The 69,750-nt window shown below is 46.5% G+C and overlaps 2 protein-coding genes across 2 annotated transcripts in view; both read left to right on the forward strand.

The window, feature by feature from the left end:
• The first annotated feature begins 36,446 nt into the window (after nucleotides 1–36,446).
• Nucleotides 36,447–54,142, forward strand: LOC103105711 (shootin-1-like). Its single transcript, XM_056813886.1, has 16 exons — nucleotides 36,447–36,550; nucleotides 36,723–36,790; nucleotides 40,543–40,649; nucleotides 41,175–41,223; nucleotides 41,545–41,639; nucleotides 43,826–43,946; nucleotides 45,021–45,118; nucleotides 46,977–47,058; nucleotides 47,254–47,348; nucleotides 47,816–47,962; nucleotides 48,164–48,257; nucleotides 49,734–49,854; nucleotides 49,998–50,044; nucleotides 50,203–50,318; nucleotides 51,347–51,397; nucleotides 52,451–54,142. The coding sequence occupies exons 2-16, from the start codon at nucleotides 36,742–36,744 to the stop codon at nucleotides 52,907–52,909; spliced, it is 1,731 nt and encodes a 576-aa protein (XP_056669864.1). The 5' UTR covers nucleotides 36,447–36,550; nucleotides 36,723–36,741; the 3' UTR covers nucleotides 52,910–54,142.
• Nucleotides 54,143–64,245: 10,103 nt separating this feature from the next.
• The window catches only part of ANKRD53 (ankyrin repeat domain 53), an 11,621-nt gene continuing 6,116 nt past the window's right edge, over nucleotides 64,246–69,750 (forward strand). The window contains exons 1-5 of the mRNA XM_056813889.1: nucleotides 64,246–64,793; nucleotides 66,024–66,159; nucleotides 66,517–66,716; nucleotides 67,521–67,685; nucleotides 69,429–69,549. Of these exons, the coding sequence (XP_056669867.1) occupies nucleotides 64,384–64,793; nucleotides 66,024–66,159; nucleotides 66,517–66,716; nucleotides 67,521–67,685; nucleotides 69,429–69,549 (1,032 nt within the window). The 5' untranslated portion in view covers nucleotides 64,246–64,383. The remainder of the gene's footprint in view (nucleotides 64,794–66,023; nucleotides 66,160–66,516; nucleotides 66,717–67,520; nucleotides 67,686–69,428; nucleotides 69,550–69,750) is intronic.

The following is a 69,750-nucleotide window of genomic DNA, read 5'->3' on the forward strand; positions in this document are numbered from 1 at the left end:
GCTCTCTAAGGGGGGAGGGGTCGTGGCTTGCCTGGGCTCTGAGGGTTCCTGATGGGATTAGGTTCAGGTGGTGTGGGCCGAATGATCCCCGAGCCAAAAAAAGGAAGAAAAAAAAAAGCAGCAACCTCCTCTTCCACAGTCTGTGTTGAATGCCCGGAAACTGGCCCGGGTTACTTTCAAGGTAAGCTCTTTGGAGCAACCCCTTTGCCAGCCCTGAGTTTTCTGTCCTTTCAGTAGCTCTGAGGGCTCCTGATGGGATTGGGTTCAGCTGGTGCCCTAAAGCTGGGACCTCCCTTGAGACTCAGATGGAAGGACCCAGCCAGGGGGCTACAGGCTTCCCCCTTCTCTCTATGTTTCCCTGCCATCTGTGTTGGGCGCCCCGGAGACTGGCTCAGGTTGCTTTCAAGGTGAGTCCTCAGAGCCCTGAGGTTCCCGCTGCTGCCGTGGGCTCAGCACTCTGGGTTGGGGGGGGATGAGTCCTGGGACCTTCTTTCTGTCTACCCCTTAGACCCGAGTGATCTAGGGTTCTGGCTTTTGGGGTGTGGTACCTTTTGATCCAGGTCCAGGAGGAGGTTTCCCCAGGTCTATCCTGTTGTTCAGCTTGAATTTCGGTGGCCTAGGAGCACTCTGTTTGCAATCGGTAAGGAAGGGTTTCCGAGGTCTGAACTTTCGCTGCTTCTACCGGCCATCTTGACCGGAAGTCTTGTTTCAAGCCACTTTCTTTTTCTAATCTCTAATTTCCCCAGCAGTATGAAGTGGAGGCCCCACCAGAATCCTGAACCTGATAAGTTATATGATCTCATCTCTATGGGTCTATCTCCAAGGTCTGTCTGAGGTCCTCTTGTTTTCTCCATCTTCTCTCATTAACATAAGGTCATGAACTTGTTTTTAAAATATTTTGGTGACTATAATTCAGCATAATTAGTTTCCTTTGAAACTATCTTAATCTATATATTAAAAACATTGTTCTGTGGAGTCCGTAGGCTTCACCAAACTGCTGCCAAAGGGTCTATGACACAAAGTTAAGCAGCTCTGTAGCACTAGAAGATCTTATCAGATCCCATGAAATAAATTATCATTTCTACACAAGCAATTCTCAAATCCACATATCCATCCCCAAACTACAGAACTTCATATATTCCCATCTTGCCAGCGTCTTCCTGGACAGGTCCAAGTGGATGTCCCATCAGTCTCTCAAATGCAAAATATCCAAAATTTAACTTTTTGCCCCAAATTTCCCTTTCTCCAATAAGGCTACTATCATCTGTCCAGTCACTCAGGCACACACCTTCACAGTTATTCCTGATTCCTCTTTCTCCTTAACTGCCCAAGGTCAAGTTCTCAATTCATTTTTCATAACATCTCTCAGAGCAGTCCATTCACACAGCTTCTCTTCCCTCTCTAGGATTATCGCAAGAGTCTGCAAATTCTGAAAGATCTTCATTGGCAAGGCTGACACAGAGCTGGCATCGTAAGGATCAGAGTTTGGAACAGAAACAATGGAATTCAGTGGAACATGTGGGGAAAAGAGAGGCAGAAGGCTGGGAAATCTTTCTGTCCTTGGTTGGAAAGTTACTGAGCCATGATTACTCCATGGACTCTCAGAAAGCAACAAGCTGGGGAGAATTGTGACAGCTGCATTAGACAAGCTGGCAAACATAAAGAAAGTCCAGGACTATAGAGTAGGGTGGATTATTGCTGAAAGTACTGGAAAAAATTAGGAAGGAACTTAGGGGGGAGAAAGAGAATACTCAACTAGACCTGCCATGCTTTTGCAGAAATTATTCACTTTTTCACCACCAACTTGAAGATGGTCCTATCTAGAGATCAGTCATGAAAGTGGCAGAGTTGAGTTACGAAGTAAATGTGATACCTCACCAGATCTCCATTGATGGGAAGGAAATAGGACTCTGATTTTAGAGATGGAGACTATTGTGAAGAAAGGGAAGTTGGATCTTGCTCCTGCTCATCCTTTGCCATGGAAATGTTATGACCTGCCAGGTGACTGGAGTAAAGACCCAAAAGGATCCCTATCATCAGCACCAAGAAAAGCAAGGTTAAACATGGACAGAATTGTGGGTATTAGCCCAGGAGTACTAGCAGAAGCTAACAGAACCATCTTAGACTTGGACTTTTCTGTTTGTGAACCAGAATTAATGGTTTTGATAACACTCATAAAAGATAGAACATTTAGACAGGCACAGGAAGTACCTTCAAGCTTACTTTCTTGGTTGACCCAATTATGGACAAAAATCATTGGCTTGCTGCTACAGTGAGGAGTCAAACAAACCATGGGATATAATGGAGAAAAGGATACAGAATATGAGGTTTCTTGGATCTGCCTCTCTTCTCCAAACTCCCCACCCTCTAATCAAAAGTTAAGCAGGGAGGGGCACAGAGTGAGACAGTTAGCTGGTTTGGTGAAGGAATGAAAGCCAGGCCTAGAGACACAAGGTCCTGGGTTCCCATCTGGCCTTAGATACTTCTTAGCTGTGTGACCTTGGGCAAGTCACTTAACCCCCATTGCCTAACCCTTACTGCTCATCTATCTTAGAATTAAAACACAGTATTGAATGTGAGATGGAAGGCGAGGGAATTTTAAAAAAATAATTCTCCTGACTTCCAAACCACTTTCAAAAATAACCACCCCCTGCCCAGGAAGAGAGGAAAGGAGGTGACATTGAAGACCATGGAAAGTTCTGGATTTTTTTTTTAAAGCTAAGGCAGGGACCTGAGGATACCGTAGTTAGTTCTATCAAATCAGGTGGATCCAAGGAAGCCTTTCTCAACTAAAATACAGCCTTGGGCCATCCAGACATCATCATGGAGGTAGCCTCTATTCAGATGGAAGTACTTGATTCCATTGGAAAGGGCACGTATGCAAGGATTGTGTACCTTATTGCTGCCAGATGCCAAGGAGGGCAGGGTAAATGGAGGAGAGAACCCTTTCCCCTTTGGGATGATTCTCACATGCCTCAGAAAAACCTGTTCCTGTGGTCAATTAATGATGGAATTACTAAGGATGGGCAGCCATCTTGGATTTGGAGTTTCAGAAGATTAAAAGGAGTGCTGAGACTCATGCTGAAGTCCTTGGACAAAAGGAAATACCTAAGGTATGAGAAAAGGTATAATTCATTATCGAATTCCGATTGGAACCAGTATAAGAGCCCCCAATCTTCAGGCTGACAGGATAACCATTAATCCCCTAGGGTGACAGAAGCCTACATATATGTGTGTGTGTGTGTGCATGCACATGTGTGTGTGTATGTGTGTGTGTGTATGGTCAGTACTTTATCTCCCCTTCTTCCCCACTTATTCTAAGAACTATATTCTAGGCAAGACATGATCAGACTTTTCATGACCTGTTAGATATGAAACTCAGCCTCACTTTAATTTCTAGTAAGCCAGAGCTATTTAAGGCACCTACAGTGCAAGTTGGATGTACTGTTGTGGAGGAAGGCGAGGAGTCATTAATGCCATTAATGGCAGATGTCTTTGTTTATATAAAACTTCCTGTTGGTCCCAAACTCACCCAGTGGTTATTTGCCCATTCTTAACTGGATAATTGGCATTGGTGTATAAGGAAACCAGCAGAATCCGCATATTGGCTCCCCTGCCTTAGGAGATCACTAACCAGATATAGGAGGCAAGTGGGCAATTATAGGCATCATCCAGGACTTCACAAGGCTGAGGTGTAGTCGGGTATCACCTCATCACCTATTTCCTCTCTATGGCTGGCAAAGAACACCCAGCCTAGAGCGCTGGCATCCCTGTACTCACCTAGACAGGGAGCCCCACTTCAACTGTGGCTCTCAAGTCATCAGTGGTAGGTAGTTTTTCCTTTGGCTGATGCTTTCTTTTCCATACTCAGGACAGTAGAAATAACAAGCCTTCCTCAGCCCCGGGGGTTAACATATCACCCCTTCCCCACCTCTCCAGTCTTGCCACAGAGGTCTGTCTATTCATTTTCTCGAATTCTCTCATCTTTCCCTTTGTCAGGGTCTGCCCACTCCCCACAGCCTAGGCTTAGGGCAGGATGCTGAGGCCTGAGCAATAGCTCCTTCTTCAGCTCGCCCACAGGCCAGTGGGAGGGAAGTCAGTCTTGAGAAGATGGACATCCTGTCTGGGTCTCCAAGGTGCCTAGGGGTGCAGGGGTCTGTGGGGAAGGCTTCATAGAGCAGGGGGGCTTGTGACGCCCCACTCCTCCAGTCCTACCTCCATCTCTAGGCTGAAGGCTCAATGGCTGCTTGGGCTGCCTGGATTTCAGAGAACCACACTGTCCTCATTTCAACATCTTATTAAGGCCAAGTTACCAGTTTCCTTGGAGATCTGTCCAATTCAACAAGGGGCTAACCAGAAAAGCCCCGGTAAGAACTCTGGGCAGCCATGCAAGCGATGGAGATGGGCAGTGGGAGGTGAAGGCAACGAGAGGACCAGGACCCTAGTGTTCTAGCATCTTGGATTTCTCACCAGTAGGCACTAGTTAAGCATAAATGGCAGCACCTATGTTGCTCAGTTAACCATTCTGTACTGTTAATCACCTGTCCTGGTTCTGTTCTGCTCTGGACAGCAGCTTTGTGCTGTTCTGACTTATTCATTGATCATTGTTGGGTCTTTACCTTAGTTCTGAACTGTTAGGCATTAGGAATTAGTAACTAGAGTGGTTGTCTCCTGCACTATATCCACTCTATGTGCTCATCTTTGATGAAAGCATTCCAGAAGTGGAGCAAGGCATCTCCCCCTGACCAATGATGGCAGGTGAGACAATGGGGGGACTTGGGACCTGGGCACTCAGGGCTCTGGTAGTCCAGGGAAATCCCCCAAACATGCGCCTGCTCCTTATTCCCTTTTTGGTGTTTGGACCCTCCTCCCCATGCTCATTTTCCAGGGTCCTCAGCCTGGAATGCCCGGTAACACCCAAGGGTGGCCTCTTCTGGGAAATGATGGAGATTTTCCTGGAATGGGAGAGGACAAGCCCTCAGACCCTCAATAAATACACAAACCTTGGGCTACCCAGTAAACTAATTCATCAGCCCCAGGACTAATCCACAATCTGGCTAGCCCCCAGGCTATTCCATCAGCTATTGGGCTGGTACAGTACCTTAAGAACCTCTTCTTAAAACCAAATTCTTTCTTACTTCTGGATTTGAGCCTCCTGTCATTGGGGCGAGTCCCTGCTACAAACTTGGGTGTTTCCCCATGACACAAGGAGCCTGTTCTCTGGACTCTTGGGGCCCAGTGGATCAAGTAGGGGGAAAGGCTTGCCTTGGAGGAAGAGGCCTCCCAAGGGCGTTTATGGCAGGTTCCCTTGTGTGTCTCCCAGGACTTGGGAGCAATGAGGTTAAGGTTAGGGACTCACCTTGGGCTTTAATTGGCAGAGGGAGCTCTCTGTGCCAAAGTAGGCTAACTTCTAGCCTTAGAACTCTACGAGATTTACCCGGAGTCTTGAGGTCCACATGGATTAGATATGGAACTTGGCCCCCAGTCTTTCTGGCTGTCTCTACCTGCCCCGCCACACTGCCTCTCCTGGGAGTGATAATAATAATAACTAACACTGATCCAGCTACTGAGGTTTGCGAAGGACTTTAAATATACTCTCTCATTTGGGCAAGACGCCACCCCTAGGTGCAAAGACTTCAATGCCCTTTGAAGGAATGATTCGTGCACTTTGGGGGAGACAGAATATCAGATTGTGATTCATCGAATGGCTCCATGAGATCCTGGTGACTCTTCTAGTCGTACAATTGGATACATGTAATAGCAATGGAATTGGTTACAGTGGAATTATTAAATAGCATTGCTGTATTCAAGATAGAGCCCAGGGATGGATATAATAAGGCGCCATTATCATTTCAAATACACCTGGGTACTCTGGCCTCCCAAGCAGCCTCCCTTATTACGGGCACAGAATTATTAGCAAAGGAGCATGACTTTTTTTTTAAACACTTTGTTCCGATTCCCATCTCTTAGTGCTCTGCTCTTCCCTTTTGAGAAACTTTGTCTTGAGGATGTCTGCTTAGCAGGGAAGGAAAAAGGACAATAACCACCCTAGCTTCAAGAAAGGAATAGATTTGAATAAGAATGTCTTAACTTGCTCTTCAAAATTAAAAAAATGATCTGGCTTCAGATACTGCCTAGCTGAGTGACCCTAGGTAAGTCACTTGACCCCAGTTGCCTAGCCCTTACCATTCTTTAGAGCTTAAGGTCTGAATAAAGAGGAAGGATGTATCTCTTAACACATATATTTTTTATATGTGTTATAGGAACTCAATGGGTTATTTCTTTCGAATGAGGAACTCCCAGATGAGGAAATTCCCTCTATCAATGAAGGTCAGCCCCCTTCTTTTTTACTTAAATCTTAGAGGGTGGTCTAGCATTCTAAGAAATGTTCTTGTCCAGGGTCACCTAGATAGTATATGAAGCCCAAAGCTCCCACCCTCCAATGCAGGGTTCTCTCTTCACAATGCCAAACTGCCTCTCTCTCCATATATACACATATTTATAGTGTAACAACTTTCCATAGAAGTTCCTTGGTTCATTTTTCTTTAAACTTACTTTCTATCCTCATAACAACTCTAAGACAGAAGGTCAAGGGCCAAACAAACAAGGTTAAGTGACTTGCCCAGAGGCACACAGCTAGGAAGTTTCTGAAGTCAAATTTGAACCCAGGTCCTCCAGACTCCAGGCCTGACACACTGTCCACCAAGCCACCTTGCCAGCCTGAAAATAGCCATTGTTGCTGTTGTCCTTACTTGTGCTTCACGTGGGTTGGGTCACCAATGGATAGAAAACTTAAGAACCCCACAGAAAATATAAGGGCACCTTTTACACAGGGCAATACTGGGAGAATAAGTAGCCATATTCTTAGCCCCATTTGTCTATGGTCCTGTCATTTGTGACTCTAAATAACCTTCAACAAATGTGGCTCAGACTGGGTAAGTTTTGAGTGTGCTTTATCTTTGTTCCTCCTGTAAGGCCACTGATTGCTGATTCACACATTTTGGTTCCCTTAATATTCTTGATCTTTCATTCTTCCAGATGGATTTTATTATATTTTTTTCTAATTCTATAAAAAAGTTTTTTGTTAGTTTGATAGGTATGACACTGAATAAGTAAATTAGTTTAGGTAGGATTGTCATTTTTATTATATTAGCTCGTCCTACCCATGAACAATTAATGCTTTCCCAATTGTTTAGATCTAGCTTTTGAAAAGTGTTTTGTAATTGTGTTCATATAATTCCTGGATTCACACATTTTGGAAGTGCTTGCTAATCAGTAGTGAGGAATACATACAGGCAGGAGATTAAGGTTAGCTCTTCTACTTCCAAGTCCATGTGAACCCTCAAATTCAGTATATTGGACATACTTACCCCCATCTAAAATGGCAGTTGATGACATCATCAGGCTATTTTGGAATCTTGACCTTAACATCTTGATTAACATCTAAAGCTATTATGTCAAAGAAAGGGGTATTAGACCCTCACAATTGGGGGAAAGTGACCAGAGAGATTTTTTTTCAGCTAAAAGGGACTCCTTGGAACAATTAGGATTTAGTAGAAAACTCCCTCAACACTGCCCAAGTAAGGATTCTGAGTAGTCTTGATCTCCTCAAGTGAAGGTGTGAATTACTCCTCCAGAGGAAAAGGCTTTCCCTGCAGATATTCACCTTCAGAGAGAGGATAATGTAGAGCTAATGGTTCGCTCTGGGGAGTTCTCAGTGCTCTCTTCATCATTATAATGAATTCTAGAAACTGTGATCTTTACCCTCTCGATGCTCATTTAACTCTCTTCCAATCCACTGGAGAAAAGAAATCATTCTCTTGGATTTGATGCTGTGTAATCATGTACTTTCCAATAAGTGATGACCTGGGCTGGAACCATCTTGTTCTTCAGTGAAACGGAGACGCTTTACTGCCCATTCTCTGGACCAGATGGTGGTGGTTGGGGGCTAAGATGTTAATCTTACTTATGGCTCTTTGCCTTTTGATATGCCATCAGGGCTCACACTGACAAAATGGAATTTGTGGGTGCCAAAAGTGTTTCCAAGACAATCGAGAGGAGAGTTCACAACACGACTCTCCATGGCCATTTTCTAATGATGCTAGTAGAGGATCCTTCTAGATTAAAGGTGCCTATGGTTTGCAGTTTAATAATCATTGGATGGAAGGGCAACTGGGTGGCTCTGTGGATCTAGAGTCAGGTCTAGAGACCAAAAGTCCTGATTTCAAATCTGGCTTCAGACACTTCCTAGTTGTGTGACCCTAGACAAGTCAATTGACTACTGTTAAGATTAAAATTTAGTTTCTCTGCTAAAAGTATTATATATTTTAGAGGTTTATTAAAGATTAAGAAATAAAGAAAATACAAAATAAGAAAGCATGAGCCTAGGAGGGCCAAAAGGCCCATTCTATTTCACTTACTCCATCTCGAGAGAAGCGTGTGCTTGGAAGCAGAAACAGGAAGAGAGAGAGAGCTCAAGTAGGCGGAGAGCCCCTTTAAAAAATAATTTGTGATCTCTAGTCTCCCTGAGTGTCTGGGAGCTAGCAAGGACTTCTGGGGATTGAAGTCTGGGGTTCAAATCTCCATTTTTACACCCCAGATGCCTGTACCACTCTTCTGCCTTGGAACCAATACTTAGTATCAATTCTAAGATAGAAAGTAAGGGTGCCTTATTTTTAATACTTGATTTTCCCAATTATATGAAGTGACAATTTTCAACATACATTGGTTGAAGTTATAAGATCCAAATGGCCTCCCTCCCTTTCTTTCCTCCCCTGTCCTAGAGACAGTAAGCAATTTGATCTGGATTATACATGTGATCAAGCAAGACACGCTTCCACTGTTATCAGAGAATACGCTATAAAAGCAAAAGCCAAACAAACTAAAGCGAAAAATGATAGGCTTTGATCTGCATTCCTGCTCCGCCAGTTCTTTCTCTGGAAGCAGAGAGCATTCTTTGTCATAAGTCCCTCAGAAGTGTCCTGGAACAGCCCGCACAAGATTGCCGTGACTTGATATAATGTCCCCCTGGTTAGGGAAGGGTTTAAAAAATAAAACAATGATGGGTAGGAAACACTGACGTGCCTGGGGACCACCAACCTGTATCAGGCAGAGGCAGAAGAAAGAGGAAGAGAATCAGCATTGAGCCCCAGATGTCTGTGGCACCGGCTCAGATCAGTGAGGGAAGACGCTTCCTTATGCACTCTGCTGGCTAGCCATGATTTTGACATGCCCACACTGCCACAAGTATTCATACCAATCCACTTGTGTCCCATCTGAGGCATCGGCTCCCACATTTAGCTTAACACATTTACATTTCTGTTGACTCCTACTGGTGGTGGTGGTTGTTGTTGTTGTTGCTGCTGCTGTTGCTGCTGCTGTTGTTGTTGTTGTTGTTCTCCTCCTCCTCCTCCTCCTCCTCCTCCTCCTCCTCCTCCTCCTCCTCCTCCTCCTCCTCCTCCTCCTCCTCCTCCTCCTCCTCCTCCTCCTCCTCCTCCTCCTCCTCCTTCTTCTTCTTCTTCTTCTTCTTCTTCTTCTTCTTCTTCTTCTTCTTCTTCTTCTTCTTCTTCTTCTTCTTCTTCTTCTTCTTCTTCTTCTTCTTCTTCTTCTTCTTCTTCTTCTCCTCCTTTTCCTCCTCCTACTACTCCTTCTCCTTTTCCTCCTACTCCTCCTCCTTTTCCTCCTCCTCCTACTCCTTCTTTTCCTCCTCCTCCTACTCCTTCTTTTCCTCCTCCTCCTCCTCCTTCTTCTTCAGAATGCCAACTAACTAAATCCTGCAGCAACTCCTGGATCAGCCTTATGACAGCCAGGAGGCTCCAAACTGGGTGACACACCTTACTGATCATTGAATGCAGCTGGAGATTGTTCCCAACATGTTTGGCCTCTACTGCAGGCATGAAATTATCAGAGAACAAGAATGGGAGTGGGAGATGCTGATCTAATAGACACTTGATGAACCAAATGGAATTTTATCAGTTTTACTCTGATGAGGCTCTGTATGCCTTTGGGGGGAAAAAGCTGGTAATGAGTGTCTCATCACAATCACTGACATTTCTATGACCCTCTAAGGCTTGCAAAGCATTTTAAAATATCTCTTAGAGCCTCCTCCGAGGTTAGGTCCTAAAGACTTTATTGTCCCAGATTTGCAGATGAGAAAATTTAGTCTTGGAAAAGTTAAGTGACTTGCCTAGGGTCACAGAGCTGGTAAAGATCAGAAGCAGGGTTTGAACTCTAAAAGGAACACTCTGTCTGTGGTTCCATACGACTATCTGACATAATATCCTATACCCAGTCCAAGCAATGGGAAGGCACAGGGCAACATTGCCTCCCAAGCAGAAAAGGCTGAATTCCATCCTGTTGCTCAATGATAACTGAGCAAGTCACTTAACTTTCTGTTTGCATAGCTCTGGGTTTCTGATTTATTTCCTTTGTCATCCTAGGCATTTTATTTTATGCCTTTAAAAGCATGAGTCTAAGAAAGCATCCATAGGTGTCACTAGCCCAAGGGGTCTATAACAAAAAAAAGGTGAAGAACTTCCAGACTGGATAATCTGGGATGGATTGGATAAAAAGATGGCTTTTCTTTCTATCAAGAAAGGTTACTAAAATGTCAAATGGATGTGGAAAACTCAACAATGTGGGATTTGGTTTTTTCCAAGAGTGGAATAAATGGGTACAAGTTTACTGTTAACATCCAAAGGAAATATATAAAGTTTTGGGCTGGCCCACTGATAAACTTAGAATTCAAGACAATCAATGCCCCTGAAATTGGTGGAATGGAATAGCACTTGATGGAAGGGTATAAAATGTAAGCACACTGGAAAGGTAAGAGGGGGCCAGGCTATGATCAGCTTCAAATGACAGGTTGATTTTATATTTGATGCTGTTGGTAAAAGGGAGTCACTGGAGTTTATTGAGTGAGGAGATGACATGGTCAGATCTGAGATTCTAACATCACTGTGCTGGGGCTTTCCTGTGGGGTTTGGTACCTTAGGGAAGTGAGCACATCTGAAAGTGGATCTGAGACATACGGAAAGGAGGAGAGAGAGGAATTGGGGCCCCGGCAGTTTCTGGAGAAGGGCTCAGATTTTAGGGCAGGGACATTGAGGGCTCTGTAACACAGCCCCACAGCCTCCAAATCATGGGATTTCAGAGCTGTAAGAGACTTTATTAATGAGCAATCCAACCCCTTAATATTACAAAGAAGGAAAATCAGGCACAGGGAGTGTCAAAAATCATACAAGGAGCCAGTGTAACCCAAATCTTGGAAATGGAAACACCTTCTCTTTGACCACCATTTGGAACTGTTCCCAGACTCAACACTGAAAGTCTTCTCTCCTATCACAGTCCCCTATCCCTCTATCTCTCCTAAACACATCCTAAATCTGTTCCAGTTTTTGTTTTCCTGATCTATCCCTTTTCTTCTTCCCTTCAGAGTGTTCCCCCTACAGTTAAGCAATTCAACAAATCGTTGTCCTCCCACCTGGACATGGATGTCCTCTTCTGTCCTTTGGAAGTTACCATTCCATTGATCCCCCACTGCCCATCTTCTAATCTACAGCCTCAGACTGCTGCAGGAAGATGGCAGGAAACCATGGCAGCATTCCTGCTCTTTGGCATTGCTCTCTTGATCTTCATCACGCTGCTTACCATAGCTGTTCCAAACAGATATTAAGACATGAAAAACAAACATTTGCTTAAGGGTGAATTTACCTTAGTTCAAAGAAGACCCATGTTTCTACTTATTTACTTCCTGGGCCTTAGTTTCCTCCCCTATAAAATAAAGGAATGGGATGAGTGGCCTCTAAGTTCTAAATCTACAATCCCATGATTCTGGGCTATGTCCTAAGCCAGGACTCTCTTTTTAAATGTTTTCCTTTTTTATTACAAACAAAATAAGTCTCAAAGGGGAGAACATTGCAATATGCACAAAAGACTAAAAGGGGGGACTTCACATGAAACAGAATTTCTTTTGTGTAGTTTGGTTTTTTCTGTTTTGTACAGCTTGGTGGGGCTTGGGGGGAAGCATCGGTCAAATTTTACCTGGCAGCTCTAGCACTCCATCTAGGAACAATTTTTCAGGGATTGGGATATCAATGGGTGGGCTGAGGTGACAAAGAGACAGATACAGAGAGAGACAAAAGGAGGGAGAGACTCCCACAGATGCCAAATTGTCTCTGTCCCTGGCTGCATTTCCTTCTGCTTTCCTCAGTTTATTTTTAATAATTCATGACTCACTTTTCTTTTTTTCCTCTTGACTCTTAGTTCCAATATCCCCCTCAATTCCACTACCCGCTCATTTCCTCCCAACTCTTCTCCCCACCCCCCAAGAAGAGCCTAACCTTGTTACAAAAAGTGGAATCACATGTAGAAAGCCTACATGTTGACTGTATTTAAAAACACCGTAAGTCTGATTCTGCATGTGTAATCCACGCTACCAGAAGGGAAGATCTTCAGTATTGGGGGGAAGGGGGAGTCATATTTTTATCATTGCCATCCTCACAAGACTCAAGTCTTTCCCAGTTAATTCTTTTTACAATGTTGTTGGTAGTAGTTGATGGCCATTTTCAGTACACTAACTCTTCCTGACTTCATTTCTTTCTCCAGCTCATTTTACAAATAAGGAAACTGTGGCAAATGGGGTGAAGTGACTTATTTAGGGTCACATAATTGTTAAGTATCTGAGACTGGATTTGAACTCAGGAAGATGTCATCCTGACTCCAGGCCCAGCATTCTATCCAATCTTCATAGTCATTTAAATTATTCTCTCTTGGTTCTTCTCACTTCACTCTACATTAATTCATACAGTTCTTCCCAAGTTTCTCTGTATCTGTCCCTTTTGTCATTTCTACTACATACAATATTATTTGTTCATCCATTGCCTAATTGATGGGTGTATCCCCTCTCCCCTTCATTTCACAGAAAAAGCTAGTAAGGATAGGTTTTTATCTATGGCCCTTTTCCCACATTTCTTTATCTCTTCACAGTATATAATCTAATGCCCTTTGAGGTATAGTCTTAATCCTTTTTCCATAATGGTTGTGCCAATTCCCAGTTCAACCAACAATACATTTGAACACCTGTACTTCCTTCACCCATCCAACAAATGCCATTTTGCTATTTTGCCATTTTTTCCCAGTCTAAAGAGTGGGCAGAAGAATATCAGACTCATTTTGATTTGTGGTTCTCTTATTTTTGAGTGATTTGAAACATTTCTTCATAGGATTGTTGAGAGTTTTGATTTCTTTCCTAGTGGATGGTTTTCCATTGATCTATGTCGTTCCATCCTGGCCTCTTCAGTGACCTCTCTCTTCCCTTCTTCAATCTCTCCCTGCCTAACACTTTCCTCTGACCTCAGATCTCCCCCCTACTGTCTTTTTTCCTATTTGCCCAAGTTAGCCAATGGTTCTGTGCAATCAAAAGGCAATCAAATGGGCATTTGTCCATTTTGTTTAGAGAGGAAGACAGAAAGAGAGATCAAGAGAAACTTGAACCTTCACAATCAGTCCATGATTCTAACTCAGAGCATCTGGTGAGACAAGAATTTGGAATAATATGGGAGAAATCTGACTAGGAGGTTAAGATTGGGCAGAATAAGAACAGTGAGGAGGAAGGCCACAGTTCCACACCCACTGAGGGGGCTACTTGACAGATTTTCAGGACAGAAAAACCTCCCAATCATTTTTGTGTGTGTCTTAAACACTTCCCTTTTGTTTTAAACTGGATACCAAATACGGTATCAGTTCCAAGGCAGAAGCATGGTAAGGGCTAAGCAATAGGCTCTCTGACCACTGAGCTACCTGACTGCCCATTTCCCAGTCCTTTCGAAACAGGAATAGAACCCCATAATCATCCAAAATAGTTCAGACTACTGTCCTGTCTATTTCCTCAGGAGAAAAGTTTTCCTTCTTCATTCATTCTTTGTCATGCAGACCAAGTAGATGCTGTCAGAAGTTTCTGTTTGTATCTTGTGTTTGCTGTTCTGGGCAGGACAATTTTACTTCTCTGGGTCTGATCAGCCATGAGAAAAACTGTTTTAATCCAAGAAATCAAAACCATAGTCAACAGTAATCTGGCTTTTCGATTTTTAAAGCTTCACACTGACAGGTTATATTCGGGCAGGCGAAATGGAATTTGTACATTTGTGTACTCTAATATAAGTCTCTCAGAACAACTTCTTTCCATAGAGAAGAGCTAATGTGCCCTCCGAGCCCCCACACTCCCATGCTCCCAGCCCAGCCGTCCTGATCCTGGCAAATATTGGCCAGCAATTCTACAATGGGCTATGATGCCCACTGACTGACAACAATGTCCCTCCTAAGCACTGTTATCAGCCAGAGCTTTATGATGATTATAGAACCTTTGGAGAATAATTAGGCAACTAGGATATGCTCCCTGTGCGTTGTGGAGAATGATTTTCCTTTTTTCACATCACAAATTATAAACTGATTGTTCACCTCCAAAGCCTCTTACTTCCCCATCACCTTAATAAAGTGGCAAATTAAATTTATATCTTTCTATTGTTTCCCAACTGCCGTAAGACATTAATGTCAGGGAAAAGATTTTCCTCCCCAGGCTAGAATCTGCCAACCTGCATTGGGAAGCACAGATTCCTCACCTGGAAATTCCCTCTACTAATGAACTCACAGGTCTAATCCCAAAGCCCAATGCCCTTTACCACTGTGTGTTAAAACAAGAGAGGCTTAATGGGTTCATAATATGATTGTCTTGCATTATGCTATAGCTCTGAGCTTCCTGGTATTAACCTGAGAACAAATGTGCTTCCTGCTTTAAGTCATAAGCAGTAGGGACAGCTTGATGGCTCAGTGGATACAGGGCCAGACATGTCCTAGGTTCAAATCTGGCCTCAGGCCATCCTAGATGTGTGACCCTGGACAAGTCACTTAACCCCCATTGCCCAGCCCTTCTGAGCTCTGCCTTGGAACCAATAGCAGCATTGATTCTAAGACAGAAGGAAGAGTTGTTTGGTTGTTGTTTTTTAAGTCATAAGCAGTGGAGTTTGATCTAGGAGGTAAAAATTCTTGGTACCATAAGAATGGTCTGGACTGAACACAGGTAAAAGTATTTATGCTGGTGAATCAATAATCCACCTTACCAAGAAGTCTCCACCCGGGCAACTAGCATTAAGGGGGACTGGGGAGAGCATCGTATAGAGCTCGGAATTTTAGCTACATAAACATGGCAGCACATACATGTAGGTGCCCAGGTGGTCTGAAAACTGGACCTCCAGGCAGAGATTTAAGCCAAAATGCATTTCAGCCTTTCCCCTGAGCCAGGAACTAGCTGTGTAAAGTCCTAGCTCCCTCCTCCAGCTATTCGCCTCTTTCCCTAAGAACAAGGGACCCTCTGAAGGGTGATTGGGACAAGGATGCTTCTAAAGGATCAGAAAAATATGAAAACACGCCAGAGCTGGCTGGAAACTGGGGTGCGCTGAGGACTCCCTTCTTTCGTGGGGGCAGAATTACTGGCTGCCCATTCATTACTTTGCATAGTTATTAGGAACTTTGGGGAGGAGATCTTCTTAATCCCTTTTGGCAGATGCTGGGACTGGAGTGGAACCTAAGCTTTACATAGGAATTTTCCCTGGGACCCGAGGCTTGGGGGATGCCGAGCCAGAAATCCTGAGGACCCTTTTCTTTAGGGGGAGTCAGGCTCCTTGTCTGAAGCTGATCGGAGTCCGGAGCGAAGTTCCTTCTGCGAGGAGCCTCCTGAGCCCTGGCTGATAAACGCGGATCTGCAAATACTCTCAGGAGCCAAGATTTCCTCAGTCCAAGTAGATAGCATTAAAATGGGGATAATAACGACCTACTTTCTAAGGTTGTTAGAATCAAGCATTTTGCCAACCTTAAAGCGTTATATAAGCACCAAGGCAAGTATCCAAGCCTGAGATTGAATGAGTCACCCGAGGTCATTCGGCCAGTAAATGTCAGAAGGAGGTTTCGAACCCCAGTTTTCCAGTCTAAGTCAACACCCAATTCCCTCCTTCTACACTTGGGATGGAGTTCCTAACCACGTGGGGCACTTTCCTCCACCCACTACGGCCCACCCCACCCCCAGCCACACCCCCTACCCCTAGAAGCCACGACCCAGGCGGGGATGTGGCTCCAGGACTTCATTTCCCAGAAAGCTCTGGGGCTCGGAGAGACCCTCGCATAGCTCTGCTCCCCCATCCTGGCGTGATGGCGTCACACGCGTGAGTCGTCGCTAAGTAAGGAAGCTTAAGCAAGGAGAGGGAATTCCAGGCGGACTTGGGTGGGGCGCCGGGAGTGGGGAGCTTGGCGGAGGACGGAAGATACACCCGGAGACGAAGGAGAGCTCTCCAGTCTCCGAGGGCCCTGAGGGTGGCGCCAGGGCACCATGTTCACACCATGCGCATAACGACCCTCTTAGGAGGCCATGTGACCGGCCCCAGACGTTCACGCCCCTTGCGATCCCATGACCTGGACGAGGAACGGAAGCCCGTGGCACAGGCAGGGAAAGGGGCGGACTCCAGAAGAAGTCTCGGAAACGAAGGCGGAGACCTTGCAGAGAGCGAGAGATAAACAAGCAGAGATGGCAAAGCAGTTGTTAAGCCATGTCTGATTTCATGACCCCGTTTGAGGTTTTCTTGACAAATATGCTGGAGTGGTTTGCCATTTCCTTCTCCAGTACATTTGTCAGATGAGGAAACTGAGGCAAACAGGGATGAAGTGAATTGTCCAAGGTCACATCCCTATGATGTGTCTGAGGCTGGATTTGAAGTCAGGTCCTGTAGACTTCACAGGCTAGAAGCCATGAAATGGAAACAGAAGAATGCCTGAAGAAAGAGACCAAAGATGAGAAATAAGTGAAGACAGAAAGTGAGTGACACAGAAGCACCAAAAAAAAGAAAGAAGAAAGAAAGAAAGAAAAAGACAAGAAAGAGACCAGAAGCCAAAACGAAGAAAGGAAAGACACAGAAATGAAGGGAAAGCATAGTCACATGCAGTCAGAAAAATACAGACAAATCGGAGACCAAGAAGCAGAAATAGTAGAAGTGATGAGGGATACGAGATAAAGAAGCCCCCTCTCATCAGAAATGTGACACATTAAATAATGCTTAACATATAGCAAGAACTTAATAAATTACTTTTCATATTTTCAAATATGAGTACCCAAAGAATCATGTACTACTACTAGACTAGAAGGCATCAAAGAAAACAGGAAAAAACCCATTTGTACAAGATTTGTATGAACTGATAAACATCATTGTAAAATCAAATAACTTTGAAAGACTTAAGAACTCTAACCAATATGAGGATCACCACTGATTCCAGGATAGAGGGTGAAACCTTGCTGTATATCTATTGACAGAGATGGGAGGGATTCAAGATGCAGAATGAGGCTTCCATTATTGGTCATGACCTTTGGAGAAACTTGTTTTCTTGCTTTTTTCTCAATGGGAGGTAGATAAAAGAGAAAATAAACTCTTGTTAATTGTGGGGAAACAAACAAACAAACAAAAGATTGGGCAAAAACATTCATACAGTCACTGGCCCTTATAGATTTAGGAACTCATCTTTACAAATCAATACCCATACAAAGAAAGTACTGGTTACATCTTCAGGCTGGATCTATATAGCACTGGAAACATTTTTATTGTCTTTCTCTGATCTATCATTTTGATGATCTCTGTCCATCTTTCTATACCTACTCCAACCTTGGAGGCAATGACATGATAACTTTTCTTTTCCTCCAGGGTTTATGACCCTGTTTCTACTATCCGTGCATCTAACACACACACAGAATTATAGGGGAATGATTATTGCTGGGAAGGAATAAAGAGAAGAAAAGCTCAAGAGTATTTGAGGAGAAGGAGATTCCAAAGCACGTTCTCAGGGATGATGGTGGAGGTTCTGCTAAGTGTGAGGATGGGGAGGAAGAGAATTTGGTTTAGACAATACTACCTGGAAGAAGGGTTTGGGGAATGTTTTCCTATCCGTATATCCCAGGTCATTGCCACTTCCTCAGCCAACAATCCAAAATCCTTCTTTATACCTGAACTCATCTCCATCCAGGAAAAAGTCTATGATAATATGAAGTGAATAAAATGATGACATTTTGGAAGAACCAATCGCTTGTTCTTGACTTATTTTATTCTTCCTCAAAATTCAGGAAATAGCTTGTGAAAACAAGATAAAGGTGAAGATGTTGATTATTTTTTGCAGAGCAGGAAAATAAGGGATCTCTGAGCCTTTGTTCTCATTGCAACTACATTTTCCTTTGAGCATACCACATATTGTGGAATCTCTCCCTCCTTTACTAGTCACCCTCCATTTATGGGGAAATTGCTTTTCAAGAATGAAAAATAGCTGTATATTAACAGATAACTGCTAAATTTCTTGTACCCAGTTCTGCTCTGAAGAAGACATGGTATAAGCTGCTAAAGAGATAGGCCTGGAGACAGGAGAACCTGAGTTCAAATTGGCCTCAGACACTTCCTAGCTGACTCTGGGCAAGTCACTTAACCCCAGTTGCCTAGCTCTAACGGCTCTTTTGCCTTGAAAGCAACATACAGTATTGATTCTAAGAGAAGGTAACGGTTTAATAAAAACAGAAAGATATAGTTTCTCTAACTATGACTACACAGAAGAGAAGGCTTTCCTTCAAATGTTACTTATATGAGTAATTCCAATTAGAAATATGAGGCACCATTAATATAGAGTTACTATAGAACTACATAGCATCCTTGCCCAAATAACCTCCGTTACTAACAAGCACAGACTTATTGAGAAGGAGGGGATGGTTTTAAGTCCTTGTGTCTGTTCAGTCTTCCCTGAAATACTTGTTTTCCTTGAAAACTCCCTTCTAACAGAAGTTGGGGTGGCAGGGTAGGGGAACCTTGCCTACAAAACAAAAAATTTACAAGATTATCTTTTTGCTTGTATTTCAAAAATAAAATGCGGATATGTTTATTATGTAGAAAATAAATATATAAAATTATATTCATCCGTCTGTGTATTTGAATATATTTACATACTATGCATATTTTATTATAAAAATTAAAGAATTTTTTTAGATTTATTTAAAGAATTATTTTTTTAAAATTTAAAGAATTATTATATTCTAAAAATTAAAGAATTAAAATAAAAGAGCCTTTATTCATTTCTCCTGAAATAGGCAATGCCCTCCCTGCTCAAGTTTTTCTTTCTCCCTTCTTTCTAACTAATGGGAAATAACTAATGTAGATAGAGGAACTTCACATAGTCATTGAATGAACACTTCTGTATTTTTTAAATAAGGAACTTTAAAAGCAGAAATGGAACCACTTGCATTGGATAACCTGAATACCATGTTTCTGTTCAATCTTGCAAAAATCTTTTTATTTTCACTGCCCTTAGAGTCCCAAATCCAAGTTGGGCTTCTGTCCTCTGAGCCTGGTGAGGAGCTGGAGGGGACTTGTGGTTGTCGGAGACAAAATCTTATTTGTGCATAAGGGAGAATGGCCTATGTCAAGAAGGCCAAGATTATTTGTTTGTCCTTTTTTTTTCCAAAAAGGACTGATGACATCTATCAAGAGAGCTAACTAAACCAATAAATGATCCTTAGGGCTAGAAAAGTCAGGAGGTACATGGACCTCATTCATTGCAAACATGCCTTAAGGGGATGCATAGTTCTTCTTACTGTCCTCTGGAAATATATAGCATTTTTTATCACCCCACTGATACACCTGGCACTCAGAAGGCCGATTGATTCCCCCTAAACTTGGCAGAATGGTATTTAATGGTACCCATGGGAGCCATAAGAAGGGATGTAGAAAGATAATAGCTGGGTTTGATCTCCTTCAGGCAGAATACATTTGTGTGTGTGTGTATGTTATGTATCATTTTACAACAGGATGCCCAACACTGACCATCATAATTGTCAATATTCAACTATGAAACAATAGGATATGGAGTGCTCAAGTACAAATGGGAGAATGGCTTTTTTACTCTAACCCTCTGTCAGAGAATCAATACTATATATTAGTTTTAAGGCAAAAGGGGGGTAAGCAATGAGGCTAAGTGACTTGCCCAGGCTCACACAGCTAGGAAGTGTCTAAGGTCACATTTAAACCTAGGACCTTCCATCTTCAGGCCTGGTTCTCTATCCACTGAGCCACCCAGCTGCTCCCAAGAATTAATTTTTAAATAAAGAGTTAAACACAAACTTATGGTTCTACAAAATAGCATTTCAACTAAATAGTCTAAGTTGATCTGCCTCCTTGAACCCACAGTAACTGTTATATTCCCCAAACCAATTAAATCAATATACTAACTCATCAGTTCTAGAGAACTGATTTTTTTCCCCATTAGTAGCACACTAGGTACCTTTCTTGATAGCCATTGTTTTTGATATAGTCTTCATTTTCAAATATAGCCCTCCCCTCCCTAGAAGACAGCCATTCATCCCTTGTAACAAAGAAAAAGAAAAGAAAGAAAGAAAGAAAGAAAGAAAGAAAGAAAGAAAGAAAGAAAGAAAGAAAGAAAGAAAGAAAGAAAGAAAGAAAGAAAGAAAGAAAGAAAGGAGGAAAGGAGGAAAGAAAGGAGGAAAGGAGGAAAGAAAGAAAGAAAGAAAGAAAGAAAGAAAGAAAGAAAGAAAGAAAGAAAGAAAGAAAGAAAGAAAGAAAGAAAGAAAGAAAGAAAGAAAGAAAGAAAGAAAGAAAGAAAGAAAGAAAGAAAGAAAGAAAGAAAGAAAGAAAGGAGGAAAGGAGGAAAGGAGGAAAGAAAGAAAGAAAGAAAGAAAGAAAGAAAGAAAGAAAGAAAGAAAGAAAGAAAGAAAGAAAGAAAGAAAGAAGAAAAGAAGGAAAGAAAGTTCAGCAAAACTAATCAACTATCAGTTGAGTCTGACAAGACTGGCCATGTTCCCCAACAAGATTGCCCCCACTGCTGTTCAAGGAGGAGCTTGCCCTTTCTATTCCTTTTATTGCAGAGTTTTTAGACAATGTTCTGGCTCTACGTACTCCCCATTACTCCCCATCAGTTCACTTAAGTCTCCCCATGATTCTCTGAATTCATATTCATTGTTTCTTATGGCACAAGATTATTCCTAGAACATGATTTGTTTCCTGTTCTATGCACTCTTTATGGCAGTGAAGAACTGAAAATAAAGGAGATGTGCTCATGGATTGAAGAGATGGTGCCATCAGAAAGGCCAAGCGTAGATCACCAGGCACTAACACAGAAAAAGGAGCCGAACCGAGAACACACATGTTGCCAGGGAGCACCTGGAAATGCAAGAGCACAACTTGTGGTGGGAACCTACCAGGACAGACTATGGTACATGATGTCAGATCACAATGAATCTCTTTTTTCTAAGAGTGTTTCCTGGCTTCTCTACAAACATGATCTTGGACTGGGTAAACAAACAAACAGTTTCTTGAAGGTTAATGATCCAAAATGCTAAATTTGATTAAGTATTTTACATGATCTATATTCAGTTTTCCTTTTTAGTTCAGATATACTTAGATTACTTTCTTCATTACACAAGACAAGAACAAAAGCTCCAAAAACATTGGACCAGGCACCCTTGAAGAAAGCTTTGTCAGGTTCCTCTTTTTTTAACCTAACCTTCTGTCTTAGGATCACTTCTAAGACTTAAGAGTTGCAAGGGCTAAGCAATTGGGGTTAAGTGACTTACCCAGAGTCACACAACTAGGAAGTGTCTAAGGCCAGATTTGAACCCAAGACTTCCCATCTTCAAGCCTGGCTCTCTATCCACTGTGCTACCTAGCTGCCCCTGCCAAGTTCATGTTTAACAATCCATCTCCAGCAGTCAATTGTCCCAGTATATGTGATATTGTCTCCTTTGCACCCAAACTCCCCCATAATTCACCACCTTCCTGTAGCAAAGGGATAGTAGACCACACCTGCTCTATCAGTCACTGTGCAATCATCCAACTTATCATGAAGAGTGTTCTTGGGATCTGGGAGTATATCTTCTGCTATGCTTCTCTGCATACAATGAGATCTACTCAGAGGCACTGAAGCCTTGATATCAGCCATGAATTCCATCAAACTTGATGGTTTTCACAAGGCAGTCTCCCAACCCATTGGATTCTCTCTCAGGACCAGATTTCCCAGCATCAACTGCCCTGCAATCTCTCCCAAAAGCCAACAGGGAGACCAAGCAGAGAAAGGCAGCCTCCAGCTATACTCCAAGAGGCAACATCACCAGCAAAATCCCTCCCCAGCTATGTGCTTGTCCATTCTCCCCCAAATGCCTGTTTGTCCTTAAGAGCAAAGTTAAGGGTCTGGGTGGAGTAACATCTGGTGCCATTTGCTCATTTACTCTGCCAGAGGGAAAGCAGACCTCGTTCTTGGATTCTGGACTATAACATCCACTATGTCTTTGTTCTGCTTATCAGTGCTGCACCCATAATCATAGCTTGACTCTCTTGATGAGAGCCATTGCTGGTCTTGGACAGAACAGTGGAGACACTACAAGGTACTTAGTCCTTGGCAAAGGAGACAGCCTCTTCCATCGTGATTATAGACGGGACAGCTGGAGGCAGAAAGCCAGGGATTATGTTGCATAGTTCAACCTGAAACTGGTTGGACGACAATGGAGACCACCCTAGGGCTCAGGGGTGATAAGGTGACTGATGTGGCTTCTAACCCACTGTATCTTTTCCTCCTTATTCCTTACCATTCAACCCCTGAGCCTCTAGGATGAGACTCTGAGAGATACTGTTCTTCCCCCCAACCCAAAAAGAACCTCTTTTAGCTGTATCAACATTCCTGATCAACCACTGGGTCATATAAGGCTCACTGATTAAATTGTAGGTTTCTTAAGGTTAGGACTATCTTTGTTTGTTTTTCTATCCCCGGTCCTTAATAATGGCCTGAATATAGTAGGGGCTTAATAAATGCTTTACTGATTTATTGAAACAGTCAAAAGCAGTGGACAGTGCAGGGTCAAAATGGCTAATTATGGACTTCAGGTTGGAGAGGGAAGAAAGTGAAGCCACAGAAGCAATAATGGCCGGGGAAGTCCTGAGGTCTCAGTGAGAACACAGAGCAAGGGCAGGAGATTGGTAGAATGATACCAGGTATGATCAGATAGGAATATCAGAATTTCTAACTTGGGAAGTAGAAAATTTGTGGGTGATGACAGGATCTTTGTGAGTGGCTGCATTGGAGTGATGAGATTTAAGGATGTCGAGGAAATGGGAGGTTAGGGAGTTTGAGGGAGCACTCTCATGTAGGACAAAATCCCCAGCGTTAAGGAGAGAAGGATTTGAGGAGAAGCAAGATGGTGACCAGGTGGTGAACGCCTTGAGAAAGGCGGGAAAATAGCTTAGGGTCAATAGACAACAAATACCGTAAACCAAGGAATCTACAAGGAGAAAACATTTCATCTGGTTCTTTCATGTTCCTGGAGAATAGATTATCTAGACCTTTGAGGCACTACTCCACAGATAGGAAGGGTCACGTAGTCCAGAGATTTGGATCTTTCCTATCCCAGATCTGCCATTTATGAAGTGGGTGACCCTGGGGGCAAGTTGTTTCCCTCCTTTATGTCAAAATGTCCTACAGGATTGGGAGGAAAGGAAATGTATATAAATGTGAATTATTATTATACCATTTGGATGGGATAGAGTTTGAGAAATGGGACACTTTTGCAGGGATCCAGGAGAAAAAAACACCATTCATAAGCAAAGGATAAACTATGGGAGTGGAAACACCGAGGAAAAGCAACTGCCTGAATACAGAGGTTGAGGGGACATCACAGAGGAGAGACTCTAAATGAACACTCTAATGCAAATACTATCAACAAAGCAATGGGTTCAAATCAAGAGAAATGGGACACAATTCTTGCCCTTAGGGAGCCTTTGGTTGTATAAGAAAAACAAGCTCTCCTGAAGGGATACCTTGTTTAATGGAAGACATAGTCCCCAGGAAGCTTCTAGTCTGATGGAGAAGACATGGCCCCTGCCTCCAAGGGACAGCCACATTTGGGCAAAGACAACCTTGGCTCTCAGACAGGACCTAGACTAATGGGGGAGACATAGCTCCTGCCCTGAATAAGTTCAGAGTCTGATAGAGAAGACATTCTCTCAAGAAACCCCTGGTATGTATGGAAGATATTGGGTTTGGATCAGCATCTCACACCCTACACAAAGATAAACTCAGAATGGATGAATGACTTGAATATAAAGAAGGAAACTATAAGTAAATTAGGTGAAAACAGAATAGTGTACATGTCAGATCTTGAGAAAAGGAAAGATTTTAAGAACAAGAAAGACTTAGAAAAATTACAAAATGTAAAATAAATAATTTTGATTATGTTAAATTAAAAAGGTTTTGTACAAACAAAACCAATGCAACCAAAATTAGAAGGGAAGCAACACATTGGGAAACAATCTTCATAACAAAAACTTCTGACAAAGACTTAATTACTCAGATTTATAAAGAGCTAAATCAATTGTACAAAAAGTCAAGCCATTCCCCAATTGATAAATGGGCAAAGGACAGGAACAGGAAATTTTCAGATAAAGAAATCAAAACTGTTAATAAGCACATGAAAAAGTGTTCTAAATCTCTTATAATCAGAGAGATGCAAGTCAAAATAACTCTGAGGTATCACTTCTCACCTAGCAGATTGGCTAACATGACAGCCAGGAAAGTAATGAATGCTGGAGGGGATGTGGCAAAGTAGGGACATTAATGCATTGTTGGTGGAGTTGTGAATTGATCCAGCCATTCTGCAAGACAATTTGGAACTATGCCCAAAGGGTGATAAAAGACTGTCTGCCCTTTGATCCAGCCAGATTACTGCTAGGTTTGTACCCCAAAGACATAATAAGAAAAAAGACATGTACAAAAATATTCATTAGCTGCACTCTTTGTGGTGGCCAAAAACTGGAAAACGAGGGGATGCCCATCAATTGGGGAATGGCTGAACAAGCTGTGGTATCTGTTGATGATGGAATACTATTGTGCTCAGAGGAATAATGAACTGGAGGGATTCCATGTGATGCAGAGCAAGAAGAGCAGAACCAGGAAAACATTGTATACAGAGACAGATACACTGTGGTACAATCGAATGTAATGGACTTCTCTAGTAGCAGCAATGCAATGATCCAGGACAATTCTGAGAGACCTATGAGAAAGAACACTATCCACATCCAGAGAAAGAATTGTGGGAGCAGAAACACAGAAGAAAAACAACTGCTTGGCTACATGGGTCTAGGGGATATGATTGGGGATGTAGGCTCTAAATGAACATCCTGGTGCAAACATCAACAACATAGAAATAGGTTCTGATCAAGGACACATGTAATACCCAGTGGAATTGCTCGTCAGTCACAGGAAGTGGTGGGGGAGGGGAGGTAAAGAATATGATTCTTGTAACCAAGGAAAAATGTTCTAAATTGACTAATTAAATAAAATTTTCAAAAAAAGAAACCCATGGTATGTTGATGGAGACACAAATAGGGTTCCCAAGTAATATTGGGCTATATTGAGAGAAACATGGCTTCCAGGAAAAAATGGTGTAATGATGGGGAGTTAGGTGGCTCAGTGGATAGTCAGACCTAGAAAAGGAAGGACCTAGTTTAACTCTGGCTCAGACACTTCTTAGCTGTGTGATCATGGGCAAGACACTTAACCCCAATTGCCTAACCCTTACTGCCCCTCTGCCTTAAAACCAATACTAAGTATTGATTTGAAGAAGAAAGTAAGGCCTTAAGAAAAAAAGGTGATAATGGCTCAAGTTGGGAAAGTCACATCTAGAGCACCACAACAGCCTTTCTTTGTACCCCCAGTGCTTCACATGAACATTATTAAGTGCTTGTTAAGTGAAGCGTTTCAGTTATAACAAATCATGAAGATAGTAAAGATGTATTCAAATGCTGATTCTAATGAGCAAAGGGTTCATGGACCAGATAGATTTCTAATATTTCATATGATGGATTTCTGAATCCTTCAATAGGGTGGGACTTAAAATGAACTTTAAAATTAAGCCTCTATTATTATCTGCAGTCTGAAGGCTAGCAAGCAAATTGTGTAGGTCCTTTGTAAAGTCGAAGACCTACACTTAACAACTAAATAAGCTTGGTGCCAGTGTTCTGGGAAGAAGGTTTGATCCAAGTCGGGAAGAACTTTGAAGTGAGCCTCTTTGCTGGGTGCCCAGCTGGACAATTGTGTTGCTATCTGTTCCTTTATCTTGTAATTGGTTACAATATTGTGGTAATACTTCTGTTGTTTTACTTGTTTGATTGACATCCCAATCCTAGTATCCTAAATCAATGCAGCTTGCTCAGCTCCCTCTCTGCCTCTCTCTGTCTCTGTCTCCCTGTCTCCTTCTCTCCCTGTCTCCTTCTCTCCCTGTCTCCCTCTCTCTCTGTCTCTCTCTTTCTCTCTCTCCCTCTCTCTGTCTCTGTCTCTGTCTCTCTGTCTGTCTCTCTCTCTCTGTCTCTCCCTCCCTCTCTCTCTCCTCTCTCTCTCTCTTTCTCTCTCCCTCTCTGTCTCTCTCTATCTCTCTGTCTCTGTCTGTCTGTCTCTGTCTCTGTCCCTCTCTCTGTCCCTCTCTCTGTCTGTCTATCTGTCTCTCTCTCTGTCTCTCTCTCTCTCTCTGTCTGTCTGTCTGTCTTCAGAGGAGGAGCTGACAGGCCGACATGACTGAAGATCTGTCTTGTGTGTGTGTTTGTTTTATCCAGGTCGTTCCTTCCTTAATCTTTAAGCCTTTCACCCATATTCCAACAACTCTTGGCTTCCCTTCAAGGTGCTTGAACCCAAGAGAATTTCTTGAAGAGGCTGGTTCTCTTCATTAACTGATTTATCTGCTGATTAAACTGAAATGTCCAGAGGAAGAGGAAGTCACCCTGGATGGCAAATGGCCTTGAGTTCATGTCTTATGTGGATCAATTGGAGGAACTGAAGGGCCTGAAAGTACCTTTCTCAGCAAGTTAGCATATCAAATGAATATGTGTATGCATGTTGTTTATATGTGACTATATGTACACACAACATACATGCTACATGTGTCTCTACATGTGTCATACCTCTAGGAGCAAGAAGTGGATAATCATAGTGGTTTATATATATATATATAATTTATTATATTTATTTATTGATAGATGAGTTATTTATTTATATATAAATATTTCTGTAGTGCTTTAAGTTTTGCATCCATGTATAAGTTTGTGTATGCGTGTGTTGCTTTGCAGAATTAAAGCACGCTGCGAATGTGGCCCATTCATTACGATTCTTCAGCTCTTGCTCCCAGAGGATCCAGGTCCAGGAGTCCAGTCCAGGGCTAATTTCCTGGGGCCATTCTTCGGCACCCCTCGGGACAGCGCGTAGGAGGAGGGATGGGGAGAGGGAGGCGTCGCCCTACTCCACCGGTTCGGGATTGGCGGCAGAGCGGCCCCAGGGAAGAGGTCAGACCCAGGGATGGGGAGTCGCTTTTACAAAGAGGTAGAGCTGGATTTGGTGTCCAGAAGAGCTTCCCCACGATTAGAAACCTCCGAAAATGGAAAGCGCTGGGATAGGGTTCCAGAGTTTCCCCCTCCCGCCGCCGTTAAGCAAAGGCTCCGCCTTGTGGGCTACGGAGGCATCTTGGTTCACACCCGGACCGGAGCAGAAGATCTCTGAGGTCCCTTTTTGGTTTAGAGGTCCTTCCTTCGTAGGTGCTAAATCGACGTCGCCTCTGCCTGGAGGGGCTGCGCCCTCGGCACACCCTCGAAAACCGGGCTCGTGAGTTCCCAGAGAGGCTGGCTTTTTCTATTTTTTTCCATCAGAGGACACATTGGTTAAAAGCAAAAGACATTCAATGAAGCAGCGGAGCAAGCCAAGACGCCAAAACCTAAACCTAAACCAACCAGCTGTCGGTCCTCTGAGGATGTCCCCACGCCTCACTTAGCGACCTCTTCTTGCTCTCGACTGCCATCTGTTGGTCTTCAGATGCAATTCGCCTTCCTTCCCACAGAGGGAAGAATCGCCCATCTCTAGCTCATAGTGGAAGAATTCTTTTAGCTTTTTGGTGAAACAGATCCCACCAGACAGCTGGGGAAGCCCTTAGGCATTCGAAGTTATTTTTAAAATGATTTTTCCTTGATGCCTCTGTGGTTCTTTCAATCAGGACACTTATTTGACTTGTAGAAAATTGCTTTCAACTCTTCGACATTTCCATTATTCCTGTCTTGAAGCCTGAGTGGAGAAGGATAAGACTAATTTGTGTTCCAATTCCGCAGAGGAACCCACTGATTGTATTATTGTATTGTATTATACTATTATTTCCAGGGAACCGACAGGAGTTGTTGAGTCTATGGATGGAATCCAAAGCCACTTCTCCTTTCCCTTTAATCTCTTAATATCTATAATAATAACACCCACCCCTATGGCTGTTGTGAGAATAAAATGAGCAGAGGCTCCATATAAATGCAAGATAGTGTTATAGTTTATTATTATACAGAGCTGGATTTTAAATATATATATATATGTTATATTTGACACAGAAGTTACATTGCTCTCCTCCTCTGTTTCCCCTTCTAAGCTTTTTTCTTTGTGCTGCATATTTTTAAATGTTTCATGAATATTTTTCAATTTTTTAATAACTATCAACATTCCCAAATTTGCTCTCCCCATTCTGACTATTAAGGGTAAAATTAGGGTTGAGACTGAATATATTATTTAATGGTCCCCAGGGATTTAAATTCTAAATCCCAATGAATTACTCAAGTCAGAATAGAATTTTGTAGTGGTTTATTTGCAATAGAAGGAAGACATTAAGAATGAGGGAGAAAGAGAGGAAAGGGCAGAAGATCCTCTGGCTTGGCCTGAGCCAGGGGGAGTTCAGAGGTCTCAGCCAAGGGGCCTTCCCAGAAAATTAAATCTAGCTCATCTTCCAGCCACAAGACCTCCTCCAAGATGAGGGGCCTCCTTGGAAGCTGGTGCCTTCAGAAAACCAGGAAAAAAGGATTCAGCCTTAACACTCACCACGTGGGCATTCAAGGAAGCAGTCCCACCTAGACCCACACTTCAGAGCTCCTCCAAGTCAAACTCTACTGCCAAAGTCCACAAAATCTGTAAAAGCCCCCCTCACAGGAAGTGATGCAAAATATAAAGGCAGTTCTTTACATCACTTCCTGTGTCTCACATGTACCAATGGTGGCTTAAACTTGACTTAGGACAGCCCAGGGGGTCAGTCAGTTGTTTCTGATTTGTCACTTCCTAGCACACATAGGTTACAGACCATCCTCTCCTACAGTTAATCCTTAAGTGGGGGTGTATACATTCCTGATTGCTAGAATTCTAAAGACTAAGCAGGGTGGAGTCAATCTAAAATTCACACACTAAAAATCCTGTCCATCCTTGTAAACAAATAAGTATATTCATGTCAAACAAATAGACATTATATTGGTGGCACATGGAAATACATGTCACTACCTGCACCTACAGGCTGTCACTACTCCACCAAGAGATAGAAGGCATACTTGATAATTAGTCATCTGGAGCCATGATTGATGATTGCATTGACTAGAATTCTAGAGTTTTACAAAGTTGACTTCCTTTACAACCCTGTGGCCATTGTATAACTGGTTCTAATTCTGCTTACTTCACTCTGCATCATTTCATAATCCATTCCTTGTATCATTTCTTTGCCATAATATTTCATTACATTCATATCCCGTAATTCATCCAGTTGGTCCCCAGCTAATGAGCACTCCCCCTAGTTCCCATTTTTTTTTTGCTAAACCAAAAAGTGCTACTATAAATATTCTTGTACCTATGGATCCTTTCTGTCCTTCCTTTATCTCTTTGAGGTATAGGCCTAGGAGTGGTATTACCCAATCCACAGGCAGATGCATTCTTTGGGGGCATAAATTCAAATCACAACTCCCCAAATAGGGTATGAAGGTACCTATCCTCCCACATCCCCTCTAACAACTGTCATTTCCCCATTTTTGTCATCCTTGCCAACCTAATGGGTTGCTTTAATTTGTTTTCTTCTCATTTGGGGGAGATGTGCAACATTTCCTTTTGCTCTGAATAGTTTGCCCTTCTTCCCTTGAGAACTGCTGACTCATTTTCCTTTGACCATTTTTTGCTATTGAGGAAAGTCTCTTCTCCTTATATATTTGTATCCATTCCCTGTATATCTTGGGTGGCAGACCTTTATCAAAGAAACTTCATACAAAGATTTATTTCAAATAACTGGGCTTTTTTCTAACTGCACAGCTTCTGTTTGTACCCCATTTTCAATCATATGTTATCACAATCTTCTGTTTTATCTCCTATATTTCTCTCTGTGCCTTTTTTGGTCAAAAACTCTTCCTCTGTCCATAGTCAAAAGTGACCTCCTTGCATCTCTTCTCATTTATTTATGATACAGCTTTTTATATCTAGGTATCTCTTTAGGGCTTACCATGGTATGTATTCTGAGAGGCTGATCTAAGCCTAATTTCTTCATGGCTCCTCTCCAATTTTCATAGCAAGTATGTCAAATAGTCCTTATCCCAACTAGGTGACAGAATAAAGGACTGAACTTGGTTCCAGGAAGACCTGAGTTCTAATCATTCCTCAGTTTCTAGTTTTGTGGCCCTAGATAAGTCACTTAACATCTCAGTTTCCTAATAAAGGGTATATATCCCAGGTTAGTTCTTTGGACTTGAGAAAGGGATCAAGGTAAAGGAGGAAGAAGGGAAGGGGTGCCATAGAGGAGTGGCAGGCAAGAAGGAGTACCCACTCCACCCATTCAAAGGAGAAACAACTCTTACTCTCCTTTGGCAATTAGGGAGTTCTGGGTCTCTTCCCTTTCTCCTCATTTAGAAGGGATTACGAAAGTCATCATGAGAGAAGTCAAAGAAGTAACCCAGTACTTTTAGGAGATTCAGAAAAGTTGGTCTTGCTCACTTTTCTTGGTATCATATTTCAGGACCCTGTGAACTTTCCCTTGGACTAGAGAGGGTAGAGAGTTAGGAAAGGATTTCCTTCCCCTTTGCAATATCTCAAGTGAATCCCCAGCCTCTGCTTGGACAGCTAGAGAGAAAGGAAACTCATGACTTCTGAAATCATCCATTTCTTGCATGGACAGCTCTAATTATAGGAAATTCTCTTTCATATGGAGCCTAATTCAATCCCTTTCAAGTTCTTTCCCCATAGCAGTGCAAACACATGCTGACCTAGAAAAGCATGAGACTAGCCCTCAAGACCCTGGCTGATTCTCCTGGTCTGTGTGTCTCTAAGTCCTGGTGACTAAACAACAGTCCCAGAATGGGTGTTTGAAGTCTTCACTAAAAACTCATGAGTTTGAGCCCCCTAGGTCCATATGTTGATCTCCAAGGTGATATCCAATCCACATTTCTTTGAAGAAGATGGCCAAAGCCAAGGCAAAACCACAGGAGAAAGGTTTAAGAAATTCCATGCCATTCCCTGGCTTGCCAGAAAATCTGGATTTGTGAGTGTTAGAATGTACACAAAATGGTTGGTCCTGCAATAAACTAAAACCAGAACCAAAACCCCAAAACAAAAACTAGAACCCAACTCCAATACAATAAACTTAGGAACCAGAGAATATTTAGTGAGTTTGTCAGGAAGGGAGCCCTACCTGCAGGGGCAAAGGCTCCCTAAAGGAACAAAACGACAAACCTTACATAGGTTCCAATTTAGGCAGGAGGTAAAATGGGTATGGGGTACCTCAGAATTGGACAGGATTGTATCTAGGGGGTTCACAAGGTAGAAATCCTTTGTGATATCCTTGGATTGCTAGTAACCAGGAAAGGCTCTTCTTCAGTTTCAATATGTCTTATAAGTCTCCCTAAGAGACCCTACTGTCCTTGCTGTTTCAGCAATAAAGTCCAAGGTGGGATGGGGGCTGCAATACAAAGAGGGTCAGGGACAAGACAGAGGAATTAGAGCCAAAATTGAGTTGCTTCATTTTTCTTGGATATCCACAGCAATGGCACAGATCAGGCGACTGACTTGCTTCTCTCAGCCTCAGATTTCTCACCTATGCCAAATAACTTAGGACCCAAGTTAAACAAGCCCCTCCTGGCAGAGACCATACAGAGCCCAAGGGGAGTTGTGTGAGGTCTGTGAAGAGAAGATCCTTCCAGGTCCTGCAGGATCAGGGATCAGAGTAACATCCACACACATGTAGATGGCAGGTATTTCTCACTTCCATTGTATAGTACTCTAAATTTGAGCCTGCTCTTCCCTCTGATACTGTGTGTATCTGGGAGAACCATGGGGGGTTAAGGATGTTTTATAGCTACTATATTTGCTATGCCATTTAAGGAAATGACTTTGACAAGAACTATTAAGACCAGGAATCAAAGGGACTAGTTTCTGCCTGTGATAGCAGACTTTTTCCAGGGTCTTGCACTTGCACTTGCACTTTCTGATTTGCTTTGCTTGGACTTGGGGGTTGGAGAGAGTGGGGGAGAGGGACTATTACAAAGTTCAGCGAGGCTGGAAGAAGAGGGGGGACTCCTGATGGGACATTACTTTTCACCCAGACAGGCTTCTGGGAGAATCAGGGCACAGGAAAAGAGGAGTTTTAGGAGTCACTATTTTGATGCCCCTGTGTCTCAGCTTAATCTTGGCACTTAATCTGAATGGGGGTAGGTACCAAGAAAGGAGGTCTACACCCTGTTTTTTTTTTAACATTTCCCTGCTATGTGTTAAAAATGGATAGTTTCCGCCCTCAAAAGGATGCCAAGATCCACACTAGTCCACTCAGGCTCTCCAGCTCAGGCTCCCACAATTTAGCCAGACCTGCCCCATAAATCTTAAAATGTTTTCAGTAGGGGAACCAGGGCAATCAGTGTCTCCTTCCTTTTTTTTCCACTCAGAGAAAGAAGATGTTGAAAGGACAGGGGAGGGAACTTTCTTTCTCTCTAGGGGGAAGGGCAAGAGGAGAAGTGGAGATCTTTTCTGCTTTCCCTGAGTACTTACTGTAAAGACTTGAGATGGTGTAGGACCAGGCACCCAGTAGAAGATCCTAGACTTGAGAACAGGAAGGGTCTTTTAAGACCATCTGACCCATTTTTTTTAAGGCTGAATTGACTTGTGACAGGGTGAAGTGACTTGCCCAGGCTTACACAGCTAATAAGTGACTGAGGCTGAATTTGAACTCAGTTCTTCCAAGCCCAACAGTATATACATTGTGCCACTTAGCTGCCCCTTTGACTCTTTCATTCAAGGAAACTAGGGCTCATAGAAGTTGAGTGAATTGTCCAAGATCATACAACTGGTAAGTGGCAGAGTTGGAACTTGAACCCAGATCCCTTGAATTCAGACTTAGTGATCTTTCCCCTCCTTTTTTCCTCTCTGGCATCTTGCAGTCACTTAGTCATTTGAGACTGTGTGGTATGGAATGCAGAATATTCACTGGTTGCTTCACCTCCTTTTTTATATGTATTTGTTTATTTTTTGTCTCCCCCATTAGATTGCTAATTCCTTAAGAACAAGAATTGTCTATTTTTTCAATTCCTTACCTTCTGCCTTAGTATCCATTCTTTTTTTTTACAATTACATGTAAAAACGTTTTTTGATGATTGTTTTTTGACATTTTAAAATTTCAAAATTTCTCCCCCCCACCACTGTAGTGAATAGTCATATAAATTATACCCATATTTCCTGTCATGATAAAAGTTACACATATGACATATACAATAGAAATCTCATGAAGTGAGTATATATAGTGGAAGATGTCAAGTCTTGATCTGCATTCAGACTCCAAAAATTCCTTTGTTGGGCATGGAGATCATTTTCATCAGGAATCCTTTCTGGTTCTCTTAGAGCCTTGCTGTGCTAATGGTTTAGTTTTTCACCGCTGATCATTGCATAATATTTTGGTTACTGTATATGCTGTTTTCCTGGTTCTGCTCACTTCAATTTGCATCAGTTCATATATTCCTTTCCAAGTTTTTCTGATCTCATCTTGTTCATCATCCCTTATGGCACAAGAGTATTCCATGACAACCACATGCCACAGCTTGTTCACTCATTCCCCGAGTGATGGACACCCCCTCAATTTCCAACTCTTTGCCACTACAAAAAAGAGCTACTAAAAAGATTTTGCTACAGGGAGGTGCTTTTCCCTTATCTCTGATCTCTTTGGGATACAGACCCACTAGTGGTGTCACTGGGTCAAAGTATGCCTAGTTCTGTGGTCCTTTGAGCCTGGTGCCATATTGTTCACTAAAATGGTTGTATCCATTCATAGTTCCACCAACAGTGTATCAGTTCCAACTTTCCCACATCCCCTCCAACACTGATCATTTTCCTTTTTGGCCATGTTAGCCAATCTGATCTGTTTGAGGTGATATGAGAGTTGCTTTAATTTGAATTTCTCTAGTCGGTAGTGACTTGGAGGATTTTTTCATAGATTAAGGATAGCTTTAATTTCCTCCTCTGAGAACTGTATATCCTTTGACCATTTTTTGATTGGGGAATGCTTTTTAATGTGTTCTTATAAATTTGACCAAGTTCTCTATATATTTATTTGAGCAATGAGGCTTCTGTCAGAGATATTTGCTATAACTTTTCCCAAAAAAATTTTGTTATTTCCCTTCTGGTCCCCATTGCATTGGTTTTATTTGAAAATTCTGTGTTTCATTTTTTATAATATTCTCTCTCTTGTTTGTTCATCAATTCTTCCCTTCTCCATCCATCTGACAGGTTAACTTTTCCACATTCTCCTAATTTGTTTATGGTATCACCCTTTATTTCTAGCTCAAGTATTCATTTTGGGTTTATCTTGATGTGTGGTGTGAGGTGTTGGTCCATGCCTAATCAGGGTTACATGACTTGCCCAGGGTCACATAGCTAGGAAGTGTCAAGGACTGTCTTTTGCCTCTTTTTTTTTTGCATCCCCCATGCTTAGCACAGTGCCTGGAATATAGTAGGCACTTACTTGACTAACTTGCTTCTCTCATCTTCAGTTTTCTCTATGTCAAAGAGCCTGGAACCCAAGTTAAACAAACCCTTCCTGGCAGAGATCCTTCAGTAGCCAAGGAGAGCTATGCGAGATCAGTGAAGAAAGGATCCTTTCAGGCCCCACAGCATCAGGGCTTTGGAACTGCATCAGCACACATGTAGATGGCAGGTATTTCTCACTACCGTTGTACAGCACTCTAAATTTGATGCTCTTCCCTCTGATGCTGTGTGTTTCTGGGAAAGTGTGGCTATGATTTAGAGGAGGTGGAGGGGGAACATTGTTATAGCTACTACTCTTCCATTTGAGGAAACAACTTTGACGAGAGCTAATTTGGGGGGCAGCTGGGTGGCTCAGTGGATGGAGAGCCAGGTCTGAAGATGGGAGGTCCCAAATTCAAATCTGCCCTCAGACCCTTCCTCAATGTGTGACCCTGGACAAGTCACTTGACCCCCATTGCCTAGCCCTTACCACTCTTCTGCCTTGGAACCAATACACAGCATTGATTCTAGGATGGAAGATAAGGGTCTAAAAAAAAATAAAAAGCTAATTTTGCTAATTAAAAAAACCTGGTGCTTGGGTACTGTAGTTGTGGGTAACCTTCAAGCCTACCCCTAGAACCTGACCTAGGTTCTAGCCACTATTTGGATCCCCAACACTTCAACATGAATGCAAGTTGGGGAATGGCTCCAGGAGGGAGTGCTGTGTATCCCCAAAAGAGCGGGCGAGGACCCAGGATGGACTAGAAGATCCCTAAGGCTCCTCTGATATTTTGGAATTGCCTGGCCTCGTTTACTGGGTTCAATTCAAATCAAGCCTGGCTGGGATACCTGTGGGAGAAACTAGAAAAGACCGAGTCCCAACCTCTTGGCAGCTTCCAGTTTCCTTGGGAGTAACAAGAGTCCTAGCTATGAAATGGGAGCTCATCATCTAGGTGCTTCAGACTCAGAGTGGTAGGATTGCTTGGAAGAGGGAGAATGAGTGTGGAGTAAGCAGGGCTGTCTGCCTGGAGGATCTTGGAGTTGAGTTGGAGCTTGAAGAGAATAGTAGGATTACTAGCTGTGTGACCCTGGGCAAGTCACTTCATCTTGTTTCCTCAAAAATAATAGGCAGAAAAAAGTGTTGAAATAGTAGGCAGAGAAGAGGAGGAGGGAGATATTGGCATCACCTGTCTGGGAGCGGAAACAGAGTTTGTCTAAAGAGATAAGTGAGATCTAAGGCCCATAAACCCATCGGAACTCAAGGCAGAGGGGACATAAAGAGGATCCCTTGTCCTTTCCCAACGGTTAATGCTGCCAAGGACCTCGGAGGCCATCTCATCCAGCCTGCTCATTTTCCTGGTGACAGAAGAGGATGAGGGAGGAGGCCCCGTCCCACAGGGACCAAGAGGGGAGCCATGCTTGGGCTCCAGCTCTCCAGAAGCAATTCACGTTGGGGAGAGGGTGGCCTGGACTTTGGCCAGTAGGCAGTGGGAATGATTCATCAGGGCTGGATTTGAAGAACAAAGCTGAGAGGAGGGTGGAAGTAGGCCAGAATCCAGCCCTGCCCACTGACTTTTTGTTCCTCCTTCTACCGCCAACCCCATGTGCACCCACAGAGAAGCCCAGCCATAGGAGCTCTCTGCTTCCCGGCTACACATCAGAGGTGGGCAGTGAGCACTAGGATGGATCCTATAGATACCCAGGTCCTGAGGGACAGGAATGCTGGCTGGCCTGGCTGGCCTGGCTGGCAGCCCCACCAAGGGGAAGCAAGCAGGGAAGAGGATGGGCGAGAGCCAGGGAAAGAATCAAGCCAGAGATCACTTCTGTTTTCTCAGGGCTGCAGAGCTCCAAGGCATGGAGGGCTGCGGTGAGGAGCTAGAAGAGGGTCTTGGAGTTCTGGCAGGTAAGAGGCTGCCCCGTCCCTCGAGGTAGATGAGGAGCCCCGACAGAGGGAGGCGGGAGAGAAGAGTTTCAGTCTTTCCCCAGGAGAAATGGGTATGAAGTCAGAAACCCATAAATACACCCAGCCAGCCGTGCACTAAGAACTCAGGCACGCCCGCAGATGAGCAAGAGGAACACACAGAGCCCAGAAAGCCACCAAGACAGAAACACAGAGAGATGCCCTCAAGATATGCCAGACTCGAATACAGAGGCAGCCTGAGCCAACACATCATGGGCGGACACACAGACCCAAAGGGGCTCAAATGCTCTTACCCAAATGCACTCCCCCATATATATACACTCCTGTTTAGTCTTGCATGAAGGGTGAGAGCCTCTCGGTCCCATGACTTGCCCTCATTTCTGAAGGCAGGACAGCATTAGTGGTCAGAGTGCTGGCAGACAGATTTGAGTCCTGCTGGCTGGCTGATCTGAGTAAGCTCTTCAGCCCTTCTGTCACTGGAGGCAAGAGGATAGAGACTCAACTTATGGAGCAGCCAATCTGCACGGCCAAGGGAGTTTCCTCACAAGGGAATTCCCAGTACCCATAAATTCCTTGGCCAAGAAATAAAAGGTTTCTTATGCCCGCCCTGGCCTCTCTCTGTCCACCACTCTATTTCTGTCTAAGCTGACTCCATCCTCAGAAAATACCCATGGCATAACCCAATAACCTCACCTAACCACTCTAGCTATCTCTACTGCCCCCAGGGTCTTAGCCTGTGTCCAACATCTCCCTTTAATTACCCGCAAGGACCAAGACATTAGAACTCTCCTACACCCCAGCCTTGGGAGAAACTACTCCAGCTGGACATAGAGTTCATCTGCAGGCCACCATCTTGTGATGACTAGAGAGGGACCCCAAAGTATATTCCCAGCTGGGGATGGTAGAAATTTACCAAGAGGGAAGAAGAGCCTTGGGGGCAAATGCCAATTGAAAGAATTTGGTCAAAGAATATAAATGGGAAGAGTTTTCCCTCTACCAAAGGCTAACCTGAGCCTGTCCCTCTCTCTCCCTCTACCCCATCCTCTTCCCAAAAAAATTCTCTTAACCATCTGAAAACTCGCCTTCTCATCTAAGATTTCTATGATTCGATGCAGCCATTTTGGTTTGAGCCAATGGCTATTTACTGAGATCTACTCTGTTCCCACTGGAATCAAACTGGGTTTGGTACCCTATGGAAAAAAGGGAAGTTTTGCCCTCAGAGAGGTCATACTCATATTAGAAAGACTTCCTGCTAATATGGCCCAACCTTGGTGTCCAAAGGTTCTCCATGCTAGTTCTATTCTTGTTTCTGTTTGCGCTATTGTTCCCCTCAACATTTTCATCAGACCGGCTCTCCCAGATGGCCAGAGTTGGGTTTGTCTCATCAGACTAGAGATCCTTGGATTTCTTTTTATATCTTGTCACTCCTATGCCTTCTGCTATTATCTCCTCCTTCCCCGAGTTCATGGGAGGAGACGGTCTTATTCCTTATCAACCTGCATTAGTGATCCCATGCCATCCCATCTCCTCCAACAGATTGCTCCCTGTCATCTCCACTTTCTTAGTTTGTCTTTCCTTCTCTCCTTACTCATTCCCGACTTCCTACAAATATATCTTTGTCTCCCTTATCCTGAAAAGCCCCTCAGTCGATACTTCCATCCTCTCGTACTGTTGTCCTATATCTCTTTTGCCCTTTGTGGCTAAATTCCTCCAAAGAGCCATTTCTGTTGGTGCCTCCATTTTCTTACAGTTCAGATTCCAACTTCATCATTTCCCTAACACTACTCTCTCCAAAGCTACCAGTTATCTCGTAGGTGTCAAATCCAATGGACTTTTCTCCATCTTCATTCTCCTTGACCTCTCAGCAGTCTTGGAAACCACTGGCCATCTTCCTTTTGATGCTAGCTTTTCAGAACACCCCTCCCTTCTCGTTGTCCTCCTATCTGGCCATTCTTTCTGTCTCCCTTGCTGGATCTTCATCCAGATCATCCCTTCTAACCCTAGGTGTCCCTATGACAAGGCTCTGTCCTGAGCCCTCTTCTTTTTTCCCTCTATTCTACTTGGCAAACTCATCAGTTCCCATGGATTTAATTATCCTTGTGATGCTAGAATTCTCAAATCTGCCTGTTCTAATCTCACATCTCCAACTGCCTTTCAGACATCTTTTTTAAAAAACCCTTACCTCATGTCCAACACAAAGTATTGGTTCCAAGGCAAAAGAATGCTAAGGGCCAGGCAATTGGGATTAAGTGACTTATCCAGGGTCACCCAACTAGGAAGTATCTGAGACCAGATTTGAACCCAAGACCTCCTCTCTCCAGACCTGGCTCTCTATCCCCTGAGCCATTTGGATACCTCAAACTAGATGTCTACTTGACATCTTAAACTCCACATGTCCATGTGTTGCTATCTTTTCCCCTAAAACCTTCCCCAACCCTCCTAACTTCCCTGTTATAGTCAGGGGCACCACTGTTCTTCCAGGCCCTACTAGGCAAAGTTTAACGGTCATCCTGGGCTCCTCATTCTTTCTCATCCTCCATATCCATTGCACTACCAAGGCTGGCAGTTTTGTCTTTGCAACATCCCTTGAATACGTCACCTTCTGTCCTCTGACACAGCCTTCGCCCTAGTAAAGGCTCTCATCACCTCTTGCCTTGATGACCGCAACAGCCCCTGGAGGGCCTGCCTGCCTCAAGTCTCTTCCCACGCCAATGTAGCCTTGATTTAGCCACTAAAGCGATTTTCCTGAAACGCAGGACCAATCAGGTCACCCCCAAACTCAGCACATTCCAGTGGCTTCCTATTGCCTCCAGCAGCAAACACAAAGTCCTCCTTTTAGCATTCAGAGCTCCTTCCTACCTTTCCAGTCTTCTTACTGCTCCCCACCGAGTCCTCCTTGTCCAGCAGCAATGGCCTCGTGGCTGTTCCATCTCTTGGCTCCGGCTATTTTCTCTGTCTGTCTCCTCAGCCTCTTGTTGCTCATCACCTACGGACCTCTCTGGCTTCCTTTAAGTCTCAACTGAAATCCCATCTTCTGCAGGAAGCTTTTCCCACCCCCTCCTAATTCTAGTGCCTTCTCTCTAGTAATTATTTCCCATTTACCCATACATATCTGTTCTTGTCTCCCCCTTACAGATAGGGATTGTCTTGTCGTTTTATGTCTCCCCAGTGCCTGGCACACAGTAGGCGTTTAATAAATGTTGATTGGTTGATTGAGAACAGGGCCTCTGTCCCCTCCATCTCCAGGGGCCCCCTGAAGGGAAAGGCTGCCTTCCCCATGGATTAGGAACAACTTGAGGGCAGAGCCTGTGTCTCAGTCTGCAGTCCAAACTGTAGAAGAATGACTCACATGTATGTAGCCCTTTAGGGCTTACCTATAGATAAGAAGCACACTTTGGTGCCCATTTCACAGATGAAAAAGCACAGATTAAAGAGTGGAAGCATCTCATTCTGGGTAAGGCCAGATCTGGAACTAGCCTCCAAGTCCAGTGAACTCTTGGGCGAACCCCCCCTTGACCCCAACATTTTTGGATGTGAGTCATGAGTGGCCAAAGCAAGGCGAAACTTTTCGTGGAAGTCTTTGCAGCAGAGGAGGGACCAGCTGGATGTAGATGGGTGAAAGCAGAGCCCCCAATATCAAGGCAATAGGGATGCCAGGGATAGGATCCAAGAGGGAGGCTGCCCTGCCATAGGGAAGGTCCCAAGTTATCACCCTGGGGATCTGTATCCTCCAGCTCTCCTCCAAGACTTTGGTGGCATCGGAAAGAGTAGCTGTGTCTCTTCTCCCTCAGAGGAAGCCAGCTCATCTGAAGAAGAGGATGAGGAAGAAGAGCTAGTGGAGGTATAGATACCTACTAAACTCTCCCCAACATCACCATCCCACCTCCTCCCTCCCCCACCAGCCCCACAGAACTCACAGGGTTCTCCTGTGGCCGCAGGGGCGTGACTGGTCCCCAAACATCAGGCCTGAAACCTCTATCTGTACCTTCAGGATGGAGAGGGTGGCTTTTAGGAGAAATGGCCCAAGTGGCCAAAAGAGCATAGATCTCAAGCTGGAAGAGAACTTAGGGGTGGTCTAGTCTAACCCCTTCATTTCATGGTTGGGTAAACTGAGGCCCAAAAAATTTAAGTCACTTGTCTGAGGTCACACAGCTTGGAGACAGTTCTCGTAAATCTAGAATCCATACAAAGCAAAGGCTACCAAGATGGCGGGAGGCCTTTTGACCATGCCAGATGGGGCTCATTTGGAAGAACCATAAACCTCTGAGGGCAAGGACTATGGCCCTCTCTGGAAAGCAGACCAAGAGGCCCAGGAACATAAAATGGGCCCTGCCAATGCTGGGTTTCTCCCTTTGACCCATTTCAGCAAGAAGCCCATGAGCAAAGCCAAAAGAAACTGATAGAGTTGGAACAGGGTGAGTCTCTCCCTAACCCTCTCCCCCTCTCCCTGCCCTCTATCCTCCCTGGAGGGAAATAGGAAGGCTGAAAGCCTGAAGGGCAAGTGGCCTCCTCTTGTTCTGGGAGCCACAACCAGCCCTCCAGGCAGCTTCCCTGGCTCAGTCCATGTTCACCTCTGGCCTGAGAACTTCACAAACAGAGCCTGGGCACAAACCCACAGCTTTGGGTACCTTTGGGGGGAAATCCAGAGAAGTGGAGCCCTGGAGAGCCTCAAGCCTAGCTCCTTGAGAGAGGAGGCCATGCAGAGGCTACAGGGCTCTTCTCACTGCCCTTCCCAGCCTCCCAAGCCCTGCTGGCTGAGCTGTCTGAACTGGAAGCAAAATGCGAGATCGAGAGGTCCTGCAGAGAGCAGGCAGAGGTATACGCTGCTCAGGTGAGTCCGGGTCCCCCTCTTGCCCCCACAGAAGGGCCTCTAGCCTCTTTCCTCCTCCACAGAATGGCCTCTACCCCACTCTACCCCCACCCCAACCTCCATCTTAGAGTCGGAAAACCTGGGTTCAAATCTCACCTCAGACACTTCCTGCCTACAGGACCCTGGGCAACCCGTCTCTCTCAGCCTCACTTTCTTCATCTGTAAAATGGAGACGACCACAGCCCCTACCTCCCAGGATTGTTGTTAGAATCACGAGATCCTAGCTATAAAAATCTTTGCCAGCCTTAAAGCGTCATTCAGTTAGAAGCCGTTATCACTGTATCCGTATGATTCTTCCCATCACCAGCCTTTGGGAGATGATCTCTTCTTGTTTACTGGCCCGTCCTCAGATGGCAGACATGCAGGCTGTGCCTCCATTTATCAGAGACAGACATGGAGAAATGGGAGAGCATGGGGGAGGAAGATGGTGGCCTGGATAACGAGAGAGAGAGAGAGAGACAGAGAGAGAGCGAGAGAGAGAGAGACAGAGAGACAGAGACAGAGACAGACAGAGAGAAAAAGAGACAGAGACAGACAGAGAGACAGACAGACAGAGACAGAGAGACAGGGACAGAAAGACAGAGACAGACAGAGACAGACAGAGAGACAGACAGACAAAGACAGAGAGACAGAGACAGAAAGACAGAGAGAGACAGAGACAGAAAGACAGAGACAGACAGAGACAGACAGAGACAGAGAGAGACACACAGAAAGAGAGAGAGAGACAGAGAGAAAGAGGATAGACAGGGAGGTTGATGATGGACCCACTAGAGAGACAAGGAGATGATAAGCAAAAGAGAGAGAAAGAAGAGATGAGAGAGTAAATGAATAGATATGTAAAGACATACAGATTTATATACACTTACATGTGTGGAGAGGGAGGGGAGAGAGAGAGAGAGAGAGACAGAGAGAGAGAGAGAGAGAGAGAGAGAGAGAGAGAGAGAGAGAGAGAGAGAGAGAGAGAGAGGGAGGGAGAGAGAGAGAGGGAGGGAGGGAGAGAGAGAGAGAGAGGGAGAGAGAGAGAGAGAGACAGAGAGAGACAGAGAGAGAGACAGAGAGAGAGAGAGAGAGAGAGAGAGAGAGAGAGAGAGAGAGAGAGAGAGAGAGAGAGAGAGCACATTCTTATTCAGTTGAGATGTATGGGTGATTCAGGGAGGACCAACACATTCACTGTGAGAGCTTTTGAACCCTTTTCAGGGCTGCTCATCCACTTTGGGGTTCACCTCTCACCCAGCTCTCTTCTGTGGCTCCCAGGAGCTCTAGCAGGAGCAGCAGCCACATCCTGGTAAACCATCTTGGTGGATGGGCTAAACCAAGTTGACAGTAACAGATAGGCTACAAACCCATCTGGGTGGAATGTGGAACCCCTAAAAAGCCCCTTGGAGCCCCCAAAGCCCTAAAGGATTCTCGATGAACAGCCTGGCCCCTGAGCTCAGGAATACAGAATGGCTCAAGTGCAATCAAAAGGAGTTCTAGAAACATTGATGTTCCATGTTTGTGAGCTGGCGCCTCCCCGAAGTCATGCTCTCTAGCTTCTGGCTCACACCTGAACGTCAAGGCTCCTGCCGTGTATACCATCCAGCCTGCCCCTGCACCCCCAGGAGCCTCACTTAGAGGACTTATTGCGTCAGTTAGGCAAGCTCCTCACCTTCTTGAGTTCCCCTTGGCCACCCAATCAGCTCTTTGGCTCCTTGATCCCCTGCCCCTTTTTTCCTGCCCCTGGCCATGTAACCTTTTCTCCTAATAGACTTCTCAATTTTGGAAGATTTGTTTAGAGCCTGTAATTATTTTCATTTTTTTAAACCCTTACCCAAGGCAGAAGAGTGGTAAGGGCTAGGCAATGGGGATCAAATGACTTGCCCAGGGTCACACAGCTGGGAAGTGGCTGAGGCCAGATTTGAACCCATCTCTAGGCCTGGCTCTCAATCCATTGAACCACCCAGCTGCCCTTTTCTGTGATTCCTTAAGGCAGAAGCCTGCCCAAACCAATCTGTACAGTCCTCCCACAACACTCTGACTTTTGGACCCTCTGGGGGCAGAGGCTGCCTTCCCCCACCAGATCAGGGGTTTCCAGGGGAGAGCAGATTGCCTCCTCCACTGATGAGTACCTACTGCAACCTGCTCCTTTCTTCTGCCCTCTGTCTCAGGTGAGCCAGGAGAATAAGAAGCTGAAGCGCCTAAGTGTCACCCTCCTCCCCAGCCTGGACTCCCAGGACAAGGGTCTCCCCTTAAAGCCCAGCCTCAGTCCAGAACAGCAGCACATCAGAGGTGAGAAAAGAAGCAAGTGGGGCTGAGGCTATCACAGCCCCAACTCAGGGGGGAAAGCCATGGCTGAGCCAGCAAGCTAAGTGCTGTGAGCCCGACCCCTGCCCCCCTGCCCCCTGCCCCTGCCCCTGCCCCCTGCCCCTGCCCCTGCCCCTGCCCCTGCTCCTGCCCCCTGCCCCCTGCCCCCTGCCCCTGCCCCTGCCCCTGCCCCCTGCCCCTGCCCCTGCCCCTGCCCCTGCTCCTGCCCCTGCCCCTGCCCCTGCCCCTGCCCCCTGCCCCTGCCCCTGCTCCTGCCCCTGCCCCTGCCCCCTGCCCCTGCCCCTGCCCCCTGCCCCCTGCCCCTGCCCCTGCCCCTGCTCCTGCCCCCTGCCCCCTGCCCCCTGCCCCTGCCCCCTGCTCCCTGCCCTCTGCCCCCTGCCCCTGCCCCCTGCCCCTGCCCCTGCCCCTGCCCCCTGCCCCTGCCCCTGCCCCTGCCCCTGCTCCTGCCCCCTGCCCCTGCCCCTGCCCCTGCCCCCTGCCCCCTGCCCCTGCCCCTGCCCCTGCTCCTGCCCCCTGCCCCCTGCTCCCTGCCCCTGCCCCCTGCCCCCTGCCCCTGCCCCTGCCCCTGCTCCTGCCCCCTGCCCCCTGCTCCCTGCCCCTGCCCCCTGCTCCCTGCCCTCTGCCCCCTGCCCCCTGCCCCCTGCCCCTGCCCCCTGCCCCTGCCCCTGCCCCTGTCCCCTGCCCCTGACCCTGCACCCTGCCCCTGCCCCCTGTCCCTGCCCCTGCCCCCTGCCCCTGCCCTCTGCCCCCTGCTCCCAGTTCCCTGCCCCCTGCTCCTGCTCCCTGCTTCAGTTGTGGTTTCAGGTGAGCTCAGAGAAGTCAGGCTGACCTGGACTCACTCTTTCCCTGGGTCCCAGGGGCCCCTGTCCTGGTGGGAAAAAAGCATCCTGGGCCAGGGATCTCAGGATCCCAGAGGAGCCCAAGGAAGGGCTGGAGAGCTGTCCAGCCTGCCTAGTTCTGAGGCAAGGGAATGGTTACAAAGACCCACCTCCAAGTCGGAGGGCTTCCCCCAAGCTGAGCTGCCTCTGTTCCTCTCAGACCTTGGAGCCCAGGTAGCCGAGCTCCTGCAAGAGAAGACGGAGTTAACCCTTCAGGTTCAAGAGCTCAGGAGGCAGCTGAAGGAGCGGGAAGAGCAGGTAGGCATGCTTGGAGCCTGCCCAGTCTCTCTGGGTCCCTCTCCTCTTTCCTTCCCTGTTCCTTCCCTCTGCTCTCCCCACTTCCTCTTGCCCTTTCCCTGTGGCCCCTTCCCAGAATGAGGGCTCTAGGCAGTGCTGGGGGCACCTTTTGCCCTGACTAGCAGTATGGTGCAGTGTCATATGATGGAAAGAAAGACCTGCAGAATTCTCCGGCTGAGGATTTGAGTTCCAAGCTGGGTGCTGCTAGCGGCTACCTGTGAGGCTTTGGGCAAGTCCCTTCTCTGGGCCTTTGTAAAATGAAGAAACAGGACACGACGTCCCCTGAGAGCTCCTTCTGCTCTAACTCCACGAGAAACCCAAGGTTGAGCCCAGGAGCCCCCCACATTCCGCCTGCTGGCCTTGGGCAAGTTCCTCCCTATCGCTGAGGCTCCATGTCCTTCTCTGAAGAATTAGAGAGCTCCGGAGGAGGTGTGTGGTCCCTGCTCCTGGGGAGGCCGAGGTCACTAGACCCATTGAGCTGGGAGCTTCTGGGTGACACCAATATGGTGAGGTGGCTCTGCCTAAGAAAGGATGAGAGAAGAACAGAGACAGAGACAGACAGAAGAGGGGAAAGCGAGACCTGAGAGTGAGCATGATGCAGAGCAAGAAAGAAAGAAGATAGGGAGAGGAGGAGGGGAGAGACAGAGAGAAAGAGAGACGGAGAAAGGAGAGAAGGGAGGGAAGGGGAGGGAGAGGCACTGAAAGGGAGGGGAGGGAAAGGGAGAGAGAGGGAAGAGGGAGGAAAAGAATGAGGGAGAGAGAGACAGAGGAAAGGAGGGGGACAGAGACAGAAAGAGGGAGAGGAAGAGGGAAAGAGGGAGGAAGGGAGGGAGGGAAGAAAGGAGAAAAGGGAGAGGAAAAGAGAGAAAAAGCAGAGACAGAGGGGAAGCTGTTGAACCTCGAAGCTTTCTTCCAACTTGAGATCCTCCTCCTTGAGCCCTTCTCACAAGCCAACAGAACAGGGTAAAGTGGAATATGGGCACATGGAAATGATTACTGAAGGGTCTACCTGGCCCAGCCAGCCCTCTGGGAATGGATCTCCTTTTGCTTGCCTGGGATCCATACCCAGGGTGCAGCCCCTCCCCTTGGCTCTCTCAATTTTGGAGGAAATGGAACCATTCTGATGGGAGAGCAGGGAAAGGACTGAGGAGATCCGCTGGAGGGGGTGGGGAGAGGTAGAGAATGTTCTAGAAAAACACTGGGGAATGCCAATAGCAGAGATCCACAGAAATGGGGTTCCCACTGTGAAGTCCCACAACCAACACACTGTGTGTGATCTGGGCATCCCTGGGCCTCAGTGTCCTTGGCTAGACGTCATCTGAGGTCCCTCCAACTCTAAATCTAAAGGGAGGGGTAAGACCCAGGGGCACCAAGCCAAGTCACCCTCCTCTGGGAAAATCAGAGGTGCCTGCAGGGTCCCCCACCCAGCTTGGGGCAGCCCCTCCCCTCTGTCTGTGCGGGTCTTTGTACCCCCAGCCCTGGGCAGGTCTGTCTTTGTCGCTCCCTGCCATCTGTGTCCTTCCTGCCCATCTGCCCCCATACCCATCCCTGTGTGCCTCTGTGTGTCTCTCTTCCTGCTGGTGTGTGTCTGTCCCTGCATGTTTTGTGTCTGTCTCCCTCTGGTCAGTGTGTCTGGCCAGGACTGTCCAGAGTCTCGGGGTCTCTGGCACCGTCCATACTGGTGGGTCTATCTTCTTCTGCTTGTCTATGCAGGTCTTTCTTTGTGCTCTCGTCCCTTCGGGGGTCTGTCTGTGCCTGCCCAGTGGCTACAGAGAGGTCTGTCCTTGGCCTCAGTGCCCCATGTCCCTTGTCCCCACAGATTCAGAAGGAGCAGCGGGAGAGGAGCTCCCTGCAGATGTCCGTGGGACAATCTCAGAGGGCCCTGGCGAAACTGAAACGGGGTGAGTGAGCAAGAGCATTGGGGTGTGTCACCCCTCCATGCCCCCTCCAGTCTGGCGGTGGGTCAGCTGTTGGCATCCCAACATTCCTCATTTCCAGCCTCCCCTCCTAGCCCTCCTTTCCCCAGATGGTGCCAGGCTGTCCTTCCCCTGAGCCCTCTTCCTCTTCATGTCCCTCCTCCTTGCCTTTCCTCCCAGTGTCCCACCTGGTACTGCAGGAGTGTGGGGAAGCCCTGCAGCAGCTTCACCTGGAGCAAGACCTGCGCCAACAAGCTGAGATCTTTGCCCACCAGGTACCTTCTTGGCCCTCGCCCATAGCTACTGGGTAGGCCTTTGTGACAGGGATTTTAGGCCAGGCTGGGGCACAGAGAGGCAGTAGGAAATGACCCTGCCATAGAGGGAGATGCAGGGCCATGTCTGGGAGCTGGGTGGGCATCTCGCCAAAGTGGGCAGCCCTTGCTACGTTGGCATCGCTCTCCTAGTTAGGGAAGTGTCCCTCCGGAGCCACAGCCAGGACCAAGCTGAGCTAAGCAGCTCAGGCAATGGATGGGCACACACATTGGCAGTCTTGCCCAGACACAAACAGGAAGGCGCGTCTGTTCTCCCACGTGCTTGCATGGGTGTCCCCCGCCAGGTCTCTGAGAGTCAAGCTCTCCCTTCCCCTTCCTTAGCGTGAGCTGGCAGATGGGCCTCCCCCTCCTCAGCCCTTCCCCAGGGGGCCGTGCCATCTCCTCCTCTCTCCCCATCGTGCCCCTTCCAGATGCTAGTAGAGAAGAAGGAGGCCCACCGACAGAGCGCCATTCTCCTCCGGAACAACGGCCCCAGCACCCAGCTGTCTGCAGCCCTGGAGGAAGTGTCTGCCCTGAGCAAAGCCCTGGAGGAGGCCAAGTGCCAGCAGCAAGTGCAGGTGAGTCAGGGGAGGACCTCTCAGTGGGCTCCAGGGTCCACTTGCTCCCTTTGAGTCCAGTCTCGTGCCAGGGGCCGTGAGCCTCGCCAGGGCGCCTGCCTCCCCTTGCCAGGCTCTCCAGGCCACCAGGAAGCAAAGAACAGCCTACAGAGTCCAGGAGAGCCCAGAAAAAAATCCATATTTTGTCCTGCTCACCCCCAGGCTGTATCCTGGGAAGCATCCCAGGAGGAAGTGAACCGCCTCCAAAGGAAACTGAAGGAAGTGGAGGAAAAGAACTTGGAGCTGGAGGCTTTGGGTAAGTCCTCCCTGGACAGCCACAGGGACTTCCACCTCCTACCAGCACCCATTCTCACCACGCCCACCCCCTCACCTGTGGGGAGCCCCCAGCCTCACAGGGGAGACAGACAGAAGGAAAGAAGGAGCACTGCTCATTGGGATGGTACACTGAAGAATGAGTCAAGGAGAGCTTCTTGGAGGAGGTGGCCTGGACGTGCAAAGACTTCCCCCTCTCTATCTAGGCTCCTAGGACTTAAAAAGAAAGCTGTAATAGAGTGGGGAGAGGCACTGCATTTAGAGCTGGAGGTCTTGGGTTCAAATCCTCGCTCAGTGGATAGAGCTCCAGACAAATCTGACCTCAGACACATTAGCTGTGTGATCCTGGGCATGTTACCTAACCTGTTGGCCTCTGTCTCCTTATCTGTAAAAAAATCAGGCTAAGAATAGCACCAGCCCCAGGGTCATCAGGAAGGTCAAACAAGATTCCCATAAAGTTCTATCAGTGCCTGGCAGGTCTCAGGCACTATGTAAATATTTGCTGTTATTATTATTAATTATGAAGATGATCTATTATTATTATTATTATTATTCAGCTTGAAAAAATCAGTTTCCTCACCTACAAAATGAGAGCAGTGGCCTAAAGGATCCCTAAAGTCTTCCCCAACAGCAAAATGGTTTTAAAGATTATTTTCAGGACCTGAGTGAATCTCTCTTGTTTCTTCCTTTTTTTAAACGCTCACCTTCCGTCTCAGAATGCGTTCTGTGCATGCAGAGCAGTAAGGGATAAGCAATGGGAGTCAGGAAGTACCCGGGGCCAGATCTGAATCCAGAATCCCGTCTCCAAGCCTGGCTCTCCCTCCAAAGTGCCCTCCAACTGCCCCATTTCTGTTTGTTTCTGTTAGATTTTTCTAAGTCTGAAAAAAAGGATGTTAAAGTCCTCCACAATGATTTACTTCCTCTCCTGGTCTTCTAGTCATTCGGTCAGCCTTTCCTTTAGGAGACCCTCCAGGAAGACTCATGGGTTTGTGTTCCTGTTAATATTGTCTCCCGATTCTTCGTCGTACTTCTTGGCACTGTTTCCTCCTCCGAAAGGGAGATCCTGGCGCTTTTTGAGTTCTGCTGGAGCGTAATAAATCGGCTCTGGTCCAAAGATTCTTTTTTTTCCGGGGAGAACCTATGAAGGGCCGATTGTTGGCTTTGGCTTCCTGCCATGTTCTTGGACCCTCCTCCAGTTTACCCTGTTTACTAGTTTGAAAGTCAAGGAAACGGGTGGCTTTGAGCTCCATGAGATCCTCGATTTAGGGATGGAGGAGACGCTCCTCGACGTCCTCGTTGTATAGAGAAGGAAGCTGGGGCTTCCAGCGGTTCTGAGGCCAGATCCAGTGATCTGCGCCTGCGCCCCCGCTCTGGGACACCCAATGCGGTATTTTGCAAATAAAAGCCAACCCTGGGTGAGGGAATATATCCTCCTGCCCTTCCCTGCCTCTGTCCACAGTCTGTGCCCTGGAGGAGAAGGTGAAAAGGGCTGAAACCCCGAGCCAGGCACCCGAGGCTCTGCCTCCAGCTCCCCCACCGCCTCCGCCCCCCCTGCCTCCACCCTCAGGCCCTGCAGCGGAGTAAGTATCCCCTCTGCCTTCCCCAAGGAGGGGAGGAAGCCTCTGTGGGGTGGGGTGATGGATGGGAGGCAGAGGAGGGCTGGCCGTCCCTTCCTCCCTCCCAGGAGATCCCTCCTCCTCCCTCTCCTCCTCTCCCTCCCCAGCCCTCTTCAAGCCATCCGGCTGAGGCGAGGTCTGAATTCGCACCCAGGTCAGTGGGCACCAGGGAAATGAAGTTTGGGAAGACGATGGAGGGGGCAGCGGGGGGGGGGGGGGGGGGCAGGCGGATGCTGGGGAAAGACGAGATGGTGGAATTGGAGGGGGGAATCTCTGCCCCTACCCCCATATCTGCCCCACCCCCACCCCCAGCTCCGGCAGCCCCCTCCCTGGAAGACAAGAAGGCAAAGGCGGTGCAGGAAATGATGGACAGGATTCGGCAAGGAGTCGTGCTGAGGCCGGCTGCCAGAGAGAAGGAGCCCAGACAGGTACTCCTCCCCGGAAACCCGCCTCCCTCCGTGCCCACCCAAGCCTTGGGCCCAGTGTCAGTGCAGGCAGGAGGCCGTAGCTCCATATGATGGGAACAGGGTAGAGCCTGCTCAGCTTAGGCACCCCCAAGGGGGAAACCTCTCTGGGCCTCCACGGAGGCATCAGCAAAATGAAGACGCTGGAGCGGCTGCACAGCAGAACAGAGTGCTGGGCCAGGAGCCAAGAAGACTTGAATTCCAATCCAGCCTCAGACATTTATTAGCTGTGTGGCCCTGGCCAAGACACTTAATCACTGTTTGCCTCAGTTTCCTCATCTGAATAGTGGGGATACTAACAGAAACTGCCTCACTGAGTCGTTACAAAGATCAAATGAGATAATACCAAAAAGTGCTCAGTAGAATAGGTGCCATATAAGTGCTGTTTATTGTAAATCCCGTAGGGCAGCGCCTGGCACACAGTAGGTGCCATATAAGTGCTGTTTATTGTAAATCCCGTAGGGCAGCGCCTGGCACACAGTAGGTGCCATATAAGTGCTGTTTATTGTAAATCCCGTAGGGCAGCGCCTGGCACACAGTAGGTGCCATATAAGTGCTGTTTATTGTAAATCCCTTAGGCCAGCACCTGGCACACAGTAGGTGGCATATAAGTGCTGTTTATTGTAAAGCTCTTAGGACAGCGCCTGGCACACAGTAGGTGCCACATGAGGGTTGGCTATTATTACTATCTAAGCTGCCTTTGAACCAGGACCCTATAAGGGAGAGAGACGAATGTGGACTGGGATGACCAATACAGGGTCCTGGAGGAGCTGAGAGGCGAGTGAGGAACCAGGGAGGCTGCATGGAAGCAGGGGAAATGGGAGAGCTGAGCCGAAGATGAGGCTCATATCCTGGGTAGCAGGAGGCTGGCCTCTCCGCCACTAGATGGGGAAGTCAGAGGCTCCCCCAGCACACCATTGTCCATCAGAGTTTCTCATGGAGGTGCTGCGATAGCCGACTCTACAGTCAGGTCTTCTGCTATTTATCCCCAGGACAGAAGCAAGCGTAGGAGTGCTGCCATTACGGAGCTCCAGACCATGCTGGTGAGAGGCATGACATTGGGGGACAGGGAGGGGCATGGGGGGGAGGGGAAGAGGATCACCCACTGCCTGGCACCCGCTACTGTGAAACTAAAGGCAGGGACCAAGCATCGCTCCACCCACCCACTCCACTCCTCTAGTCAAGGAGCAAAGGGGCTTCGAAATCCACTGGAACCACCCTGAGATTGGAATGGCAAATGGAACCATGGAGAGGGCCCTGCACAACCAGAAGGGAATGGAGGAGTGAAGCGCTAATGGGGGGAATTCAGGCTCAGTGACAGGGCTGCCCGTGGGGAGGGGATTCCTTTCCACATACATGGTCCATCAGCCCTGTTGGAAAGTTCAAACTGGGCCATGGAGGCTGCCTCCCCCAACCTCCCTTTCCTCTGATTGGTACCACCACCACCAGAGCTCATCTGATGGCCACCTGGAGCCAGGAATCTTGGGAGTCTTGTGTCTGGTCCTGGTCGTCATCTTTGGGGCAGGGCACTGACAAACTGGACCAGAGCACAGTGCCCAGGATAAGGGAACAGGGGGCCAGACCACTGGAAGATACCCTGAAGAAAATGGGAGTGGTTAGCACGGAGGAGACTTGGGCTACAAGGGATTGAGGGGATGTCATAGCTATTTTCAAGGGTGTGAAAGAATTGTATTCTCATGCCTGGCCTTAGAAGCAACAAGTGGAGAGTTCAGAAGCAAGTTTTAGGGTTTACAAAGAAAATCGTAAAGATTAGCGCTTTCTGCCACAGGAGGGAGTGAGTTCACTATTCTTAGAGGTGTTCAAGCAGAGACTCCCTGATCAGTTCTTGGGGACACATCAGTGTGGATCCCTGCTAGGTGTAGTCAGTCAGGCCAGATGCCCTCTGACTTCCCTTGCAGTTCTGAGATTCCATAATTCTCTGAAGGACTCACTGAGAGGCCATTCAATGACCCAGGAGAGGGGCTCATTGCTGCCTGGACTTCCTGGTTCTGGCAGTGGCTGCCTTTCCCTTGACACTCGCCCCTTCCTTCATGGAGGGTGAAGAAGGGATCTCTTAAGAGTCTCTCCATCCCCAGGCTTCCAAATGCCGACCCCTGAACAGGGGCAGCCGGAGAAAGAGGAGCAGCCGGAAGGGTCCTGAAGGCCAGCTAATGGCCATCCTGCAACGACGACGCCACCTGGTTGACTCCCCTTCAGCGGGGCCACAAGATGGCCCACATGCAGAGAGCAAAGGTGCCCACAAGACTGAGGCTCAAGGCACCAAGAGCCAGGGACAATGGGAAGATTGGACATCTGGAAATAGAATAGTTCAAGGAGGCAAGCCTGGGGCTGATCCTAGAGAAGGTAAAATGACCCTTTTGCCTGAATTAAGAAGTCTTCCAGTTACTGAACATTCCTTCAAGGAGGAGACACAGAAACCCCCTGCAATGCCAGCAGAGACGACTCAGGCCTCCAATCTCCAAACCCGGGTCAGCTTGAGGACCCCAGCTCTGTCAAAGGCATCTGTCCTTTGGGGACAACCAGAAGAACTATAAGAAAACCATGTTCCCACATAATTTTGATGACATGAAATTAAAAAGAGTTTGTACAAATAAAAGCAATGCAACCAAAATTAGAAGGACAAAAACAAATTGGAAAAAAATCTTATAGCAAGTATCTCTGACAAAAGCCTCATTGCTCAAATATAAAGAGATATGAGTCAAATATTTATAAGAATATAAAGCATTCCTCTATTGAAAAATGGTCAGAGGATGAAAGAAAATAAAACTATTCATAGTCATATGAAAAAATGCTCCAAATCATTATTGATTAGAAAAATACAAATCAAAATAGCTCTGCAATAGCTCCTCATACCTTTGGCTAGCATGACCAGAAAGGAAGATGACAAATGTTGTGGAAAAATAGGGCACAAATACACTCTTGGTGGGACTGTGAATGGATACAACCATTCTGGAGAGCAATATGGAACCAGTCTCAAAGGGCCACAAGACTATGACCCAGCAATACCACTCTGGGATCTGTTTCCCAAAGAGATACGCAATAAAGGGAAAGGACCTCCCTGTACCAAAACATTAGCACTTTTTGTAGGGGCAAAGAATTGGAAACTATGGGGATGTCCATCCCTTGAGGAATGGATGAAGAAGTTGTGGTATATGGTTGTAAGGGAACACTATTGCACTATAAGGATACAGAATACATTCTGAAAAACCTGGAAAGAGTTCTGTGAATTGATGCAAAGTAAAGCAAGCAGAACCAGAACTGTGTAGACAGTAATAGAAATGTATAATGATCAACTGTTGTGAAAGAGAGGATTTGCAGGACAAGCCAGGCATGCAGACCAAGGTGATTGATCTGTCTGTCAATCAAGGTGAAGATTCCAAATGGAATGTTCCCAGAAGAGGCAGTTGAAGCTGGCCAGGGGGAGGAACTGATTCGCTCTCTCTGGGGATGACTGACCAAGAGAAACCTCTTCTCTGGGTTCCTGACCAAAAGACCTGGCTTTTTCTGATCTAAGCAGAGAGAGACCTTTGGGCTTTTAACAGAGTCTGGACTTGAATTACTCAAGCAGAGATTTTCTGACTAAAGAAAGAAGAAAAATATTTGTCCTCCATCTCTCTAGCTGTCTCTGTGTCACAGCTGTGACAAGACTGACATTTCCCAAACCCTCATAACCCTTCCTTGTAGATTAGGAACAAACCTTATCCCTCTTATCTCAATTCCCATCCTGTCCTATCTTTCCAATAAACCTCCTTACCTGAGAAAGAAAACAAGAGCATCTTCTCTAAATCTCACAATTCGCCTTTGAGTTACATAGAAAAGGTGGCTGACCAACAGGGGGGAGGAGAAAAGGGGCAGGAAGGTGTGGGTGGAAGACTGGGAGGTGAAGGGTGGAGGGTAGGAAATAGTTTGATTTATTAGCCATTAACAGGGATCAATAGGCAACCCCGGAGAGCACCCCCTCTAGCAGCATCTCTCCATCTACCTTTCAGAAATACTTCTATCTCCATAGCAAAAAGGCATCCCTCAGGTTCCCCTAGTAGCTCTCTAGTCTCAAGCCAGAGTATCCAGTCACTGCAACCAGAAATAGTTACCTACAGATTATCTATTTTATTACACTGTGAAGAACGAAACCATTATTAGCACAGCAAGCATCCAAGAGAACCACAAGGGACTGAGGATGAAAATGTTATCCACAGCCAAAGAAGGAACTTTTGGAATCCAAAGCAGATCAAAGCACACCATCTTCAGGGGCAGCTGGCCTAGATTTTGGAGGTCCTGGGTTCAAATGTGGCCTCAGACAGTTCCTAGCAAGTCATTTAACCCCTACTGCCTGACCCTTACCACTCTTCTGTCTTGAAACCAATACATTGTATTGATTCTAAGCCAGAAGGTAAGGATTACAATCAAATCATGTTGCCTTCTTCTATATCTTCAAGAGATTTCATTGTATGTGTGATATGTGTCTTCTATCATGACATGAGCAATATGGAAATATGTATTAAAGGACTGGTATAACCTATATCAGATTTTTCATTGCCTTGGATGGGGGATGGAGGGAGAAAACTCGAATTCTAAAATGTCAAAAAAGAATGGTCAAAAATTGCTTGTACATGTAACCAAAAAAAGAAAGAAAGAAAGAAAGAAAACCATGTTTCCCCCCCATCCAACTTCTTTATCTGACCACAGTGTCCCAGGGAGAGCAGAGGACCAGGGAGATTCTGACTACTTCCTAGAGAAGGGAGAAACTGGTTAAGAGTGATGAGGAAGGAACATGTACCTCAAAGCTAGAAGCACCAGTCCCTAGCAGGATAGACCTCAGGGTCAAGGGCACTTTGTTCAGGCTACAGTTTTTCCTCCCATACTTCAAACGCAACCCAGCCTGCACTACCAACTTCCCAGGAAAAATACGACATCAGAAAGAACATTTAGGATGTCCTAATTCCCTGCCCTCCTCCCCTCTGCCAGGTCAAGGACATTTTTCCATCAATTGTGAGGAAAATAGTTTATAAACCATAAAACTGTCTGGAAAAGGAAACGATGACCATGAGATAGTGCAAACTTTAAAGTGCGGTATTATTGTTAGTATTATTGTCAGTCCTCATTGGTAAGTGCTGACTGCTACTGTCACAGAACCCTGGAATCACAGACTATGAGTGCTGGAAGACTTCAGCAGCTTCTTGTCTATTCCATGCACAATAGGAAGCCTTGCCGTAATATACATAACAAAGGGTGGTCCAATTATCAGGTGGGAGACCCCTAAAATCAATTAACATTTAATCAATAGTCTAGTCCTTTATTAAGTACCTACTATGTGCCTAGCATTGTGAAAAATGCTGGGGACATAAAGACAAAAGGGAAAGAAAAGAGTCCTTGCCTTCACAGAGCTTACATTCTACCAGTGAAAGCAATGTGGATAAACAAATGTAATCAAAATATCTACGAGTCCCAGAATTGGAAGTTGGAAACACCTCAGTGACCATCCAGTCCAAACCCAAACAAGGCAGGAATACCTGACAAGTAGTCACTAGTGGCATCATGTCAGTTCACTTTGGTTGCATAATCCCTAAATGAACACCTACTATGTGCCAGTCAATGCTAGACACAGAGAATACAAAGACAAAAATGAAAGTCTTTGCCCCCAAGAAGCGTGTATTCTACTCTATTCTCCATTCTTCTTCTATATAGAAGGAGAATTCTTGGGATAAAGAAGGCAGACATAATGGGAACAGAACTCTAAAGGTGGTTTTTTTTTTAAAACTTGTAAATGGAAACAAATAACAACCACCAAACAATCTGCTACCCAGTAAAGAGAGATGAGAAGGCCCTTCCCTCCTTTTCAGAGGTAGATGATTGTGGGTAGAGAATACTGCACAGAATGCCAAACTTTGGGATATTTAGTTTTGCCCAACTATTTTTCCTCCTTTGTTATCAGGAAGAGGGAGGGATGTGTTGGGAAATGTGGGTGATGTAAAAAAATAAAATATATTAATATCTAATTTTTTAAAAGTTTGAGAAAAATAGAAGCCCAATATTGCAATGGGAAAAATTCAGAGCTGAGAACTGAAGGACTTGGGTTCAGACCCTAAATTTATCATTAACTCCTACTTATAACATTGGGTGAGTTCTCTCGGAGACCGAGAATCATTCTCTCTCTCCAATGAAGGTGAGCGTTTGGACTATGTGGTAGTTGCGGTGAGAGTGGGGGGAGGGAATCTGGCCCCAAAGTCACAAGATTGGGGTTCAAATCCTACCTCTGACACTGACTACCTGTCATCTTGGGAAAACCACTTCATCTCTCTTGGGTTGGACTAGATGACCTAAGGCCCTTTCCAAGCTCTCTAATCCGATGAGCTCACGTCTAGATGTTCTCTCCTGGGCCTGATGTCCCATGATTTAACACCCCTTCCTTTCTGACATTTCGTGCTCTCAAATCCCTTCCAGGTCTCACTCTAAGGCTCTTTTCAGTCCCAATCTTTGGTGCTGGAAAAGTTGGATTGATGTGAGCACCCTAAGGTTAGGTGGATTTCATGAATGGTCAGACACAGAAAATACACTCATGTTCTGCAGTGAACTTGGTGCTCTCTGGTGGAATGCTCCAGAGATTTGGCCTTGGTCCTATTCTGTTTAAAAATTTTACCAATGACTTGGATAAAGGCACCCTGATCCAGTGCTCAGATGGCAGGTCTTCTAACCCAACCTTCTAACTTGTCCAGAGCCTGCTGAATTGTGACTGCTGACCACTGTGGGAGCTGCTCCTCCCACTCTTGTAGCAACTGTGAATTGGATAAGCCTGTCCTCTATGCCTTTATTTTGTCCTATTAATAATTTATTCATACTCATTAAATTCATTTTATCTTACTAAATATACCCTAGTCTTCTCGTCTTGACCAACATATTGGCTATGTGACCCTAAGCAAATCGAGTGTCCCTCCGGTGCTCTGGGGAGTTCTCAAAGATTCTAAGTTGCCTGGAGAGAGGGAGTTTCCTTCATTATGGCAATGAAATCACAAGTCCAGGCTCTATCCCCTACCTTGAAGGGACAGGCACACCTCAACTTGTGGAGTCTGGTTTCTGCACCTTGACAATGCCAGGATAGCATTTACTCCCAGGAGATGCCCAGAGGAAGATGGAATACCAGTTCTAGAGTGCTTTGAGATCCTCAAAAAAAGGCCATCCTTCTCTGGCCTTAAGGGAATCCATTGGTCAGGACTGGCAATGAGGCAGGATTGTATATACCCCTCCAGACTCCTACTATGTCCTGCATAGAACCTGAACACAGAGGGCTGCTTCGTGCCTAGAAATGCAGCAGGGTGGGAGAAGTCATTCTCATCTCAGCTGCTGACAAACAATGTAGTAGAGTGATATGTAAGGATGCTCCATCTAGGGTCTGAGGACACGAGTTCAAATCCTATATTGCCATTAATTACTTGTGTGACCTTAGATAGGTCATTTGACCATTCTGGTTCTTAGTTTCTGATGTGTAAAATGAGAGAAGACTAAACAATGTCTGAGGTTCCTTCTAGTTTTAGATCTATCTCCTATGATCCATTCTGCCACCTTTCACTCAGGCAAGCATGAGAACCATCTTCCAATCTGGACTCCTTCCTGTTGCTACAGAACAATCCTCCTTGCCCCCAATTCCTTCGATTCTTACTATACCCAAAGTAAAGAGGATGAAAGGAGGCAGCAGGGATAGGAGGAAGAGAGACTAGAATAAAGTTATGGTGGGGGTACAAGATGGGCTGGGACAGACAGAGAAGGGAGGAGACTGAAAGGAGAACTGGAAAGAAAACTGAAAGTTAGAACTGAGAAGGAGCGGGGAGGCTGAATTCTGAAACCTAGAATGTTTAAACAAGAAGAAACCTTGGACTGCCCTGTGCTGGAGCCAGCTCCTACCAGCTGATTGTTAAATTTTCAGTGTGAACATTTTACACTTCAGAAATTCTGCAAATACTACACACAACAGCTTGTTGATTATCTGGACTTTAGAAAGTTCTAGGGGAAATGTTCATAATGAAAATTAAACTTAAAAAGGTTTCATGAGTACATTTTCCCCCCTAGAGATCTGATTGCTAAAATTTTACTAGCATACCACTGCCTTGGACCATAGACTCTCTGGGCTCAGAGGGTCCTTGAAGTATTGAGTGACAGAGAATGTCTGAGCTGGAAAGGACCCTAGAATGTGGAATGTCAGAATTTAGAAGGCCCTTAGAGAACATTTCCTTTTTACATATAAGGAAACTGAGATTCCAAAAGAAACGAACCTTTTAAAGATTCAGCAACAAAATTTAGGCTGAGGCAAGGCTTCTTGACTCCCCATCTAGTTGTCTTTCCACCCTACAGGAGCAGGATTAGCAGGCACCCAGGCTTCTCCAGGCATGCTCACTGCAACATCCCACCTAGAGGCAAGTCCCCAACGTCACCATAGATCCAATTCCTGCTCCAGTGGGCATCAGCACAACAGAGAAAAGAAACAAAAGAGACAGTGTGGCCTCACAGCCAATCAAAGGAGACTATCTGGTAGGAACACACAGGATCCAGAAGGTCTCCATGTTCCACTGCCTGGGAATGTGGAGGACCCAGGACAAGCCCCCTCACACTTGGAAGAGGAGCCAGGAGCTTGGGAAAGGAATAGTACCTATAGGGTGCATAAATGGAGATTTTGAGGCTTTGGACTTCATCCCCCAGAAGTCCCTTAGAATTTCCCAAAATTCCCTTTTCCTGCGTCCTGCATTTTGCGTGATTGTATTTAAGTGGCTATAAATTCTCCCTCTTCCTCTCTTGGACCTGCTGCCTGGCTGAAGTCAGGCAGTTCTTTTGTTTTCGTTATTATTAATAAAACTTTATAAAATATAATATTTAGTTATTGATCATTAATTTAAAAACCCACAGGGCTAAGAGATTTGGGCTCAGACATTTATGGATGGTTTGGACTGGGGGGAACCTCTTGACCCCTCCCAGCCTCAGGTTCTTCATTTGTAAAAGGGGACTGTTAGAGAAGATGGCCTCAGAGGCTCCCTCCATCTCTATATTTAGGAGCTAATGACATTTAGTAGATAATGTAATGTTTTAAATGAATATTTATTAGTATTATTTTAGTAATATTAATTTAGATAGTAGTTACCAATTTAGCCATTAATTAGCAACTAATTTGGATGTTAATAATTAAGCCAGTAATTATTAATTAAAATAGTGATTAATAATCAAGATATTGATAATTAATTGATATTCAAATAAATTTAATTTTAAAACTCTTCACCTTGGGTTTCAAGTGTCAGCATCATCAGTGCAAAGGGGGAGGGGAGGAATGGAAAAAGATCTGAGAGCTTTAGTGGACTCCAAGTTCTAGATGAGTCAATAATAGGATATGAGATTTTTTCTGTCATTTTTTCTAAAGCAATCTTGGGATTCATTGTACTGTCCAGAATTAGCCCTGGCCATGGTCCTGCACTACTCTATTCTCAGACCACATTTGGAATATTGTGCTCAGGTCTGGGCTAGGAAGGACACACAATGTGCAGGGAGGTTGATAAAGGATCTTCAATTCCTGCAATATAAGGATCAATAGAAATCAGTCCTCATCTGTGAAGGGTGGCATGGTGGCCTTAGAGTAGAATAGACTTGAGTTCAAATCCTGTCACAGGCAAGACATTTAACCTCTGTTTGCCTCAATTTCCTCCTGTTTGTAAGGAAATGTTTGTATGTTGCCCTCCTCCTAGTTTTGCCTTTGTATCCCCAGAGCGAAGTACCTCACCTTCCTGGAAATCTATAACTGCTAAATAAATGATGATTGCTTTGACTTGAAGCCAAACAAATCAAATCCTGCCTTAAGTCCTCTCTATCTTGGTGGCTCTGGGAAAGTCATTTAATTTCTCAGCCTTAGTTTCTTCATCTATAAAATGGGAGACATAATATCCCTTATTTCAAGATCAAGATCAAATGGATAAAATGCTTGCTCTTTTTGGTTGGTTTGGTTTTTTAACCCTTACCTTTTGTCTTAGAATCAATACTAAGTATCACTTTGTCAGGGCTAGGCAAAGGGGGTTTAAGTGACTTGGTTAATTTTAAATTGGTTGGTCATTTCCTTCTCCAGTTCATTTTACAGATGAGAAAACTGAGGCAAACAAGGTCAAGTGACTCCCCTAGAGTCACAAAAGCTAGGAAGTATCTGAGACCAAATTTGAACTCCAAACCTCCCATCTCCAAGCCTGGCTAGCAAACTACTGAGTCATCTAGCTGCCCTGGAATAATATAATTTGTAAAGCACTTTGCAAACCTTCAAAGTCAATATCTAAATGTGGGCTGTGCTGTCTAGCCTAAAGAAGAGTGAAGGGGAAGGGGGTGACTTCCGATTCCTTGGAAGTGTTCAAGAAAAGACTGCATGAATAGATTAGTGTAAGAGTAATTAATATTGTAATATTCTCTGCCCTATGTTACAGTATAATTGCTCACACTTACATAGAGCTTTTGAAGGTTTACAAAATGTTTTACAAACACTTAATTGGAAACTCAGAGCCTCCAGAGTTAGGTGCTATTATTAGGTTTAACTTTATACCTCAGACTATTTGGAAACAGACTCATTCCCTTCAGGGCATAAGTGAAGATAGATATCTTTTCTTTAAAGAATGCTGCAGGGGTGGGCAGCAAGGTGGATCAGTGGTTAGAGAGTCAGGTTAGAAGAAGGGAGGTCCTGGATTCAAATCTGACTTCAGATACTTCTTAGCTGTGTGGCTTTGGGTGAGTCATTTCATCCCACCTGAGTACTCTTCTGTATTGGAACTGATACTTACTATCAATGCTAAGCCAAAGGTAAGGGTTTAAATAAATAAATAAAAATAAAACAACGTTGCCTCAATTTATACTACTTTGTCAGGGATGTGCTTGTACTCAAGACAGAATATGAACAAGCCAAGAAGTTGCTAGCATTAATGGAGAACTCAAAAGCCTAAATGCCTGGAACATAATAGGCTCTTAATCAATGCTCACAGATTGGTTTTATGAATGAGGAAAGCAAGGACTAGAAATTTCATGTCACTTCCCTAGAGCCATACAGTAAATGTCCAAATCAGAATTTGAACCCAGGACTTCCTGACTCCAAGTTCAGCACTTTATCCTTCTCTATGCTGCCTCTTAAAATATTTTTCTTATATTATCTTTCCTGGTCATCACAACAACAACCCTGTGATGTAATAAGGGCCATTATTTTTTTTTGGACTCTTCTTACCTTCCATCTTAGAATCAATACTGAGTATTGGTTCTAAGGCAGAAGAGTAGTAAGGGCTAGGCAAAGGGGGTTAAGTGACTTGCCCAGGGTCACACAGCTAGGAAGTGTCTAAGGTCATATTTGAACACAGGAACTCCTGTCTGTGTCTGATTTTCAATTCACTGAGTCACCCAGCTGCCCCCAATAAGGGCCATTATTAACTATATTTTATAGACAAGGAAATTAGTCAAGTAGTTCCCTGGCTGTGCTCCATGCCTGGCATGCTCTCTCCTCACCCCCACTTCCTGGTTTCCCTAGCTTCCTTGGAGTCCCCCCTAAAATCCTACCTTTTCTGAGCAGCCTTTCCTGACCCCTCTTCTAGTTAGTGCCTTCCCTCCATCAGCTCTCCCCAATTTATTCCTGTTTGGAGTTTGACCAAAGATAGTTATTTTCCTGTTCCCCCCCCCCCATTGGACAGTGAGCTCCTGGACAGCAGGGCCTGCCTCTTAGCCTCTTTTGCATCTCCAGCCCTTGGCATAATGCCTGGCATATAGTAAGTGGGCACTTCATGTCTGTTGACTGATGGATGGGCTGATGCCTGAACTGGCCAGAAATGTGACTGGCCGCTGTCCAAGGTCTCTCCTAGGGTCCTGTGTGTTGTTTTCTTGTTCTAGCTCTAATGAGCTTTGTGATTTTAGCAACGTTATCAATTCCCTGGACATCAGCTTTATGTGGCAAATCCTGATCAGATAAAAGCTGCAAAGAGCCAGATTTGGACTTGGCATGAGGGAAAATGCCCAACATTTTCAGCTGACTCAAGGAGGAATGTGCTTCCTTGGGGAGGGGGCTCAGCAGGTTTGCCCTCAAGCCCCTCAACGGAGCTGATGTCGTGGGGGTGCCCACCTAGGTATGACTCAAGATCCCTTTCACCCTCCCACTCTACGGTCTTTTTTTTTTTAAGCCCTTACTTTCCCTCTTGGAAACAATACCAGTATCCATTCCAAGGCAGGTAAGGGCTAGGCAAGGGGAGTTAAGTGACTTGTCCAGGGTCCCCCAGCTAGGAAGTGGCTAAGGCCGATTTGAACCCCGATCCTTTGGACTCCAAGCCTAGTTCTAGGCACTGTGTTACCTAGCTGGCCTCCCTGCTCTGTCTTAAGTTGCCTCTTAGCCCTAACATTCCAAGAGGCTAGCATTACATTAGTGAGCCTCTTGAGTGTGTGAAGTGACTGCCCTCTACTGGATGGACATGCCCCATGCTGCTAATCCAGCCAAGGAAGCCATCCCATAGGTGAGAGGCTTCTTGCATTCTGGGCCAGGGAATCCAAGGGGAGAGAACTTACACGTGTCTAATGTAGGGGAGCAGGAGGAATTGAGGGAGGCAAAAAGAGAGCCGATTTCCATTCAGAAATTGGGCCACATGCATAGTGCAATGGAAGGAAGAGAGAACTTGGAATCAAGGGGGTGGGGGAGCTCTAAGCACAGCAAGAGGAGCTTCCAGAAGGTGTTCACTGTGGAGATGGAGAGAAAAGGAAGGAGGCACATGGTTTTCCATTTGATAGAGCTAGCCACAGCTTTTTCCACCTCAAATCCAAACTGAGCAGATTCCCCAGAAGAAATAAATTCAAAGCACTGTGCTTTTTCAGATAATATTTTATTACAATTAGTAGAATGCAGTTATTCTCTGTGTGACTATTGTTGGTATCTTCTGTAAGCCAATGGATGACAAGAGCCTGTATTACAAATACGGGCCCCAAAATATCCTTGAGAAGTCAAAAAATAAACTCTTCTTGAACGGAACCATCGTTGATCCATTCAGCTAATGCCCCCAAATAACACCATTCCATGAAGAATCTTTTAAAAGTATCACTTCATGAGATCCGTATTTCCTGGCAGACTCCTGGCTCAGACTATCTACCACTTCGGGGAATTGGGGTGGGGGCGAGGGGAGAAAATCTGAAGCCTAAACGGTCTGAACACATTCGTCAGAAATGGTTTCTACATATAAGTGAAAAAGAAATTAAAAACGTTGAAAGAAAAAAAAACAAAATGAAATGAAATGAAATGAAGTGGCACTGTACACTTTACTCAATCTCCAAAAGCACTCAGTGAACATTTTTGAAAATAGGGAGATTAGAAGGCTGGGATGGGTCCGGAATGCCGAGTCTCCTCCCCGGTCTGGGGACTGGGGCTGCAGAAGGAGGGGCTGGGGGAAGGGAGAAACCTGAAAGAGGCTTTCGAGATGCTGGGGGAAGGTCCAACCACCTCCTTCTACAGATTCTAAGACGGAAGATGCCCGGAGAGGGAAGAGGACTCAAAGACAAGGCAGTCTTGGAATCCTACGAGATCCCTTGGGCTGCCAGCCTTTGGCTTTGTCACTCTTCTTTGCAAGCTAACTGGGTCTTCCCCTCGGACACTGCCTCTCTGCATGCGGTCACTCCATTAGACTTTAAGTCCCATGGGGCCAGCCGTGGATTTTTGCCTTTCTTTCTATATCCTGTGCTTAGCACAGTGTCAAGCACATAGTAGGTACTTGAGCGTTGACCGACTAGTCATTTCCTTTCCCCTTGTGTGCTCTGGGATCCCGATTCCCTCCTTCCTCCTCCTTTCTCTCCTCCTCTTCCCCACTCCCTCGCGCTGGAGGGCCGAGAAATCCGGAAGCCTCGAGGCCGGTGGAGATCGAGGCGCGTTCTAAACTACCACTACCGGTCGCGCCCCCGGCCAACCCCATAAGCCTGCCTACTAACTGACGGGCCTTCAAGAACTGCTGGGGTTCCCGCGAATAGGTTGGACAGCTTAGCTCTCAAGATGGCAGCCCCCACTGCTTCCGACCAAATGGATCCCCAAGTCATGTCCCAGCTCCTCCTGACTGTGGCCATGGAAAACCTGGGCCTCGCAGGCTTCACTGGAATGAGTAGAATCAAAAGGAGGTCATTCCCTACCTCACTATTGGACGACTCACAATGGACCGAGAAAAAAGACCCCCGGCACCTATTCAAAATGCAGGCGCCAGCTGCTTGGACGGCGGCCTGTCCTTTGTGTAGTGCCGAAGGCCCAGAATGGGCTCAAGTGGTGCAGGAGCCCCCATTCTCAATCCAGATCCATTCTGAAACGTCCCACGGCAAAATTGTCGTCCAGCCATTCTTACACGGGAGGTCCCACACGGACTGGGACGACGCCTGGGGCAAACGGAGTGGCCGAGCAGCGTTTTCCCGCCGGTGGGTGAGAGGCCGGCCCGGGAGGAGAGGGAGGAGCGGGAGGAGCGGGTGGAGTGAGGGGGGTGCACGCAGGCGGGGCAGGGATGGGATTCCGGGACCTCCTACCCATCTTGGGGAACTGCAAGGTGGGAGTTGCAGAGCGGGAGGGGACAGACGGGCAGTCTAGCCTGCCCGGAGCTGCACGGACTCTAGAAGCCGGGACTGGAGAGTTCATGAAGGCGTGAATGTGAAAAAAGAAGGGAGAGAGGGGCGTGGCCAGTCTAAGCCTAAACTCTGGGTTGGTCAGAGACGGAATCCAGCGAAAGGTGAGGAGGGGAAGGAGGCGGGGCGAGACGGAGGGAGAAGGTGGGAAGGGGAGGGGGGAGAGAGAGAAGGTTGGAGAACGGAAGGACCGGAGGGGCGGGGCTGGGAGGAGAGGTGTTGTCTCTTCACTTGAGAAATGGCACCTCCGATTGGATTGGATTGGTTTGGTCTGGAGTGAGGACTGAGGACGGCCAGAGCCGTGAAGGGGTGGGGTTGAGAAGATATGGGGCGTGGCCATGAAGTGGGCGTGGGGCTACGAGGAGCATGGACTGGGAGAAAGAGAAGAGGGCGGGGCCGACGAGAAGAAAGGGGAGTATCAAGAAGCGGGGAAATAGGGGAGCGCGAGGCCCAGGATAAAGAAAGGGAGAGACCAGAGCTAGGAGGTAGGGGCGGGGCTAGAAAGGAGAGGGGTGGAGCCAACCTAAGAGACCGAGGGAGTTCCCAGGGGCAACCAGGAGAGGGAAGTGCATGGGGCTGGGCAGGCTGAGGGGAAGAGGAAGTGGCCAAACCTCTAGTCTCTGGGCCCCGTTTGCTCACCTGTAAAATGGGGTGACACTAGCGCCTCGCTCCCCGGACTGTTACCGGGAGCACGTCCTCGAGTGCTCAGCTCTCCACGTGCCCAGACGCTTACCCCGGCTGAGGCAGTAGAGGGGCGATGTTCCCTGGACCCTCCCCAGACTCCCAGCTGCGCCCTTTCTCCCACCTCCATCCCCTCTACACTCTGGCTTGCCCCGTCCCCCGCTTAAATCACCCACCGTGCTGCTCCTAGGAGCTGCTGCTGGGCCTCGCCCCCTTTGACCTCCAAACCCACCTCTCTCCCTCCCTCCCAACACAGCCCCTCCCCCAGACCTCCAGGCCCCTTCTTCCTCACGCCCCAACCAAAGGGCCCCCAAACTTGTTGCGCTCACCTCATACGCCCCCCGCCAGCTTCCGCGCGCTCAAGGGGATCGCTCTAAAGAAGGACTTGAAAGACCAGGAACTGTTGGCAGCGTCTGTGGGCAACTTGGAGTGGCTGCATCAATGCCTGAGGTCGTTCAAGGGCGATATCCAGTGTGACCGCAGGGTGCGCCCCACGGGCTTCGGGGAAGGGTCGGGAGGAGGTGCAGCTCCTGCTCTCCAGGAGCCCTGGGTCCGACGGGGGCACGCCTAGCCCCTCCTCTCGAGGAGCCCCTGCCTGGTCCGAAGATGCCCTGATTCACATTTCTCAGAAATGAAGGGAACGCTACGTCAGGGCTCCCTGGACGTTGGTCTGAGAAAACCCAGGAGAGCTTCTAGGAGGAGACAGATTCCCAAGGGAGCTAGGGAAGGGGGTTAGGCAGGGGACCCAAAGGGGTGTCTGGACAGGAGGGCATCACTATACTGGGACCAAGCAGGAGCCGCCGCCCCCCAACCACGACCTTCTTGCCTCTTCCTTTACCAGGGCTTCTCAGCCCTCCACCTGGCAGCCGAACGGGGCAACCTGCAGTGTGTGATAGCGCTCGTGGAGCAGTACAAGTTCCCCCTGGCGGCCACCACGAAAAAGGGCTGGACGCCCCTTCACCTGGCTCTTACCAGGAACTCTCCGGGCGTGGCCCTCAAATGTGTTCAGTATCTCCTGAATAAGGGCGCTCCGGTCAATGTGTGAGTGCCCGGACCCCAGGGACCCCAGAGGCAGGATCCCCTGGGCCACAATTCGCCTCGGACCCTGTCATCTCCCTCCGACCGAGCCACACAAAGCTACAAAGCTACACCCGAGGATCTTCCCGCCTAAAATAACTTCGCCATCACTCCCCTGTCTATAGCTTTGTAGAAGTACTTTCCTCACATCCACCCCAAGGAAGTGGTATAGCAAGTATGCTAATCCCCATTTTACAGTTGTGGAAACTGAGGCTTAGAGAGGGAATGATTTGGCTGGAGTCACACTAGCAAGCGCTCATTATGTGACCATCTAGTGCCAGAGCCTCCAGAAGATCTTTGGAAGCCCTGGTCTGCCCTCCTTTTTCTGGTATGCTCCCTTCCCCTCTGTGGGACTCAGTTTCTCCAGCTGTAAAATGAGAGTATTGGACTAACACAAGAGTTCCAGCCCTTTTTCTGTGAGCAATCTAGGGCCACCAGTGGGCCCCTTCTCTGAATCATGTCTTTAAAGGACTGGAGGAAAAACTGGGCTGGAAGAGGGCTGTGGTCCACAGACCCCAGAGTCAAGACCCCCAGGATGCACCAGTGGGGACAGCCTTCTTATATGTCTATTCTCTTCTTGACCTCCATAGCACCCATTGTTTGTTGTCCAATTTGAGCCTCAAATAGCCTGAAAGATTAGGGGGGTGACGGCAAAAGAGGTGAGGTGAGGTAACTTGCCTAGGGAAGGACACAAATCAAGAGCCAAGTCCTTTCCTCTCCTAATTGCCCCATCCTTCACTACTCCCACCCCTGGCATGCTTCTTCCAGACGGAATCAAAATGGCGTTACGCCTCTGCACCTGGCAGCCTTGGAGGGCATGCTGGATTGCTTAAAGTTCCTGGTGAAAGCAGGAGCTGATGTCCATGCCGTCGACAACCAGAAGCGGAAGGGCATTGACTTATGCAGGATATGGCACCACCGAGAGTGTGCCCGGTAAGTGCCCAGAGCCACTGAGGCTTAAAGGGAGCATCCAGCTTGGGATGGACAGAGACAATGTTGGACCTGGGCCCAATTCCTCTCCTTAAACCAGTAAAGGGGTGCCAAGAGCATGCCAGCTCTCCCCCTGCCCAGTTCCTGAAATTCCTGCTCTAGCCCACTGTGGCAGCTGTAGCAACGCCCTCTGGGATGCCAAACATCAGGGTTCCCCTTTGGTGATGGGCCTGAGGCAGGGAGGAACAGTCTTCTGACTCCCCAGGCCCAGGGCTGCTTCTGTCCCCATCTCTGAGGAGAGAATATGGAGAGGATCTGAGCCTTGGGCTGGAAAGAGAGAACACTGAATCCAGAGAGCTTCAAGGGCTTGCCCCGAGTTACAGGAGTAATAGTGGAAGCAGAATTCGAACCCAGGTTTTCTCTAGCTCAAGACCAATTTTTATAACCCACTACAGGCCAATTTGCCTCCCATCATTCATTTAACAAACACCACAAGCATTGTCTTCTCAGCTTTGGGAAGATGGAAGCTTACAGAAAATGGGGTTCTTGGTCTGTGTGGCAGCAACAGGGAGGGCACCAAACATAGTAAATACTTCAGAGGGACAGACAAATTGAGGCCCAGAGGGAAGCAGGATCCAGGACTGCTTAAGGCAAGAAGTGCCCTCTGAACTAGGCTTCTGGAATTCAAATTGGGAGCCCTCTGGGGCCCGGGAGCAACATGGACTAAAGCTCCCAGGCAGGAACCCTGCAGCACACGTATGGAACCCAGCAAGGGGTCTTCCTCGGCTTCCCTAGTACCTGATAGGGGAGGAGCCTGAGATGCCGCTGGGAAAGGAGGGCGGCACCAGGGGACGGAGAACTGTGGATGCGGGGCCTCAACATTTTTCAGTCCCTTGCAGAAATGGGTAGGAGCTGGTTTTGGAGCCAGTCTCAGCAGGTACTTCCTATGGGATGATGACTCAGTCATTCATCTTGGGAGGAATGGAACAGCCAAGTGGTCTAGTGGATAGAGCACAGGGTTCAAATCCAGCCTCAGGCCCTTATTATGACCCTGGGCAAGTCACTTAACCCTATCTGCCTCAGTTTCCTCATCTGTAAAATGAGCCAAAGAAGGAAATAGCCAACTACTCCAGGATCTTTGCCAGAAAAACTGCAAATGGATTCACAGTCAAACATGACTAAAAAGATTGAACAAGGGGGGAATCTCCCCCTGACTCCATGGCCTCTGAGGTCCCTTTCAGCCAGGGTCCCCTGATCACACCCTGATTGGAAAGGGCCCAGGAAAGGGAGGAGAGGCCCACGAAGCCAACTTAATTTTCCTCCTTTCTTCTGGGATGTCTGCCTTCCCAAAGACAGTCTTTCTCTGGGAGAGACCTCCGGAAGCCACCTCCTCCTCTCCTTTCCTCTCCTCTCCTCTGCCTCTGGGTAAACCTGTGCTAACCCAGCCCTGTCCCCTAGCCTGCCCCTTCAGTGTCCCCCCATCCATCCCCTGAGCACCCATCCCATACCACCCTGACCCTCATCTCCCAACCATATCCAGAGCCTGCTGCCATCTGGCCTAGACCAGAGGAAACCCAAAGGTGGACGACAACACAAATGGCTGGCTCGGGCAGGGGTGAGGGCAGCTGTGGTTTGGTGGTTCCTCCTGGTTCCCCATGTCAGCCAGCAGGAGGGGAGTGGCTTGAAGCCGAGCCCCAAAGAGGATACAAACAGCACTGACCCCCTGCCTGCCCGCCCTAAACTCAGGTTCCTGAAGGATGCCATGTGGAAACAAGACAAGGAAGAGTGGGCCATCGAGATGAATCGACTGAACCAGCTTAAAAAGAAACTGCTGGTCATGGAGAAGAATTACCTCCTTAAAAAGAAGGTAGCAGGAGGCAGGGGCATGGCAGGAAAGGATCGTCACGTCCATAGGTGGCCAACCCTTGGCGGGGAGGGGAGGACTAAGGCAGGGGTTGGGGAGCAGAACGAGGGGGAGAGGTTGAAAGAAGCGAGCTGGGTCTTGAGCCCCTTAGTTGGCTTGATCCTTTGGGGAAAAGAAACCTACTTAACAGGCTTGGCTGGTGCC

This window comes from Monodelphis domestica, chromosome 1, assembly GCF_027887165.1.
Source record: "Monodelphis domestica isolate mMonDom1 chromosome 1, mMonDom1.pri, whole genome shotgun sequence".
Taxonomy (NCBI): domain Eukaryota; kingdom Metazoa; phylum Chordata; class Mammalia; order Didelphimorphia; family Didelphidae; genus Monodelphis; species Monodelphis domestica.

What these genes read in the sequence shown, in the direction of transcription:
- LOC103105711 (XM_056813886.1), top strand. Translation starts at nt 36,742, where the DNA reads ATGGAGGGCTGCGGTGAGGAGCTAGAAGAGGGTCTTGGAGTTCTGGCA. An exon ending in CCTGGCGAAACTGAAACGGG is followed by an intron (nt 47,059 to 47,253) that starts GTGAGTGAGCAA and finishes CTTTCCTCCCAG; the next exon opens with TGTCCCACCTGGTACTGCAG. An exon ending in AGTGCCAGCAGCAAGTGCAG is followed by an intron (nt 47,963 to 48,163) that starts GTGAGTCAGGGG and finishes GCTCACCCCCAG; the next exon opens with GCTGTATCCTGGGAAGCATC.